We start from the raw sequence: 72,089 nt of genomic DNA, 5'->3' as shown, positions 1-72,089 counted from the left end.
GAATTCATGTTTGGATGGTGAGAAAATGAAGGAAAGTGGAGGAAAATGGAGAAAACCCACTTGAGAGAAAATATTTTTTTATTAATATTGGGCTAATTGTTTACAAATGATAGGCCTAAGTCCTCTTTTACATACAGCATACACACCTGATTCCTTTTTATAGGCATTCCTACCTTGTCGGGGGAATAACACTTTTACCCATACAACTCTTTGACTTCGGACTCTGTTTTTGGTTAATCTCTTTCCCTTTTACCAAGTTTTGGGCCCAAATATAACCAAATTTGGTTCCTACACAAGGGTCATGGCTTGATAATGGTGACAACTATCAAGACATATGACCCTTGATAATGGTGACAACTATCAAGACATTTGGAGCAATTGTTGGTGGGAGTTGTTGGAGCAATTGTTGGTGCGAGTTGTATTATAGAACAAATAGCGTGAAGAATGTAGTTAGAAAAACACTTCTAAGTGTTAATATGTTATCTTATGTGATCTTGGTGTCTGAATATAGAGTTGATACAATACATAAAAAAAACGTATCATTAAGATTAAAATATTGAGATTTTGTTTAAGAAATGTAATAGAAGAATTAAATTATAGCTACAAATTCCCTTTTCGGGATTTGTGTGGCTTCTAAAAACAACTTTTTTTTTTTTTTTTTAATGGAGGATAATCAACCTGAATTATCAATTGAACCTTAGTGGACCTAAACCCTTGGGGTAAATGCAAGTAACTTGTAGAAGTGTTTAGAAATGTACGAATCTTCTAGGTAGGCCGACCTGCAATAATACTCCTTGGGAACGCTTGATTCATAATAATTGTTCTTTGATTTCAATGCTCCTTTAGACTTTTAATGATATTATCTTTTTTTTTTTTAAAAAAAAAATTAAAGGAGAAATTATTGGATCATTAAAAGTTTTATTCTTATTGTAACTAGGACAAGGTATATATTATTAAATGAACTATTTGTAAGTGCATTGTTCCTTCGTATTCTTCCTCTTTATTAGACTTTTGATTTTATCTTTTAAAAGAAGTTAAAAACAGGAATGATAATTTTTTTTTTTTTTATTTCAACTTTGCCATGATATTATTACTTGAAGCATTAAACTCGTTATGGACTATAATTAGTGCTTGAAAAAGCAATTTCCTTAGTCTTAACAATTAAATGGTTAGGCTATTGTAATACAATTTTTTAACTTAAATAAGACACAAATTACCTATCCTCCATCTGAATCTAATCCATTGGTTTAGAGAAACTTGAATGAAAAAAGACATTATATATTACCAACACTATTATTTATCTAGTTTAAAAGAAATTCAATCTACGGTCTTTTACTTTCACCACTACCCAGACCAGTGGCGGACCCAGGATTTTTGCCCAGGGGGGGACCCCTCGCTCTGCCACTGCTTTTCAATCAACTAGTGAAAACATAAGAAAATAATATCCAATTCACAAGGAAACACAAGAAAATTGTTACATAGAAAAACTTTTTCAATGTGAAGAGATAAAAACACCACGGGAATCTAACGATCCACTTAAATCCAACATAAGCAAAAGAGTTTACTAATGCGTATTTTTTACAAACATGCAAATATAGCAAGTGCACTAGTCGCAAAAAGTAATAAAGTGATAAGTAGAGTATCATTCCCACGAAGATAGTATTACTAAGTACCGATTTCTCTAGTTTAAGTCCTAATTGAAACAACAATAAATTGGATTGATGGAAAATTAACGAACTAAATACAATTTAAGAAAATATAAATGAATTATAATGAAATTAAAGCAAAACCCAACAACTTAACTAATTAAACAAAATGCTAAAAAAAATGCTAGGGTGTTGATTTCACCTAGATACGCTAACCCAAATCATAGAATCTATTACCCAAGTTCTAATTCTTTGATTGAAAATCGAATTCCCTAAGTTGTAAAACATGCCTTCTCAGGCTATATTTTCCTACTTATCCCTATTAAGCTTCTGCACCCAACAAAATGAAGATTAATAGTTCAAAGTTTTTTAAGCTTTATGGAATTCTATCTAGATTTCATAAATCGGTAAACCTATCTCTAGCATTTGCTTAATCTACGGTATTTATCCCAAGAGCATAATCACAAATCACTTCTTAGCCTCATTGTGAACAACACACATTTGAATGGTGATCAAGCATCCAAAAGTCATTAAGCAAAGAGATAAACACTCAATCATAAAATTAAAACTCAAAGTAAATCAATTCATATAAATTTGAATCATTGTATCAATGTTACATCAAACCCTAGCTAAACAACTCAATTCATACTCAAAAACAAAATAAAACAAAATAAAACAAACTGAATCAAGATTTATCATTGAAAAACAAGCAAAAGATGGAGAAATCTTCTCTAATTTGAAGCCCAAATCTTCAATAATCTTCTCATTCTAAGAGCCACCTTCCAAATGACGAACCAAGACCCTTTTTCTTTCATTTTCGTGCTAATTTATATCTGTTTCACTTAAGGACCAAGCCCTAGCAAACCAAAACGCGTTGTTTTATTTTTCACATCTGACGCAATTTTGCCACGGCGAAGCTTTTTCCTTACCTCGATGAGAATCTTTTAGGCCAAATTTGAGCATGAAAGAGTCTGAATCAGGAAAAGTGTTAAACATATGAATTGTATCCCTTTAAATTATCTTTCTACTTGTTCAAGAATCAGCACAATCCGAGGACTAAAGCTCAAGTTATGGCAGAAATACTGAAGTACATCCAAAGACATTTTTCTTTAGTTTCCAATATTCTGTTCACGACTTCAAGCCAAGTTTTCATCCTTGTCCAGTCAGAATTAGGAAAAACCCAAAACATGAAAGTTGTAGCTCTGGTTCTTAGCTTTCCAAAGCTTCTAAAATCAGGTCATTCTGAGTTTCCAAGCTCAAGTTACGTAATTTACGCTCAAAATTATCATTTATGCTCAAAATCATCGTTTAGGCCTGTAAAAACAAATTAATAGAATTAAGTAACAATTATGACCCAAATTGTATGAGAAATATCCTAAATCCTATCGAAATTTAATGCAAAATCATACGAAAAAATATGATTATCATTTACAACAACCATAAATCTACCAAAAATATTCTACACAAATTTAGAACTCAATCATAACTCTAATAAAAATAAAATACACAAAGATTTACAAAAAGATGAATTACAATCACTCTAAATCCAGATCCACATGTAAAAGGGAAGTTGGGAATTGGGGAAAAAAAACTTGAATATGACAAAACCTAACTTTTTAATTTTTTAACTTTTAACTTTTATTTTTTACCTTTTAATAAAACTTTTCAATTTATTTTTTAAAGTTGAGGGCAGGCCTAGGCCTACCCTCAAGGGGCCTGGGTCCGCCCCTGACCCAGACAATAGACTCCACAAAAATTTTAATCTTTTGAAAATAATTGAATTCATGGGTCTTTGAAAATAAAGAGACGAAATTATATCAAGTAGAACTATAATTTTTTAGAAGAAACAATTAAATCTTTGAAAATGCAAAATCAAATATAAATAAAATAAAATAAAATAAAATAAAAAACTCATTTCATCTCTATTATTATATGAATCAAGTATGTGTTTAAGAATCAAATTCTTTGTACATACCTAATTTCTATCACTAAAGAATTATAATACTAAGCTTGAAAAAGATTAAAAAAAATATTTTTCCAAAAGATTACTTAAGTTCCACCAATTAAGTTCTTATTCCAAGTTTTGATTTTAATAGCTCAAAAGATTGAGGTTTCCATTATTGAATTTGAGTTTATGTTGGCCGAGTATGTAGTGAAAATAAAATATAATTTAGGACATCATAATTTACATTAATTAAGATGTAATATTTTATTACCAAATTCCAAAAAACATTTCTAATGATGATTGAAGAATAGGTCGCTAATGAGTAAAGACATTTAAACATTCAAGGTAAATTAATGATGAAAAATGCAATTTTATTTTGATCAGATTTTAATGTAATTTATCCAAATTATTAATACTTGCATACTGTAATGAAGACTGAATTATGAATTTGAAGAGATGGAAATCACAATTAATACAAATATAAATTAACCCCTGTGTTCCTATGTTTGTTTTTACATGTTAGGACATGATTTGTGTATTCTGGTGCGCAAGCTGCAGCAGCAAATTCTTACTGCTTGGTTTGAGAGAGGATGTTATCAAACTCCTCTGGTTTCATAATCTTTTATTAAGTTTGTTTCTATGGAAAGTGTTATAGCTTTCTAGTTTCCTTCTCATCTGATCCTAGAACTCTCACATTTCAACATAAATAACAATATTAAGATCCTCAACCCAAAACCAATCAAGGATGACGAATTTTTTTCTAAGTCAGAGAATTGTTTACAGTTTGTAAGATGACCAAAGTAAGCTTCTATAAACTAAAAATATATTTAAGATTCTTGAAAAAATAGGATTAAAATTTACTATAATAGACTATAAGATCATGTTCATGTCCAATAAATGAATTTTGAGAAAATAAGCTCAAATAGACACCACTTGCAATAATCAATTCGATGTAGTTTTCATTTTAGGATCATATTCAGGATCATAGATTCGGATATCGAAGAGAACAACCAATTACATATTGATTAATTCTCTTCTACAATAAAGAATACTGAGTTGGATTGTTTTAACTACCAAAGTAGATGAGTCTTCACCCTTGATTGTTTTGAAAGAAGGAGGACAAGATCTCTTACCATTAATGAATTCCTCAAGCTTCAAAAATTATAATTTTCACCACAGCCTGACTAAAATTGAAGGTAATGAATCCCGAAAAACAGAATTGGAAGAACAATCAGATAATTAACATAGTTATAATTTTCGTCATGTGATATTCATCCTCAATGAAATTAAGGTTTAATTTGCTTTAAATTAATACTCTATGAGTTGGGAGTTTGATATATTGAATGAAAATAATATTAAATGTAGAACTAATTTATCTAAATATGAGATTTGTTATATGTCAAATAATAGTGTGATGATGAAAAATATAAGATATTAGTGTCATACTTAATAAAAGATTATGAAAACCGATAATATAACATGAAATGTGAGACTAGTAACATAATATTAAATGCTTATTGTCAATCTAACATTTAATGTAAAGAATCCATGTTTTAATGTGTTATTAACTTCCATATTAATTAATATTTGTATATGCTCTTTCAAAAGAACTCAAAAAAATTAAGAAATAAAATAAAATAAAACAACTTGGGCTCAGAGCTATGGGCCAGTTCAATATAAACCAGGCCTCCTCGGCCCAAATGTTTGTATAAAATCAATCCAGCAACAAAAGAGACTAGACACACGAAGCAAAGTTGGGCTTTCTTTTGCCAATCAGGTAACTCCAACTCTTGACCCGGCTTTAGATCAATCTTCAGGAGTTTGTGGCCGGCCTCTTCGAAATCTTCACTAGACATGATTGTCAGAGAGATCGTCCTCCGAAGATTCAGATATTTGTTTCGGTTTCATTGTTTATTTGCATCTCCATCCGTTTCTTCTTCTGCTCTTCTTCTTCTTCTTCTTCTTCTTGACGGTCACCATCGTCAGAATCTTCATGACCAAGAATCTCGTGAGGCACTCAGTGGTGATCTAAATGCATTAAAAACTTCACACCGTCGCGATTAATTGCAATCAACTCGCTGATGCTCAACGCTGCCGATTACTGACAATCACGTTCTAATGGAAGTTCATCTAATGATCATTAGAACAAGACTTGTCAATCGGTAATAAGAGTTGTAAAGGATCAGTTTAACATTCCAAATTAAGTACATTGTTAATCACTAACTGCACCTAATGATTACAGCAAAAACTTGATCATTGCCAATGTCATTCAAGATTTCAATAAGAGCTGAGGTTAAATAGGCAGCAGATTCAGGAGCTAATTAAAAGCAGAAATGTCAACTCACTAATACCACACTCTTAAACACATCACTTCACTGTCTTACTGAACTTTAACAGTCCGCTAATTTTCGCATTCACTTGTCTTCTTCTTCTTGATATTCTTCATATTCTCCATCTTCTTCATATTCTGCTACTTCTGCTTTTTCTTCTCCTTCTTCATATTCTTCTTCTTCTCGTTCTTTCTACGTCTTCTTCCTCTTCTCCTCTTTCCAAGCTTCGAAGGATTTTGAAAAATCTGTAATCATAGACAACAACACACTGAAAGTAAAAGCAGAAACTGTAGAGAATGTTACTTTAAAACTACAAATGCCTGATTATTTAAACAAAAAAAAAAAAAAAAAAAAAAATGGAATTAAATAAATTTAATATTATTTGAACAATATTACAATTCTTATGTGAAGGAGAATGACAAAATCTACAGAAAAGTAGTTGTTAAGTAAAAGAATCTGTATCACACTCACTTTCTGAACACTTTTCCCTGTTTACTTCCTTTAACCTTGGCATGCATAAGACTCCTTCAGAATGAGCTTTCAATGTTTATCAATCCATTGCAATATCCTACCTTCAATGTTTTTAGATTTTCAAAAGATGCTAAAGATGGCACTAGAGTAATCCAATAGTGACAACATTGTACCTCTAGAAGTTTAAGATTTTGAAGAATTGATTCAAATTGGGAGTCTTGTTTCCACATGTGCTTGAGATTATAAAGTCCACACAAATTTAACGCTTCTAATTGTGTGAGTGTGCCAATGCATTTCTCATCATCTCCACATTAGAATATCTCTTTGTATGGACTCACTTTTAGTATGAGTTCTTTAAGATTCTTAAACCTTTAAAGGATTAGAACCAAAATATTTGTTCTTTCATCATCAATGAGTTGAAGCCTTTGTAGTTTGCACACAAAGTTCACTGGTAACTCTACTTGTCATAGCGGCATGATGTTCCTTCCTTCAAATCAGTCTTTTGTAGTCTCATTCCATCTCTCATAATTTACTTTTTATAACATTGGTGTTCTTAAGATTCATTTGAAGAAAGTCTTCATATTGGTGCAATTACTGACTTTTAATTTGTCCAAAAGATGGGAAACTAAAAGTGTAATTCCCAGTACAGAAGCATGCGAGAATCCTTAAGTTGTCAAGTGACAGTTCCTTTATTTGTTACTATTTCTATCATCGTTTCACAACTTCTTATGGTTATTTTTTTCACTGCACCAAGCTTCTGTCTATTGAAGATGCTATTAAGTTTAGAAATCTACAGCAATATGATAGCTCTAGAGATTTCAGATTTTGGAAAGATGCTGAGGATGACAGTAGGGAGATCATCAAATATCGACAATTTAATACTTCAAGATTTCGGAGATGATAAAAAATCTTAGTGTTTGTCTCATTTTCATATTTAAAACAAGAAATAGAAGGAGAAAAAAGTTTAATTGCAGGCTCGATAATAGGCCCAACCCATAGCTCTTCATATTTTTAACAAGAAATAGAAGGAGAAAAAACGTTTAATTGAGTTATAGGCTCAACCTAAACTGCCGTGGCAAATTTGTTGGTGAAATATTTTTAGGCCCATTATTTTTATTTTTAGTCCCCATATTTAAGTTTCAGTGGAGATATAATCTTGATTAACAAAAAAAAAAAAAAAATTATTCATCTTCTTCTGTCCTATTTTTATTTCAATGTTTATTTGTGCACTTAAAAAAATTAAAAGTTAATTTAAATTAATTAGAATTAATAATAAAGTATGAGACCAAATCAATTTATATCGTTATCGTACATTTATCGGTTAATTTGTTTAAGAATCAAAATCTCAAAACTTCTATAATCAAATAATCACTTTTAAATACATCTTGAAAAAGAAAAATCTTGTGTCATTCTCATTAAAAACAAAACACCCCATATCACAAATTTTCATTGGAGAAATTTGTGATACCTAAACCTTAAAACTCTTAAAATTAAATAATCAATTATAAATCTCATCTTGACAAAAGAAAATTTTCTTGTTTTTTCTCATGTGTAATTGGCGTGGTCTGATGTTTTTATAAGGATTTTATTCTTCCTAATTTGCTTTTGATTCGGTATAGATTCAGGTATATTTTAAGTGATCATTGAGTCTCCTTGGAAACCTTTGATTAAAGGGTTGTCCACAGTCTAATGTCTATGCCATTCAACCTACATATTTTTCCTAGAAGTGGCTGCGCCTTCAAATAGTGAGTAACCACCAAAGTACGTAAATGGGATTGTGTTTATTTAGCACATAGGGTTCTCACGGATGCAGACCCGTGTAAAGGACATTATACTACTGAGTCGCTCTTATCCTTTCCAAGTGTGCCTGCTTTATTAACAGACCAGCCGCAGGTCTGTTCATTGTCTTAGCACTGGATCATTTTCATTTGTATTAGATTTGATTCATATAAAAATCTATTTTGTTTCTATGACTTTAATTCTTCACTTGTTTCTTTACATTTCCAAGCACAGTATATGCTCACAATTGTGGGTCATTGTCGATAGAAACCAATTTTAGGGGGTAGGATTTTGCTATTTCCTTGACCCAATATTCATGAAGTTTAGACACCGTGACAACTTCTTGGCCACTTCATTAACATAAATCCTCAAGAGAAGATCTTCGAGAATGACTTTTCCAAGCTTGGTCTCTTCGAGCCTGACCATCCAAGTCTTGGTGGTCAAATAAACATATGGAGATTTTATTTAGTGGCTCCAAAGTATACATGGTGGACGCCGCAAGAACTCTCCCCAATGGTCAAGGGCGAGACTCAAGGGAAGTAAATTGAAGATTCTTCAACAAGATCCTGTAAGCATCGGAATTGCTGATACGAAAACAAGATATAACGAAATATAAAAACCTCAGTGTAAAGTTTTGACTCAATGTGCTACATAATAATTCATCATGCTCAAAATATCCTTGGGAAACCCAAAGATATTGGATACCAAAGTTTAAAGTGTTACATTATTATCTGGGTAAGAAATTAAGTAAAGGTTTATACTTGAATTAGTTAAATACCTGCAAAGGTATGTTAGGATATCAAGAGCAATTTCTTTATTGATAATGGCAAATTGGTTTATTGATGATTACAAAGACCAATTTGCCATCATGATGTTTATTGAGGACCAAATGTTAGGGAGAAGTGGATTTTCAGACCAAATTTTATTACAAATTACCTTAAACTACCTTATGGTTAGAGAAATTATCAAAGAATTTTTACAATTTTTATCAAACAATAACATCAATGTTTCATAAATGTATCGATGATTAACCTCAACTCTACCGCTGATTCTTGGACTTATAATCCGGCTAAGTTATTTTTAAACATTATATTTTTGGATATCAATATGAAGGAATTCATTAGCACAAATTATTATATGATACAATATTGTTTAAACGTTAAGCTAAAGACAATAATTATTCATGTTCATTCATTAACAAAATAAATTTCTTTAAAGAACATACATCAATAACAAAATCAATTAAATCTGTAGTAAATCAACATTTTCCAATTAATCAAAATGTTTTAAGTTTGTGTTTGATTAATTTAAAAAAATTATCATATAATCCAAAAAATTTAGTTTTATTTCAATATTTAAAAATATTAATTTTATAATTTTAAAAATACTTTTTTTATTTACGCTGTGGTTCTCGAATTTTATGTTTTTAACTTTCGAGGTTGGTAGCAAACAAATATCTGAAACTAGGATTTAATTATAATTTTCATAAACCCAAAGGTGTCAAATATACTTCAACATAACTCCACTCTATCTTATATTAGCTGCTTTCTCCTTTCTCCCGTATGTTGTTAGTTTTAGGGTTTCAATTCTCTGTCAATTGCCAGCCATGGATAAGAGCCGATACTGCTGCTTCAGCTTACACACGCAAATGGACACCTTTCATAGGTGCATTGTGTTCATGATTTGCAACAGTACTAGTTTACAGCCTGAATTGCCATAACAGGGAATTTAAAAAAAAAAAAAAATCAAATTCCATTCCGTGGTCGTGATTTGCACTACTATTAGGTTGATGGTTGTGTTGTGCGAAGAGATGAAAAACAATGAAGTTGAGATAATGATTATAGGTTCAGTATCAAAATTGAATTAAATGGGTAGAAATCTAGTTGAGTGAATTCATAATAATAGATATTGTTGAGTTAGTTTGAGCATTTTTAAGCTTGATAAGGATATGAATGATGGGATCAGGTGAAGTATGGGTTGAAGGATAAATTTTTATTTATTGGTGTGGGAAAATAATTTTTTTCTTTCAAATTCAAAATTTCTCTGGATGTTAATGGAAATTTGTCTGTTTAGCTGAAAAGAATTGACCTTGAAGTTGATTATTATTATGAGATGTTGCAATTAATAAATTGGTAATGATCTGCTGTGATGGCTAATTTAAACTAGGGGTGGTGTGGAGGATTGGAAACAATTGGCTTCTGGCTATGAAAAATCTTTATGGTTTGTTTTCCTTATTGTGAAAGGCACTGAAAGCAATAAAATCTTTATTGGATTCAGATTTGTTTCCTAAATTGAGGATTTTTTATGGCATTTTGGAAGCATACTAACCTCTTTGTTCATCCTGGTTTGTTTGAAGAGTGAAAATGGAAGAGAATGAGAATGAGACAGTGCTGGTGCTAGTGCCAGTGCCAGTGCCCCTGGGAGGAACTTCGTTGCCGTAGACAGGACGAGAAAGGATGGCATTTCAGAGGATGGAGAATTCACAAGAAGTCCCTTTGGCAGTATCACTTTCCCTACCAACACAATATTAAACTACAAAAGCAAGAAAATCCATGCAAAGAAGACGAAAATATGGCCATGTTGAATCAACAGGGACTCCTTCATAGGTGGGATTGTGTTTGTTTAGCTCATAGAATTCTTATGGATGCTGGTCCTGATTTCCCAGAAGCCATGATACTATTGAGTTGCTCTTAGCTTTTCCAAGTTTGGCTTCTATGGGCCACTTGTTCTTTTCGCAAGGCATGTTTCTTCGTTTCCTCTTACATTTGTTTTATGTCTGCAATTTATTTGTTCTTACATCTTGTATATGAATTTGAGTGTCTTTCTAAGGGGCAAGTGCTTGTACTGAAATTTTACTTTACTGTCTCCACTCCTCTTATGATGCAGATTCACAGTTTCTTTGCCATCAAACCTCCCACCCAACACAGGTGAATCAACAAAATCAAGTAGATGGTAGAAGTTAGAGAAAATCAAATTCCATCAAAAGTCCTATACTTGTTGTTTGCAGCGCGCATAGTCAATCCTTGTGGGAATTTAAAAAAATCAAATTCCATACTGTGTTCATGATTCGCACTACTATTAAGCTGATGGTTGTATGAAACACAATGGTTTGCGATAATGATCATAGCTTCAATACCAAAATTGACTGAATTCATAATAATAGATATTGTTGAGTTAGTTTGAGCATTCTTAAGATTGATAAGGATATGAATGATGGGATCGGGTGAATTGTCTGGATGTTAATGGAAACTTGTTTATTTAGCTGAAAGAATTGACCTTGAAGTTGATTATTATTATGAGATGTTGCAATCATTAAATTGGTCATGATTTGCAGTGATAGCTAATTTAAACTGCCAGTGGTAGTGTAGAGGATTGGAAACAATTGGCTTGTGGTTATGAAAAATAGCCGAAGTGATATCAATATAGACTGGTATATCAATTATAGATATTATTATATCAATTGTGAATAGATCACTTATGGTGTAAAGTGCCAATTGGAAGCAGAGAGATATTTCCTCCACCAGCTTGTTGGCTACTTGGCTCATCTCTGAATGTAAGTGTTCCTTCTGCCCTCTTCAGTTTTAAGTTCTAATTCAATTAATTGCATTTTAGCACTTGTTTTTTATCCATAATATATATGGTCCCTATCTGTATAAAAGAAAAGAATACTAAGCAATTTTTTGTTGCATTCTTTTATAGTTTGTTTTCCTTATTCTGAAAGCAATAGCATCTTTATTGGATTCAGATTTCTTTCCTAAATTGAGGATTTTTAAAGGCAGTTTGGAAGCATAAGATTCTTAAATGGAAAAACGTTGGATAAAATAGTTACAGTACTCTTGTATATAAATTTTAATGCTTTTATTGATTTCCACATTCATATACAGAATGTTTTTAAAAAAATTGCTTTATCTCTGCAGGTTAGCTACTCGAAGAGCCTTTGTCCCCAATGTGATAGTAGTTTTCTAAAAATGCTGTATTATGTTTAAAGGGATGATGGTAGCATATCAGCACAAGGCCGAGTATTGACAAGCTGTGATCTGCAAGTGCTGCCACAAGCAATTCTGGTCCAAACCGGGATCAACCTAGTCATGCAGCCAAAGTCCGGTGGCAATTGCTTTAATTTAATTTTTGGATTAACTCTTTGATGTGGGATTGTTTTTATTTTACTCATAGAGTTCTTCTAGATGCTGGCCATGATAATATTGAGCCGCTCTCAGCTTTTCCAAATTTTGCTATTGACCGTCCATCATTGGTTTCACGAGGCAAGCTTCTTTTTCTCTTTCCACTTGTTTTGTCTTGTCTGTAATTGGTCTAGTCTGATGTTCTCATAAGGATTTTATTCTTTCTAATTTGTTTTTGATTCAGCATAGATTTGGTTTACTCTGATTTTATGTATCCACTCTTTTGGTTCAGGTATATTTTAAGTGATCATTTTGTCTCCTTGGAAACCTTGACAAAAGGGTTGTCCTCATTCTATGCCATTAAACCTACATATTTTTCCTAGGAGTGGCTGCGTTGTCAAACAGTGAGTCACTGCTAAAGTGAAGGAATTGAAAAATTAAATTTCATCAAATCTGAAATTTCCTCGCGTTATGTAGAGGGGTGGAAAAAATTAGGATTGCAATTATGGCGATCTTAGAAAAGATGGAAACATTAAATGATTTCGTGATGAACTTGGTTAATGTGAATTTAAATTGCATTGTCGAGTAGCGTTGGGATGAGATGGAGTAGATATATGTTATTAGAACTATCATGGCAAAAGAAACTATAATTTTTAAGCTTATGATGGATATTTGGTATATGTGCATTAGTAAAATCGGTTTTTAGTGAATTCTAATAATTGATGTTGTTGAGTTTGTTTGAGCAATTTTAAGCTTGACGAGGAGAAGACTGATTGGATCAGCTGAAGTATGGATTGAAAGACTTACCTTGAAGTTGATCATGATTATCACATAAGGGATGTTGCAATGTTTAATGCAAGCTGACTCTACTGAGTGGCTCTCATCTTGTCTTGGTATTCTTAGATCCTGTAGTCTCGACAAGCTTGTTGGCTCCTCCCTGAAATGTAAGCTTTTCTTTTAAACTATTTAGTTTAAATTGTAATCAAAATTAATTGCATATTAACACTGGTTTTTTTTTTTTTTTTTTATCGATAATATTATGGTGCCTATATATGTATATAAAAGAAAAGAACACCAAGCAATTTGTAGTTGCTTTGTTTAATCGTTCGTTTTTTTGCCTTAATCTGAAAGCAATAACATATTTATTAGTTTAGTTATCCATTTGTAGTCTTTAAGACTTGTTTCCTAAATTGAGGATTTTTAATGGCATTTTGGAAGCATAAGAATTGCGGAAATGGAAACCATTGGATAGAAAATTTACAGATCTATTGTATATAAGATTTAATTTTGTTTTTAATATCCAAGTTCTTACAGAGATGTTATCTTGCGATGCCTTTATGATGCCCTTTTTTAAATCAATTCAATCTTTAGCTATCTGGGCGTGAGAATCTTATTGGATATGCTATTGAAAGTTTAATCCCAGAACCAAAACCTGTAACAACGGTTCCGGTTTCGGGTATTTTGGAAAATTACATTTACCCTGCAAAAGTTTATAAAACCACAAAAAACCTTTAAAAACTTATAAATATCTCAACATCTAGTACCTGTTAACAAAAAAGAAAATTACAAATACATTATAAAGTCTTCAGTGTTCCAACTCCAATTCAACCTTATGGAGACTAAGAATTTCACATTATAAATTACAAATTCAACTTCAAAAGAATTTAAAGTACGTATAATTTTTATATATGCAATGTTTATGTGATATTATGCTATCAATAAATAAAAGTATTATTTATATGCTTCTTTTTTCTAGTTCAATGATCAAAACAAAGATATTGTTGTTGCTAATAACACGTACAGAAGAATTAAGTATTCAATAGTGTAATCTATACAAATTAACAAAGATGGTTTCGATTCCCGGTTCCAGCTCCAAATTTTTGGAACCAAAACCTACCTGATGCGACCGGTTTCAAATAGGAACCAGAACCAAACCCCGAGTATCTGTCGATTCTGGTTCCGATCAGTTTTTTTGAACACCCATAGTATATTTGTACAAATGTAACAACTCGTAGCTGATTATAAAACTTAAATTCAAATAATGAATATGTTATAGGGTTATTACGTGCTATGGCTCAGGGAATTTGTCCTAATCATGAAAAAAGTAATTTTCTAAACTTAAAAGAAATAATTCTTATAGAATATGAACTTTGTTTTAATTTTTTTAGTTTATTTGTTTTACATTAATTTTGGAATTGAATAAATTAATAAATATTAAGAAGATATTTTTAATAATCCTTTATTTTCAAGAAAATATTAATAAATGCTATAATTACAAAGTCAGGTGTTAGGCTGACTCATGCTTTAGGCCCACATTTGCAATAAGCAAACAAAAGGCAATTGCAAAGAGCCCATAAAAAAAGATTAAATTAAAGGAATTAAAAACGTAAAAAAGAATTAGAACTTGCATTACTGAAAATGAAGAAGATGAAAGATGGCCCTTTAATCATCTCACTTAACATAAGGAACATGAGCTGCAAAGAAACTTAATGTGAAAGAGTCGCTGCAAAGTAATGCCTTAACCAATACACGAAAATGAAATTGAATTTAGTTTCTTAAGATTGAGACGTTTTTTGATTTCTGAAAGTGCATTCCAGGATGCTCAGCTCATGAAGATGAACTTCGTAAACTACAGACTTCCAACTCAGGTTTCTCAGGACACTTATCCACAGTAAATTACTACTTTCTGAGCAATAATATCAATACTTCCCCTGTCACCTGTTGAAAAAAACAGAAGCTAAACTTAGCACACGATGTCGATTGATAAATTAACTGAAAATAAATAAAGGATATATGGTTAGGAATCTATTCTGGAAAAGTAAAAGTTGATCACTCAGTAGTCAATTCACAAACTTGCAGTTTCTTAATAACCTTTAGAGATATGTCAAGATTTCCTGAGAGAGCCCTCAAAAGGGAAGTCTTCCCACAACCTGGGGAATCAAGCAGAAGAGTTATCCTGAAATAATAAAAGAGGAGACAATGAGGTAAATAGAAATACAGGATTTAGCAAGAAAGTATTATTTGACTTCTAGAATCACACAACAAAGGAAAATGAGTTAAAAACATAATTGTATATTATACGATTGACAAAAGTATCCTAAGGAATGAAATCAATTAACCTTTTGGAGTGATATGGCTCCATGGTTGTGACCGAGTCCAGCAGGTTTACAGATTACATCTACAATGTAGTCTCCGATATCTTTTAGCGTTTGCCAGCAACCTATAGAAAGACATATCCCAATCAAAAGAAGATTTGTACAAAAAGCTTATTTCCCAAGTCATAGTGGAGGAGGAGCAGAGATAAAGAATAGATACAATAGCAGGAATAGAGAAACTATCAAAACCAAAACTTCATGGAAAGTGATACCTGTGTATTTGTTCCTTGCTTCAAGCAGTAGCCAAGAAACAAGCTTTCAATTTGATTTTCTTAGTGATTGAGGATAATGAAGTCAACATTTATGCATAGCAAGATTTCCTAATGATATTTAAAAAATGAAATGAGATGTTTTTGTAGACAAAGATAAAACTAAATCTGTTGTATAAAGAAGCAAATATAACATCATATCAGCAACTCAATTGTTTAATAGGAGATGGAAGAAAATTTAAATTGATGTTATTGGAGAATGAAAGTCTAAGAGCATGCACAATAACTAATTGAAAAAAATACGATAAAATTTCAGTTGTTGGGTTTTGGCCAAAGAGGCAGGAAAATTATCCATGCTATCCCTCAAAGACTTATGAATCTTTCGAAGTTCAGCATAGCCTCGGTTTGATTTCAAGAAGCTTCCTGTGGCTAAATGAGCTAAGAATCTCTGTGGCAATTTTTTGGCCATATTGGGCAATGCATAAACCAGTTATGTTTTCTCTCCCAAGGTAAGCCGGCTGCATTTGTCAGGATCAAGTACCATTCCCAAAAACAGCAAGTCAATATATTAGTTGCCAAAGTTTGAACTTCAGACACCTATGAGCACATATAGTAAAGTTGAGCATTGGCTAAGTAATGTTTGTTCAAAAAAAATCCATATAGGACAAAGGTGATAAAGTTCAAAAATCTCAACTACAAACTTTAATTAGTGACTGGTGGCATGCAAGAAACATAAAAAGTATATAAGATTTAATTTTGTTTTTAATATTCAAGTTCTTACAGAGATATTAAATGTGATGCTTTTATGGTGCCCTTTTTTAAATCAATTCAATCCTTAGCTGTCTGGGCGTGAGAATCTTATTGGATATGCTTGATAGTTTTAGGTACTCTTTCATAGGATCCTGAAGCATGAGATTCAAGAATTATGGAAGTTTAATGCTATTGAAAGTTCTCTAATTTAGGGGATAATTTGAAACTCTATGATCTCTCCTCTTAGCCGTGAATTGATTAGGAGAGTTGTTATTTTTAATAATATTTTATTTTCAAGAAAATAATAATAATATATATGAAAGAGAAATGCTATAATTGCATAGTCAAGTGTTAGGCTGACTCATGCTTTAGCGCCACATTTGCAATAAACAAACAAAAGGCAATCGTAAAGAGCCGATAAAAAAAGATTAAATTAAAGAAATAGAAAAAGTGAAAAAGAATCTGAACTTGCGTTACCAAAAATGAAGAAGATGAAAAAGACATTGATGCAACCTGTGGAATCAAGCAGAAGAGTTATCCTGAAATAATAAAAGAGGAGACAATGAGGTAAATAGAAATACAGGAATTAGCAAGAAAGTATTATTTGACTTCTAGAACACACTCTAAAGGAAAATGAGTCAAATACAGAATTGTGTATTATACAATTGACAAAAGTATCCTAAGGAATGAAATCAATTAACCTTTTGGAGTGATATGGCTCCATGGTTGTGACTGAGTCCAGCAGGTTTACAGATTACATCTACAATGTAGTCTTCGATATCTTTTAGTATTTGCCAGCAAAACGCTTATTTCCCAAGTCATAGTGGAGGAGGAGCAGAGATAAAGAATAGATAGAATAGTAGGAATAGAGAAAATATCAAAACAATTCATGGAAAATGATACCTGTGTATGTGTCCCTTGCTTCAAGCAGTAGCCAAGAAACAAGCTTTCAACTGATTTTCCTAGCGATTGAGGATAATGAAGTCAACATTTATACATAGCTAGCAAGATTTCCTAATGACATTTAAAAAATGAAATGAGACATTTTTGTAGACAAAGATAAAAGTAAATCTGTTGTATAAAAAAGCAAATATATCATCATATCAGCAACTCAATTGTTTAATAGGAGATGGAAGAAAATTTAAATTGATGTTATTGGAGAAAGAAAGTCTAAGAGCGTGCACAATAACTAATTGAAAAAATACAACAAAATTTCAGTTGTTGGGTTTTGGCCAAAGAGGCATGAAAATTGTCCATGCTATTCCTCAAAGACTTATGAAAAACTAACTTTAGTAAAGCCTATCATTTGAAGTTCAGCATAGCCTCTATTCAATTTCAAAAAGCTTCCTGTGGCTGGATGAGCTAAGAATCTCTGTGGCAATTGCCATATTGAGCAATGTCATAAACCAGTTATGTTTTCTCTCCCAAGGTAAGTAGGCTGCATTTGTCAGGATCAAGTACAATTCCTAAAAACAACAAATCAATATATTAGTGGACAAAGTTTGAACTTCTGACACCTATGAGCGTAAAGTTGAGCATTGACTAAATAATGTTTGTTCAAAAGAATCCATATAGGACAAAGGTGACAAAGTTCAAAAATCTCTTGAACTACAAACTTCAATTAGGGACTGATGGCATGCAAGAAACATAAAAAAGTAGCAATCAGAGCCCCAGAGACTTATACTAAGATGACTAAGAGATAAGCATATTAATGGATTTACATATTTCTTCTGAATCACGTACTTGCAGCATATTCGAGCACGTCATTGGTCCGTTTTAACATTCTCACAATCATGTGTACCCTGAAGTTATGATTTTCTCACTTCTATCCTCCATATTTTTATCTCTTGTACTCTATTAATTTTTAAACAATTTTTACCATAGCTCCTTATTGCCACTGTTGAGACGTATGACCGAAATGAAGAAACGAGTAGCAGAAAATTACTTGTTGGCAATAACCCAAAATTTATAATCATGCCACTGCTCCCCTTCAACATCTTCACCCCCACTACACTTAGTAGTAAATTCACAAACTTGCAGTTTCCTAATAACCAAAAACTCTGCTTTGCTAGTCATGGTCAGCCTCACCAGTCATAACAGTAGTCAATTCCATCAGTTAATGAAGATCCTTAAACTTTAATGTTACATACCCTAAAGGGTTAAAGGGTTTCACTTTTACTACCACTACACATCAAAGCCCCAAACCATGCAGAACCCAAACCAACAAAAAAAAACTTTAAACAGTTGTGCGTTGTATATGAATATAAGATCAGCATCTAACATGCACTTCCATTTCTAGCTTTTTGAACCACAAAAGCTTTGAGCAAAATGAAAAACAAGCCAAAAAGAAGAAAAAAAAGGCTTTAAAAAGAAACAAGACTACAAGAGGAGGACAAGCTTTAAACATACATTGAGTCCCTACTCGAGCACCTCTCCTCTACTGAGCTCATAACTGACTAAGCCTAAAAACCCAACAAAAACAAGACTTTTATAAGCTAAGGTATCCATCATTACATCAACAAGTCTAATATATAAGAAGAGTCTTAAAACAAAGTCCATCCAAATCATCCTATCATTAAGAGAATAGTCTCACGAGTTTCAATCATGTAACCTTAACATGCAACGCACAGACGCTTAAAATTCTACAGTTATCAATTTCAATAAAACCACCAGCTACATTGTCTAATTATTGGTATAATTATTTTCATAGCAAACTATTAGAACTTATAATATATTCAAAAGCAAATTTCTAAAAATATAAACAGTTTATTTCCATATCAATACATATCAAATTATTACTTGCACAAGTTGAAATACAATTTAAACCGTACCAGATTTCTTTCCGGATAAATATAATCAGAAGCCATTCAATGTATTTGCACTTCATGGTCCCTGTTGAACCTCTACTAAATCGGATCAAGTAATCTAGCAACAAAACACAAAAATCATATTTTCAAACAACGTTTCAAGCAAATCACGCTTTAAGACTACAACTTCATAGATGATCACATTGTGTTCACCTGTCGCCTAGAACCCAGACAAATACGACGTCAGTTTTCAACTTCTAATCTGCTTGAAGCGTAATCAACATCATTTGGCACTAATTTCGCCGATTGTTCCGAACAAATTTGGGAACAACTTGGCAATCTCATCTGTGAAATTAAAAAATTAACAAATATTCATACATATGTTCTATTAGGTTTAATTATCAGTATTTGAAACGATGAAAATGACCTAAATTGCTGGCGGATGAACTGGCGAGACCATCGACGATTTTGAAAGGGTTACAGAAAACGGAAGGGAGAGGACGCGCGTGGTCCATAGGACTCGTTTGAAATTGCCTGTAAACTGAAGCCACGCAGTCGGATACTAGAGAGGATTTGACTGTTGCCGGATGTCGCCGTTAGCCACCAACGAAAGAGACACCTAACTCTGTCACGGAGCAGCTAATAATTGCCTGTAAACTAATTTTCTTTCCTCATCATCATCATAATCATCATCATCATCTTCTTCTTCTTCTTCATCATCATCATCATCATCATCATCATCATCTTCTTCCTCATCATCATAATCAATATTTTCTAGTTCAATTGGAACTGGGAATCTTGTCCATAACTTTAAACCATCTATAATAATAAAGAACAAAAATTCAATAGTAAAATAAAAAACTCTGGAGAAAATGGATCATAACTTGTCAATTAAACAAGAAAATGAGGAATATCCTCACCACCTACTTTTATATATGTTTCAAAAACATGTATAAATTAAGGAAACATAAATTATAATATTGTAGCTTCTCTATATATACTTATAGTCTATAATTGATTCACTTGGAAATTTTAATTAAAGACAAAATTAATAATAAAGATTATTGAGAATTGACTAGTATTAATTAAAACGAAGGAGAACATACAGTAAAAAAATATATTGTTAAGTAAATGAATACTTACAATTTTGTAATAGGTGTATGATCGTATCAATGTCCATCCCCATATGCTCGTAATCATAATCGTTCAACCATTGCAACTTTGGCATGCTTAAGCCTCCTCCAAAGAAAGTCTTCATTTTGAAGCATTCCCTCACATATAAGCTTTCTAAATTTGGAAATTTTAAGGTGTAATTCCCATAACATAAACATGTAAGACTTTCTAAATGATTCAAACTCTAACGTTTTAAATTTCTTAAAAACAACTTTACATTTCTCTATATCTCCCTCATTTGCTAATACTTCTATCATCATTTCACAGCTTTTTATTGACAACTCTTTTAATTGCACCAGACTTTTGGCTGTTGAGGATGACATTAAGTTTTGCATTCCATTGCAATAGCTTACCCTCAAAGTCCTCAATTTTTCAAAAGATACTAAGTTCAATCGAGAGTCTTGATTTGAAATGCACCTTAAATTAAAAAGTCTTCACAATTCTAAATCTTTTAATTTTGGGAGTGCTCCAGCATGTTCCTTGTCATCTCCAAATGAGAATATCTCTTCGTATGAACTCACTTTTAATATGAGTTTTTTAAGATTATTAAATTTGTGAAGGATTTGAATTTGATCATTGTTATATTCATCATTAATCAGTTGAAGAGTTTTTACTTTGCCAAAGCTCTCTTGAAACTCTCCTTCCCAAATCGGCATGATGTCCCTTCCACTTAATGTCAATTTCTCCAAATTGAAGTCAACCTAAAGAAAAATCATGTCAATCAAATTAAAATTAATATTTCCCTTAAAAAAATATATAATAATTATATATATAAAATTAAGCAAGAAAAAGATATTCATTTAACCTTTGTTTTTTTCCTTACAATTACCATGTAATTAGTCCAATTACACCTGAGGGCTGAAATTGATACCTCTAATTAATGTTGATTTGTAAAATATGATAGTTAAAAACAAGAACATGACACGTGGAATTAGCCCAACCATTGGAACAAATTGACTTTTTGACGAGCCTTATGCTAGGATAAGCCTAGTATTGCATAACACTAGATTAAAGCTTCCAATGCTGGAAGGAAATATGTGAATCTTATTCTAAGGCAAAATTTGCATTACAATACTTATACACAAACTAACTTTAAAAAAACAGTTTATTATAATTAACCCTAAAAACATAATATTATTATAAAATAAATATTTAAACTAATTAATTGAATACAAATACCTTTTCTTTGTGTACTTGTTGAATGGTTTTGTTAAGCTCATTCCCCTCAATCTCTACTTCCATTATTTTCTCCCACTCTTTTTTGGTCTTATCCCGGCTCTCATAATTGACTTTGTATAACTTTGGTGTGCTTAAGATTATTTGAGAGAAAGTCTTCATATTAGGGCAATCTCCTATATTTAACTCTTCCAAAGATGGAAAATTGAAAGAGTAATTTCCAGAGCAAAAGCATATGAGACTTTTTAACCCTCTAAGTGACAACTTCTTCAAATTATTAAAAACAATTTTAGTACTCGTTGTTGCATCTCCTTCTCCCTCATTTTCTACTATTTCAATCAACATGTTACAATTCTCTACGATTATTTCTCTCAATCGCACCAAGTTTCTAGCTGTTGAAGGTGTTATTAACTTCATCATCAATTTCTTACAATAGCCAACTCTAATAACTTCAAGATTCTGGAAGCAAGCGGAGAATGACACTAGACTCATCAATTTCTTACACCCGTATACATCTAGAACTTCAAGATTCTGAAAAGTTGGGAAGAATGGTTCCTTGTATTGCTCACACCATAATAGTTTGAGTTCTTTCAGATTTTCAAATCTTTGAAGGAATCCAAGTGGAATAGTTGTTGAGTTATCATGTACGATCGCAAAAGTTTTAGATCCACTCTGCCATACAATCTCTTTTATGCCCTCCGATAATTCAAATACCTCCAAATCTCAATTGATCTACAAGATCCATCGAAAACAAAATCCAATTAGTTTTTTAATTATATACTTAAAACAAAAGTTTAGTTATTGGCTCAAATGTCATAGGCCAAACCCAATCAAATTTTGACAAATCAACTACAATCTATTTTAAAACTAGTAAATTATATTTCATTAACATTTTAAATTTAAAATCAATATTAAAAATTGCATTCAAAAACTATTTTTGAAAACTACATATTAAAGATACTTTTTTTTTTTTTTTTACATTATTTTCAAATGAATTTTTTTTTTTTTTTTATTTAAATGAATTTAGATTGTTCTTCAAAGGGCTACCATGAATCAAATTTGTGAGCAAATGTTTCATTTATGTGATTTTGCCAACTACACCCCCTGAAACCAAAAAATTACTCAGCCCCCACTAACTTGGAAAACTACAATATATACCTCCTCCTATTGTCTATTAAATTATTTGAATTTAAGCTACAATCTAATGGAAACGGCTACAGATGCAGATCATAGCCACAAATCGCATGGCTGTGACGCAACCTTAGATTGTAGACATGATCGATGGCTATGACTTTAACCCCATATTGCAAAGTGCGATCTAATGGTTGTAGGCACCACTACAACCATTTTCAATTTTCAATTTTTTTTCTTTTACATTTTCTTAATTATTTTAAGAATAATTTATAATGTTACTTTATTTTATTTTTTAAAATAGTTATAGAAATTAAATTACTATGAATTTCTCAAAAAGTTTTTCTTTTTCTAAATTTCTATTATTTGAATTTTCAAAAGGTTGTTTTCAATTGATAATATCCGAAAATTAAATCATATTGATAATTTCTAGTAAACATTTGATAATTTATAGAATTATTAAATGTTGATTTAAACATAGTACTTTAATGAGTTTTATTGACAAGACTCTATAACAAAATTGTCCAAATCCAACCGACCGTTAATTTTTATTTCTTTTTTCTAAATTTTTGTTTAAAAAAAAGAAAGAGATGTTAAAAAACAAATTATTAAGTTATAATTTATGTTTTATATATATAAGGTTTTTTTTTTCTTTTTCAATAAAGAAGTAAACAAGAGACTCATACCTTATGCTCCAAGCGGAGGGACGTTGGCTCTGAAATATGAGATGAATTTTCTTGGAAACTTAGATATTTTGAAGTGGATTGTTCACATTCGTTGATCACCAACCTTTTTAACTTCGGCAATTCACAAATATGTATTCTAGGATAAAAAGTTGTAAGTTTTGGTAAATTCCAAAGCTTCAAATAGGTAACCTGCGAAAAGGAAAAATTAACAGCAGCTTTTGCTCATTCTTTTTCGGCAACAATCTCCTCTAAAACCTTACAATCCTTTATCTCAAGGTGTTGTAGAATCTTGAGGTTATTGGCAATGGAAGATGGAAACACAGATTTTATTTTTCCACATCCCTCCAAGATAAAATGTGTCAAGTTCTCATACTAGCTTGCGCCAAAAGGAGGCGGCATCCCGGAAGGCTGAGCAGGAGAGTCAGCAGCGCCTCAGGGATAGTGAGCATGAGGTCGAGAGATTGAGGCGTGAGTTGGCCGAGAGAACCGCAGAGGTCGAGTCTCTCAAGGAGCAGTGCATCTCCATTGCTAATGATGCTATCATTAAAGCCCGAGGTGAGCTCATGCTGGAGTTCAAGGAAGGACGGACCTCTCATTGGGATCCGGATGAAGACATCCTGCTCATGCAGGATGTAAACCCCACGTTATTATTCTGATGCCCTAAGGTATGAAATTTACCTTTTCAAATAATTTTCTTTTTTGAATGGAAGGGTAAAATGGTCAATTTACATGTATTTCGAGATGTGGCCATTATAAAGTATAAAGGGTGAGGTCATTGAAGAGAAATGAGGGTAGAATGGTCATAAAGTTGATTGATAAGGTTAAATGGCATAAACGGTAACCAAGGGTATAATGGTCTTTTCATACAAAACCATATGATTTAAGTGTCCATAAAAGTGCACCAAGGGTAAATTAGTCATTTACCTAATAGAATTGCTTAATGGTTAAATGTTTTAAAGAAGTCAAATGGCATTAAATGAGTACTTATCTTTATGTTGTGGTGGAAATGACCAAAACGCCCTTATATGAAAAATTTATGCCAAATGACCTTTATATCTAACTTTTATTGACCAATCACATTAGAGTATCAATGGAATGAATATTTACAAGGTTTAAAGAGAGAGTAGTCGGCCTTGGAGACCCCAAATATATCATCTTCTTCTTCATCTCTCAAATCCACCATAAAAGCCACTAATCCAAGCTTTTATTCTCAAATTTTCTTAGGATTTCAAGTTGATTTTCAAAGGAGATCACCATCCACCCTTAAAGAACTTCAATTTCAGGGTTAAAGGTGAGTTTCAAAACCCTAGTTTTTCTGAATTTTTTAGTTAAAAGAGAAATTCATAAGTGGTTATGTGTGTAAGGTAGAAAGGTGAAACTTTGGAGCCAAGGAGGAGTACCTTTGTGCTTTGAATACTAAGGTAAGGAAAAAATCTCCCTTATGACTACAATTGATAACACCTAGGGTTTATGAAACTTACATTTATTTATGTTAATATGAGTGTGATGCTATGTTTTGGTTATGGATTGTTTAAATGGGTGTGTTGATTGGTGTATGTGTGCATGTGGAGGATGATTATGCCAATTAAGAGATTTGTAGTTGGACGATGTTTTGGCACTTTTTGGTTCTGTAAAAAGGGAGGTTTTTATGGCCTTTTATACTTAGAATGATATGGCAAATAATATGAATGTGCAAATGAAGGTGACATGGTTAAAATGAATAGAATTCGGATTTGGCTGTTTTAAGACTTATACTGTACATGCTTCACTGAATCAGTCATAACTGAAGTTATAGAAGTCCGATTGAGTTGATTCTTGAAGTGTTAAAAATTTGAGAAACAGACCTAAAACTTTTGTGTTTTAGGCAAGAACCAGTTCGAATTGGAAGATAAGGTAAAAATTGCTTGAAAAGTGATGAACTATATGGCATCCAACTTCTTAATGGAAATTCCCATTTGTTTCTAATTCTAATAAACCCCTGAATAAACTTAATACCAAAATTCCTTGAATTGTATGAGAAATTAAATGAATTAAGTTAAGAAGTTTAGTAGGAGAATATAGTATGATTGAGCATGGGAGATGTTAGTCCATATGTTTGCATTCATAATGGTAATGCATATAGCTTATTTAGTTGTCTTATGAAAAAAATTATGAAATGTTAATGAATGAATTCCATGAGTCTCTTGAGGTATAAACCAAGATCAGAGGAATGGAATTCTTATGGAAACCATGAGTCCTTTGAGGTGACGACCAAGAACAAGGTAATGGTTCAAATGAATCCGATCGGATAACAAAGACTAATGAAACCGTCAAGTATATAGACAAAACAAATAAGCATGCCATGTACATGAATATTTCATAAGTCATTTATGTTCTATGTTATATTATGTATGGTTATGTTATGACTTATGTTCATGAGAAAAGTCCAAAATGTATGATATGTTTTATGAACTTGTTATGTCAAAGAATGAAGGTCATGTTTTGTAGGTAGGTAAAGTCCTAAGTAATTTACTTGTATAATGAACCTTAATAGTTTATAAATGGCCATATTCCTTACTGAGCGATTAGCGCTCACCCCACGAAATGTTTTAAAATGTTTTGCAGGTACGGATTAAGGCATGAAGCTGGGAGAGGATTCCAAGGGACGCTATGAGCATGAGGGGATGCTTTAATGATAACTATTGAATGGTTTTGCTAATATTTAGTGTAGTAATTATGTTCATATTTCATAATGTAGTAATTATGTCCATGTTCTATAATGGAGTAAATATGTTGTATTAATAAAGGAAATCAAATTGCTAGTAAATTTTATAAAAGTGTTTATGTTCTAGTAAGTCTTACTATGGATTTTATAATTTACTCCAAGAAAGGAAACTATATTTTTTTTTTTTTGATTATACAATGAACTTATTATAGTTAAGAAAAAAAATTAAACACATATATCTATAAGTATGTTTTAAACTACAATTTTATTCTTTAAATAGGATTTTAAAATAAACTTCTTTCCTAGGCGTGCGTTTTCTAGGTTCTCAATGGCCAAGGGAGACTTAGGAAATACCCGGCTAGGGAGGGGTTTTACACAGGAGCTGTTGGAAGAAGGAGGTAGTCATCCGGGGGGGGGAAGGACGAGGAGCAGGCGTCTGACCTCAGCCAGCCGATGCCATTAGGTGTTGACGATGCGAGCGGCCAGGCTGCTCGGCCGAGCGTTGGCAGTGCGGACATGGCGACCGATTCGACGATGGAGGATGAGGCTCGTGCTGAGGATACTTATCATTTTTCTTTATGTATTTTGGGGCCTGCGATGCCCTTTTGTCTGGCGTGTGTGCCATTTTTTGTATTCTGAACTGGGCCATTTGATGCTATGTATATTACATTTGACCATTTGGACTTCTGGTGTTCTCTCCTTGGATGAATGAACTGTTCGTTGTTTCTTTTTTTGTAGGTGCACTACGTTGTGTATGTTACTTTAGAGTGGCCCAATGGTTAAGGCATGTAGGCCTTATGTTGGGCTGGGTTGGTGCTTCGCTTGTCAATGGTGTAAGGACTATTTATTCGGTCTAGTCGATCGAGTGTACATCCCCTTGGATGAACGAAGTTAAACTTTAGTTCAGTTCTTGGGTCGGATCGGGCCGACTGGGTGGTGTGGATCATAAGTTGTGCTGATTTTCGTAGACTGTGTGGGGCCAATACTAAGGTGCAACTCGCGAATCGAGTAGGGCCGATCAGAGGATGTCATTGTGAATCAAACAGGGTAGATTCGACGGTGTAAGTACGTTTATCAGGCAGGGTCGATATGAAGGTGTCCTCGTGAATCGAGCAGAGTCAATTCGAAGGTGTACGTATGTTTATCGGGCAAGGCCGATTTGAAGGCGTTAGTACGTTTATCGGCAGGGCCGATCTGAAGGTGTCATCATGAATCGAGCAGGGTCGATTCGAAGGTGTACGTACGTTTATCGGGCAGGACCGATTTGAAGGCGTTAGTACGTTTATCGGCATGGTCGATCTGAAGGTTTCATCGTGAATCGAGCAGGGTCGATTCGAAGGTGTACGTACGTTTATCAGGCAGGGCCAATTTGAAGGCGTTAGTACATTTATCGGCATGGCCGATCTGAAGGTGTCATCGTGAATCGAGTAGGGTCAATTCGAAGGTGTACGTACGTTTATCAAGCAGGGTCGATTTGAAGGCGTTAGTACGTTTATCGGCATGGTCGATCTGAAGGTTTCATCGTGAATCGAGCAGGGTCGATTCGAAGGTGTACGTACGTTTATCAGGCAGGGCCAATTTGAAGGCGTTAGTACATTTATCGGCATGGCCGATCTGAAGGTGTCATCGTGAATCGAGTAGGGTCAATTCGAAGGTGTACGTACGTTTATCAAGCAGGGTCGATTTGAAGGCGTTAGTACGTTTATCAGCATGGCTGAATCGAGCAGGGTCGATTCAAAGGTGTACGTACATTTATCAGGCCGGGCCGATTTGAAGGCGTTAGAACGTTTATCGGTATGGCCGATCTGATGGTGACAGTAATTCATCGACCGGGGTCGGTTTGGAGACAAAAAATTTCTAAATAGTACTTCATTAAATTTCTGGCCATGAGGACGACTGTCTAAGAGGAGGTGGATAGGCCCACTCATCCTTTTTAAAATGAAAATAAAGATAAACAAAGTTCACCTAGTAGTAATAGCGTTTGAGGTGAATGGCATTCCAACTGTTGTTGATGTCTTTGCCCTCGGGGGTCTGGAGTTTGTAGGCGCCCTTCCCTGCTGCTTTGATTATCTTGTAGGGACCTTTCTAGGTAGGACCGAGTTTGCCAGAGTTGATCTCTTTGGTGTTTTGGAATACCCTGTGGAGGACTCAGTCGCCTATCTTGAAAGTACGGATCCTCACATTGCGGTTATAATGTCGGGTGGCCTATTGCTGGTAAACTACGTTGCGGATGCTCGTCGGTTCCCGTAGCTCATCCATGGTGTCTAGATTCTGGCAGAGGTTGTGACTGTTTGATTCCTCGTCTGCCCATTGGAGCCTGGTGGACGGAACAGATACTTCAACTGGGATGACTGCTTTGGAACCGTATGTGAGGGAGAACCGGGTTTCGTCCGTTGATGATCGAGCCGTGGTTCGGTACGACTAGAGGACTCCAGGTAGCTCGTCTGCCCATGCGCCTTTGGCTTTCTGCAATTGCTTCTTCAATGTCTGAATGATGGTCTTGTTTGATGACTCGGCTTGGCCGTTAGATTGGGGGTTGCGGGGAGTTGAGAAGCTCAGTTTGATTCCCCACTTGTCACAATAATCCCTGAAGCCTGAGCTAATGAACTGGGATCCATTATCGGTGACGATCTCCTTCGGTATCCCGAACCTGCAGATCACACTCTTCCAGATGAAGGCCTTTACCTCTCGATTTCTGACTTGTGCGAAGGCCTTGGCTTCGATCCACTTGATAAAGTAGTCTATTACAGCCAACATGAAGACTCGTTGCCCGGGTATAGTAGGTAGCTTTCCCACGATGTCCATTCCCCACTTCATGAATGGCCAAGATGTGAGGATGGAATGGAGTCGCTCTGGTGGGAGGTGTGAGACATGGGCAAACCTCTGACAGCTATCGTACTTCTTTACGTAAGCGGTTGAATCGGTGCGTATGGTCGACCAGTAATATCCAACGGTGATCACCCGATGTGCAAGACTGTGGCCTCCTGCGTGGTTCCCGCATTTGCCTTCATGGAGTTCGGCTAGGACACTTTGGGCTTCTTCTGGGCTTACGCATTTGAGATAAGGACCTGAGAATGACTTTCTAAGGAGTTGGCCCTCATGTATGGTGAATCTGGCGGCTCTTGCTTTCAATTGGCATGCTTCATTCTTGTCAGCCGAGAGTTCATCATTTTCCAAGTACCTTACTACCAGAGTCATCCAGCAGTCGGTACCTTACTACCAGAGTCATCCAGCAGTCGGCTTGTTCAATGCCCATGGCTTCTGCGGGAGACTTGTTTGATGGTTGTTCCTTCCAGTTGGCTGGCCACTGCATGAATAAGAGAGGAATGGATGACTGGGAGGAACATGGGAGTGCCGAGCCAAGGTTGCCAAGGGCGTCGGCATGGTAGTTCTCAGCTCTAGGGATCTGTACGATGGAGAACTCTTTGAATTGGGCCTGTAGCTCTTTGACCATGCTCAAATAGGATGTCATCTTTGAGTCGCGTGCTTGATACGTGCCTTGTAGTTGATTGACTACGAGTTGGGAATCGGACTTCACTTCCAGTCTCTTGGCTCCAATTTCTCTAGCCAAGGAAAGTCCGGCTAGGAGGGCTTCATATTTGACCTCGTTATTCATGCAATTGAACCCATACCAGATTGCTCGTTGGACGATGTCTCCCTCTGGTGCGATCAGTACTATTTTGAGTCCGCTTCCATTGACATTACTCGATCCATCTACTAGGAGAGTCCACTTTGAGGGTGGTGCGCCGTTCATGCATAGTAACTCTCTTTTAGCCTGGGTGGTGGCGCTTGGTGTGAAGTCGACAATAAAGTCTGCTAGTGCCTGGGACTTGACGGCGGTGCGGGATTGGTAGGATATGTCAAACTCACTGAGCTCTACTGTCCATTGCATGATTCGGCCTGATAGTTTTGGTTTGTGCAGTATCTTCTTGAGTGGGAAGGAGGTGATTACAACAATGGAGTGGCATTGAAAGTACGGCCTAAGCTTCCTGGATGCATGGATGAGGGTAAAGGCCAGTTTCTCCAGTTGACTGTACCGAGTTTATGCATCGAGGAGCGACTTGCTCACATAGTAGACCGGTAACTGCTTTGATTCTTCTTCCTGAACTAGCACTACTGAGATGGCTGTCTTTGAGACCACTAGGTAAGAGTAGAGCGGCTCCACGTCCATAGGTTTGGAAAGAAGCGGGGGTGTCGTCAGATACCTCTTCAGCTGTTGTAGGGCTTCTTCGCATGAGGGGTTCTAGTCGAACTTCTTGGACTTCTTGAGGGCATGGAAGAATAGGTGGCACTTATCAGCTGATCTGGAGATGAAGCGGCCTAGGGCGGCCACTCGTCCTACAAGGCGCCGGACATCTCTGATGCAAGTCGGGGATGGTATGTTGAGGATCGCTCTGATCTGGCCAGGGTTTGCTTCTATCCCCTTCTGAGTAACCATATAGCCCAAGAATTTACCTGATGAGACGCCGAATGAGCACTTGGCTGAATTCAGCTTCATGTTGTACTTCCGGAGGATGGCGAATGCCTGGCTAAAGTGGTCAAGGTGTTGTTCGGCAATAAGCGACTTGACGAGCATGTCATCAATGTAAACCTCCATAGTTTCTCCTAAGTAGTTGGAGAACATCTTGTTGACTAGCCGTTGGTAGGTGGCCCCAGCGTTCTTCAGTCCGAATGGCATTACTTTGTAGTAATAGGTTCCCCTCTCTGTGATGAATGCTGTCTTCTCTTGGTCGTCCGGATGCATCAGGATCTGGTTATATCCCGAGAAGGCGTCCATGAAACTAAGGAGTTCATGCCTTGCAGTCGCATCTACCATCATGTCGATATGTGGGAGTGGGAAAGAATCCTTGGCGCAGGCTTTGTTCAAGTCAGTGAAGTCGACGCAGACTCTCCACTTCCTGTTCTTTTTCTTTACGACCACGACGTTTGCTAGCCATTCGGGGTAGCGGACCTCTCTAATCATGCCGTTGCTCAGGAGCTTTTCAATCTCTTCATTGACGATTTGGTTTCGCTCATGTGCGAATTTCCTCCTCCCCTGCTTCACTGGTGGATGATCACGATCTGCCTTGAGCTGGTGGACCATTGCGTCTGGACTGATTCCAGTCATATTGGCATGGGACCAGGCGAAGCAGTCTTCGTTCTGTTTGAGAAATTCTATTAGCTTCTCTCTTGTCTCGGGTTCAAGGCGGGAACCTATGTATGTCTTTCTCTCGGGGTTGTCCGGATGTATCTGCACTTCATCCAACTCCTCAATGGTCGGTTGGTCAGGCTCGGTCCGAGGGGTTGGATGAGACTGTAATTACTATGAGGAGTTTCCTTTGCTCTTGAAGGCGTTCTTGTAGCAGTCTCTGGAAGCTTTGGGGTCGCCCTTGATCTCTCGTACCCCCCACTTGGTTGGAAACCTGATCGTCTGGTGGAAGGTAGGTGGGACTGCTCGCATGTCGTGGATCCAAGGCCAGCCCAAAATGACGTTGTAGGGAGATGGGCAGTCGATCACCAGGAAGACGGTCTGTTTGTTCACTCCGCCGGCGTAGATGGGAAGGACTATCTCTCCAATAGTGTATTTCTACTCCAAGCTGAACCCAACCAGCAGTGTCGACCGCCTGTTGATGTTTGCTTCTTCTAGTCCCATTGCTTTTACTGCTTCGAGGAACAGGATGTTTGCTGACGAACCTCCATCTACGAACACCCTTTTCACTAGGATGTTGGCAATCTGCAGGGATACGACTAAAGCATCGTGATGAGGAGCGGCCAGGGTGGCTGGTTCGTCATCTTCAAACTAAATTACCTGATGAGAGTGTGACCGCGAGACCGGATGGATGGACTAGACTTCATGGTGGTGATTGGCTCTAGCATACCGCTTGGCCGATGAGTAACTTACCCCACTGATCTCTGATCCTCCAGAGATGAGCGAATATAAACCTTTTGGTGTGGGTTCCCACGGAGGGGGTGACGGTTCTTTGGAGCTTTTCTGGCTAATAGTGTTCTTTCCCTGTCAGTAAGCAGATCACGGAGATGTCCCCTTTTCAGAAGTGCGGCAACCTCGAGTCGTAAGGCAATATAGTCTGCGGTGTTGTGCCCATGGTCGTTGTGGAACTCGCACCACTTGGTTGTGTCTCTCCTTGCCTCAGGATAGAGCTTGCCAGGCCACTTGATGGTGGATCCCAATCCTTTCATTATTGCTACGATCTGGGTTGGTTCGACGTTGAAGTTGTACTTCGGTATTCTGGGTCGGTTCGATTCGAACTGTCTGTTATCATTTCTCGAGGGTTGGCGATCATAAGGCTTCTTGACTCTGCCCATATTGCGTGCTGGAGGGTGGTAGCGATGCTCTACCGGTCCAGGCTTTGGCTTCCTATCGCTCCGCCTTGGTTCATATCTGGAGTGAATCGTTCGGTTTATCTCATCCTCCTCCTACCTTATTTGGATCACTGCCCGGGCCAGGGCGTCTTCCATTGTTGTGCATCCCAGCTTTGTAAGTTCTTTGTATAGCTCTCTGTCCTGGAGGAGACCCTTCCTGAAGGCATCTACGGCTGTCTCAGGGTTGCATGCTAGGATGGAAATCTTCTCTCTATTAAACCTGCTGACATATTTTCTCAATGGCTTGCCCCTTCTCTGGTATACCCTGTACAAGTCGGCTGACAGCTTCTCGAGTTTCTTGCTGCTGGCGAATTGCTCCACAAACGTGTCGGTGAGTTGAGCGAACGAATCGATGGATCCATTCGGGAGGTTCGTGTACCATTGTAGTGCTGGGCCGGATAAGCTCGAACCAAAAATTTTGCACATGCAGGCTTCCCTAAGCGGTCGGGGTATCTAGACGGTGAACATCCGTTACTTTTATGAGGTTATGTGATCGTCCGGATCGGTTGTGCCGTCGTACATTTTCATGTTGGGGATAGTGAACTTCTGTGGCAAGTCGGCTAGGGCGATCTCGTCCACGAAGGGTGAATCCGCGTAACAATGGGGCCTGCTCTTCTTGGTTGGGACTGGCATTCCTGGAATGCGTCGCATCACTGCTTCCACATCGGCCAATCTCTTGGCTAATACTTGTTCCATAGGAGAAGGGGACGCCACTAGGTCATCCCGCGTGACCGGGTCGGCCTTTGCATTTATCTTTGGTACATTCCGTTGGGTCATCCCTCTTGGGGTAGGCTGACGAGTCCCTTTGTGCATTCCTTGGTAGCATAAGTCTTCGGTCATTCCTTCCGGTTGGATGACTCCCATGGTAACTGTTCTGGTGTTTCGTCCTACATGGATGGTCAGAGGAGTCCTCTGATAGTTATTCGGTTGGTCAGGATGGATGGGCTCGGGTGCTGTTGGTTTTGTTTGGCCGTTCATCCCGCAGGGATGAGCCGAGCCGAACCGAGTATGTGTTGGGACGGTTAGATTGAGCTGGTCTTGTGGATGAGGGTTCTCTACCACCGGATCGTCTTGGTCTTGATGCTGGAATGAATCTGTTGATTGGTGTTCTACAGGCATATCTTTATCTCCATGAATTAGGACAAAATTGTCGATCGCAGACAGGTTTAAGGGACACGACCTTTTGCCAAAGGCCGAGGGTCAGGGCTCCGGCGTAAGCAGAGGTTGCATGGGCAGAATAGGGGTGCGGAACCGATTGAGGGGTGTTTGGCCGGGAAGGAACTCTAGGTCATAGAATTGACTCACCTTCTCCTTGAAGGATTGGTTTTCTGACCTGACGGACGCGTTTTCCGTCCGGATTGCATTGTTCTTAGCTTCCAATGCAGCCACTTTGTCCAAGTTCTGTTGCATGAGAGCGGTTAGAGCTTCCAGTTTGGCCTCGAGGCCGGGGTTAGCGTTATTGGAGTTGTCAGCCATGGAATTTTCCTCCACGTAGCAAGGTTCGTTGAGCCGAATGATTGCTAGAGACCCCACGGTGGGCGCCAAACTGTAGACGTAAAAATCTACCTGTACGAAAGGGGGGTTTGATCCCGTGAGGTTGAGGCCACTAGCAATCTATTGTACCTGCACACGTAGAGAAACACACGCGTGAAGCGAACGAGAAACACTGGGGTGGTGTTTGCCGTAGGCACTCCGATGCTCAAGTCAGCAAGGCTGAAAGGCTAATATAGAGAGGGCTATGGAGTAAAAGGTTACCGGAAGTCTAGTCGGGGACTGTGACTACGGCGGTGAAGTGAAGCTCTCAAGTCGGAGCTTCGGGTGTGAAGGTGTAATGTCGTCTCCTTTGTGAGAGGGCTTGCCTCTGCTTATATAGTGACTGTTTGGTCTCCCAATCCTGGTAGAAGTAGGAGTCCTAGTATGACTCTGATGCAAACCCTAGAAGAATTAGGGCCGTGGTAAGTTGTCTTACCAATGTCCGAATAGGAAGGTGATTCTGATTAGGAGAGTAACTTCGAGCAGGAAAGTGATCAGGAATAGGAAGGTGATCTTGAACGGGAGATTGATCAAGAGTAGGAAAGTATTCTGAGAGGGGCCATGGGCTCTGGATTCGCTCATGGACTTAGGAAATGGACTGGGATTATGAGGCTCGTGCCCACGTGGACTGGGCAGGCTATATCTTGTACCGAATGGGCCTAATCCGGTTGGGTGATATCGGGATTGGGCCTGGCTTCTTCTTCAGTGTCGGGCCCGTTTTCCTATTTGGACCAAGGACGATTTTTGGCCCTAACAGTGTTGATTAAAGACCGTGTGGTGCTGTGAAGAAGGGGAGATAATAAATGGGTTGATGTAAATATTGATCATGATCGTTTCGAATTTATTTTAGATATTATTTACCATAACAAGAAATTTTATGTTTTGAGCTCTAGAAATACCATTAGTGTGAATCCTAAGTCCTTGAATGTTGTTGAACATGTGGCTTCATTAGGGATTCCAATGAGAGTCCATTGTTCATTCCACTTGGTAAAGTCAGCTGCTGATTTGTTTTTTATTAAAATGTTCGGTTTAGACTCGCCCTTCTCTGTGAATTCTAATGGAAGATGTGGTCGGGTTGGTTTTGATATTTTTAAACTTGATGAAAGAAAGAATCAGTTGATTGAGGTGAAAGATGGATTGAAAAATAGAGCCTTGTTTATGTGTGGGGAATGCAAATTCTTTCTTTCAGCTAGAGAGTTCTCTGTATGTAAACAGAATTGTGTTTATTTAAGTTATAGAATCCATTTAAAGGGTTCTTATGATTACCCCGGCAAGTATGCTGCATTTTTTAATAGTATGCTGCATTTTTTAATTTGGAGCATGGTACTACTGAGCGGCTTTATCTTGGCTTGTCTGAGATTTTCTGGCCTCCGCCGACTTGGCTCTTTCCTAAATGTAAGTATTTCTTTTTAGTTGTATCTTATCCTTGGGAGTTGCCATAATTTTATTCAGAATTCTGAGAGTAATGCCTTGTTATAGTCTAATTATTGGTATGTATGTGTGCTTATTGGATCCTTACTTGTTTGCTATATTGAGGGCTCCTTAACAAGATATGTGTGCATCAGAATTGCTGATTCAAAGACATGGTATTGTATGCATATGTTAATATTTCACTGTCCAAGTGCTATTTCTCATTGTCTGATTTAAGCATAGATTCGCTTTGCTTTATTCCGTAATTGACTTCCATGTGGTGCACAATGCTTTCATGATGATCATTTCTTCTTCATTTGAACTTTAACTTCTTGTGCGTCAAAATATTCGTGGATATGGTTCATAATTCATTTATATCATGATGGATAGTTAAAGTACCCGTAGTAGGATCCTCAAGCAGGAGATTCAAGAGTTATGAGTAGTTCAACAGTTTGTTTATGCTATGCAGTTTCGGACAGCAGTATTTTAATTATATTTTACTGCAGTGCCCTAAAAATCAGGAGTACTTGCTGATATTATTGTACAAAAATTGTGATCCATGAGTGAAATCTTTAGTTCTAGTTCATCGTGACATTCTTATTTTTGGATAGATTCAGTTTGTCTGATTTGCCTTAAAATTTCGCTCTACCTTGCCAAATTATTTGCAGAACTTTTTATTCTCTTACTTCGACAAATGACTCTGCTTTTGAACTGGATTATTAGAGGTTAGGTGGTTTGAAGAGCCTTTCGCATCAATGCCAAGGCTTCAACATCTTGTTAAAGAAGTTTGTACAGATCTAGCAACTCTTGCAGTCTTGGTTACAATAGTAGTACCCAGTCCCTGTAATTGCCGGCTTAAATGTTATTTCGAGCATGCACCAATGATGAATTCTATTTTTAACAAATTATGGTACCTTCTATTTGATTTTACCATCTAAGCATGTATAAGTGGTTAAGGTGTTAAGCTTCATCATTTCATTCTCTTTATTATACATTCATATCCCGCATCGTATGCATGTATGTAGACTTGATTGCCTATACTTTTCGAGCTGCTAACAATGTTTGCATCGCCCACTTCCTTTCAAATTATTATTAGAGAAACGTGAGCCGACAGTAATCTGAGTTTCATTCTCATTTTATAGCTTTGTAGTATGCTGTATAGCTACATATTTGACTCTTGCATATTAAGATCTGTGCAAACTTGCACCTTCTCACTTTCAAAGATGCTTCTTGTGTTCTTCCTATTCAAAATTGCCACAATTTCATTACAGGAATCTGCTCTATGACTCGTATGAAGAAGGAAATAGAAATAATTTAAATAACATGATTAATTTTTAGATTGTATAAATGTCGAGATGTAATTCATATTTTTGGATTACATTTTAGAGTTTGTTTTGTTGAAATTATGAATACAATAGGCTGAAAACGCATTCATGAATCTATCTAAAATACACAAAATTTGGAAATAAAGTTAAACATCAAGGATGCATGCTAATAACTGTGATTATGGATTAATTTTATGTATTGAAACTTTCAGAATAAAGTCATCGTTTCTCTTTCTCTTTCTCATCAGCTCAAAGACACAAATGTCTCCTTCCTCCAAATTCTTCTCTTGTTGAAATTTACGCCAACCTCCTCTTATCAGTCTCCCACGACGCGAGTGTGTGATACTCAGCGGCCACTCTTTTCTGTCAGAATCTTGTATTTTTATCTGTTTTACTTCTTTACTCAAACACTTGACCCAAAATGTCTTTGGCATATACTGCACAAAGCAAAACCATTTATTTGGAATTACCATATATCAAAGGCTATCAATGAAAATTCATGATCACATGCATTTTATTCAAAGCTCACCACATATTCATTTCTTAAGTCACGGGTCCTCAAAATAACCAAGAATGAATGATTGCTTGGCTTGAACAATCTGGCTGCAAGAAGTGCTCTCTGTCTTTCTTCCACGGTAAAATTTCTACATGCTTTACTGATAGAAATCCACAATTCTTTAAGGAAACCATAGAACTCTTGATGATCTGCAATCAATGGGAAAGGTTAATGTTTTAAACTCTAAATTAGAACAAGAAGATATTAGTGTAAAGAGCTTACCAAGTTGATTTCCTTTATCCACTGCCTGTTTCCCTACTTGTCGTGCAGTTCTTCTTGGTTCATTTTTATGCGTTGGAGAGTAAGCATTGCGAGATGGCCCAGCCCTTGCACTTTTATTTTTAAAATTGATTCCCAAAGTCCTGAAAGATGAATTTAAAGTTGTAGAACCCAATATCTCCACAGACTGTTCTTCATCACTTTCCAAGTCACTTTCTTGCTCTTCACCATCACTAATCGGATACTCGATCTCAAAAGCACTCTTATCAAATATAACGACATGAAAATTTGAATTTGATCTGAATCGGAAAACCAAGAGGTGTCCTGTATTAATGGAGTGGTTCTCCACAAACTCAGACCAACCATTACCGAACCAAATCTTTCCCCTTTCTTTTACCACTCCAACTTGCCAAACTCTACCGTTAGGAAGTGTTAGTGTTGCAACACTTGAAAGCTCATCCCCAAACTTTGTCACAAACTTTGGTGGGATTTTCTGCAATTATACAAACTAAGTTACAAGAACTATTTATAAAAAAAAAAAATAAAAAAAATTGGATACTCATCCGTCAAACAAATGCTTTTACACACATTAGTCCTAAATTTTTATCTCGAGTTGATCAATGTTAAGAAAACAAAGAACCATTATCTTCCAACCATGCTGTCATATGCACATTACAGAACCTCCATGTACAAGTGAATGACAGAAGTGTAAAATGTTTAGCCAAAAAATTACAGAGAATGAAATGGGTATGTAAGAAAGTAGAAAACAAAGAAAGGAAAAACACCAGAATCAGTTTTGTTTGCTTAAAAAAACAGATAAAACTTGAGTGAGGAATTACCAGCATCTTAGCTTCAAGTGTTGAGGGAAGGATGACCTTGAAGAAATGTGAAGGGCCTTGAATCTCAGGCAAAGAATTCCTGGCTTCCATGCTTAGTTGTTGGAGTTGTGGTGAGTATGGAAGCTAATACTTGACATAAGATTGTTGATGTTGCAGTAGATCACTAAATAGACCCACTGCAACATCAATTCTAGAGAGTCGACAAAAACTTTGTGAGTCCCAGCAGCACAAAATTAACCAAAACAAGGAAAAAATTTAGCCTAACAATCTGTATAATAATAAATAAGGTCATTGATAGGCGAGTGAGTGCTATCATGGTCTTCTGACATGGTGAATACAATGACATATTCACAGTTTGGGCAAAGCAAGTCCATAAATGGAGGAAGAAGCACTGAATGTTTTGCTGGTTTAGGAAAGGAAAAGAGAGAGAGGGTGGGTGAAGTGGAGGTGAAACGTGAAAGCAAATGCAGCAATAAAACAAAATAAAAACAAAAATAAATGAAAGAGGAATTGTTTTAGTTGCTTTTGCTTTGGCTGTTGTGAGTACTTTTAAAATTTGAATCATATCTTGAAGAGAGTGAAATGTCCAAATGCAATTAAGGAGGTGGTGGTTGTGTTGAGTTGTCACAATAAATATTAAATATTGGAATTACTTCTCTTTAAACTTGACGATGTCTATCGTGTTCAGAGTTGGACTTTTTCATTAACAGAGTTGAAACTTGGAGCTATAGCCATAGACTTACCATCATCATAAATGATCCCATTAAATGTTTTTATTTAGCATATAAAAATGTTGTGATTTTTAACTTGGAATGACCGTTTGGCTCTCCTCTGCTTGGCTCTGTCCTGAAGGTAAACTTCTCTTTTATCCTCTATATTTGTTCTAAGTTCTGATAAAAAAAATGTGTTTTAGCTCAAACGTTTTGTCTTTCCCATAATATTATATTTTCATTCTTCATATCTCATAAAATAAAATAAAAATACGGCAATATTTAGTTTAATGTACAAATAAGTTGTGTGGTTTAGGAATTGCCTTGTTGTTATGGTACTTTTTCCTTATCTGAAATGAATTTAATTTAATCATCCACATGTAGATCCTTATTGGATTCTGAAGAGAGTCGATTTCTATGGCACAATGTACTGTCATATCATCATTCTGGAACTGTTTCATGCTATTACTGTCGTATAATCCTTCTATAGAAATCTACCTATTCTTTTTCAAGAATAGGATAGAAGAAATCTACCTATTGCTAGATTTCTTGACTGCATAAAAGAATGTGCATGCCTCTTCTGTGTGTAAATTTGAATTTTCATTTCAATGAGCAAGTTCGTATACCATTTAAAGTTTTCTTATTCACACTACCATTTAATGTTTTCTGCTTTTGTGAGTTATGGACTCTTCGACAACAATTTGTGAGCATGAATTACCAAGATTGGAAACCAGATATTGTTATCCATTCAATATTTCAGGTTAGTTGCTTGAAGAGCCTTTTATCATCAATGTGAATGCTTCATTCAGCATATTATTAAAGAAGTTTGTACATATCCACATCTCTTGTATTACACAGTTTGTATTTACCAGAATTTTATTTTTATTTCCCCCTAATTCAAGAGTAGTAGTTTCATTTTACTTTATAAAAAAATATACAAAAAAAATAGCTTTTGATATGAAACCAATTTTTTCTTTTTTTTTGTTATCGAGAGTATCCAGATTAACTTACGCGTACTTCGATTAATCTCCTGACCTCGAACAAAACTTCTATAATAGGGCAAGCCCTGCGTCCGTGACCAACAATATTAGTAAGATTCGAACCTGATACCACAAGGGAAGCAAATCCCTTGACCCCAAACCTTTATCACTCGGCCAACCTATTGTTGGTTAAACCAATTTTATTTATACTACATTCCTTGATCATGAACGTAAATGGATGGTATGCTACGGAGCTTGGTATTAGGCGTTTAATGAATGGTGCTTGATCATTTTGTGTTAAAATTAGTTCTTACTTGCTGGTTGGAGGGAATATAATTGTTAAGAGTTTGCAAATCATGACCAGTAATTCAATCAATTCATCGGGCTTAAATCTAAACTATGATTTTCGCATCTACAATTTTTGTAGTTTTTTGTGGGTATTTAATTTAATTTATTATATGTTGAGAAATGTACCAAGTAAAATTAGAGGACCATAGATGGATATGAGTAGCAGGTGGCTGATTTTTAACCTTATTTAAAATTATGGAGAAATTAACCATATAACAAGATGAATTTGAATAAGATAAAACTAGTTTTAAATTTGAAATTGGGGAAACAAAAAACTTAATTAAACTTAAAAGGGTATTTTTTTGTATTAAATGGGTTCCAATATGATATTTTCTTTTTATGATAAAAGAGGTATATTTAATAATGGGAGATACTGATAGATTAAATGGGGGCTTAATATCACTTCCCTAACTTTATTTAAATCCAGTTCCTATACATCTTTAATTTTTTATTTTTCTTTGCTTAATTTAAGTAGTAGTTGTTTCTTTCTACCTAACAAATAAATACTTATAACAGTAGTTTGTGATTATTTGAAGTATATAATTGCATAAAAATATTTATTTTTTCTATTTTTGTATAGTAACTTTTTTGTCCCCAAGTGACAATAACCATAAAAATACTTATTATTACGAGAGTCTCATAGTCTTTTTAGGTAGGCAATATTAATCATTATGTTTCAACTATGTCAAATAATTCAGGCTTTTAGTATTGCTTGGGAAAAAGCTTGCAACTGGAATGGCAATAGCAAGTTAATGGTTCCGCCTGGAAATTACTTGGTCAGTTTAGTGGTGTTTGAAGGTCCATGCAAAGGTCTAATTTTATTTATAGTGAAAGGGTTTGTGAAGGCTCCTATTGATCTATCAACGTTTACCAATAAGAATAGTTGGATCACCTTTCAACATCTCAACAACTTCACCCTTGCTGGTGGTGGAATTTTCTATGGCCAAGGACAAACTGCATGGCCACAAAATGATTGCCATAAAAATTCAAAGTGCCAGCTTCCTACAGTAAGTTCTTTCATTAATAATATGCTAACATTTTAATCTATATCGCCTTTCAATAACTGAAACACAATTTCGAGTTAATTAGTTGCTTACTTGCTTCGCTTTTTAACAGTCTTTACGATTCAATTCCCTCAACAATCAAAGATATAAAATCAGTTGATAGGAAAAAGGTTCATATCAACATTTTTTCCTGCTATAACTTGAAGCTAAAATCTGTCAAGATCTCAGCACCTGGAGATAGGCTCCTTCAAGAGTGAAGATCAACAATGTAAGATACAACAACATTCGCGGCACTTCCTACTCCAAGGTTGCAGTTAATCTAATGTGTAGCAGAGTGAACCCATGCCAAAATGTAGAGATTGGTGATATCAACTTGGTTTACAACGGCGGTAATGAAGGTCGAGCAACATCTTCTTGTTCAAACGTTGAAGCAATCCTTAAGAGGAAACCATAACCCAACCACATGTGCCTAGTTTATCTCTGTACTTAATAATCATTCATACGATAATTGTCGAATGTAATCTATAAAATGAGCTAGATTTGTTAATTCATTGCTTTGTATGTACAACTTTCGAAAATTATATAATAAAAGCCACCATTTTGGTTTTGGTAGTAAAAAATTGGGAAGTCAAACTAGTTGACTTTTGGTTTGCATAACATAAAATTAATAATAAAGATTGGCTTACAAACTAATTTTATAAATTTCGTAATTAATTAGTTTGTAATTGAATAGACAAGACCCATTTGGGAGTTGATTAATTGCAAACTGTCGCGTCAAGATTATGAAAGAAAGTTTGTGAAATTGAATTATAAGAATAGAATTATTCATTAATTAATAAGGCTTGGAGAAGACTTTAAAGGTCATAGTACACTTCATTACTAAGTAATTAAGAATTAAGATAAAATACAAGTTTACTTTAATTATTACAACCAATATACTTTAAACTTGCCAATAGAAAGCGTGATATGGAGTTAAATTTTGTTTGTAATACATTCTAATGCTTTTTCAAATTAAAGATTCCAAGAATGAGTTGAGTAGAGCTCTAAAAATAAATGAAATCTTGGATATCTATTCCTTGATAATTAACAGAAAAGGAAGGTGTGCTATAAAGTTACGTAATGAGAACCTCCCACATGGCTGCATTAGATCAATAGTGCAAGCTACAACATAAGTCCTATCTTCATTAACTTCAACATAAGACTGGTCATATATCTTTGAGATCAAAAAAAAAATAAAAAAATTTCCTCCTAGAGAGTTAAGAATTATAAAATACAACAATATTTAATTTATTACATTCCAGTACCCTTTAAACTTGCTAATAGAAAGCATGGTATGATTTTTTTTTTTTTTTTTTTTGGGTTACATTTTATTCATAATTTAAATTGAAGTTTCCAAGAGTGATGAGTTGAGCACGACTCTAATAAATAATAAAGAAATGGCCGTCGTTTTGGCCTTTTTCGGCCGTCGACGACCACGACAAGCCGTAGATCTAGACTTTTCTGGTCAGATCCGTGGTGGATCTGATCGGAAAAGGCCATAATAATGCGTTACAACATAGATCTGACCAGTCTGTGTCATAACGTGATTTTCCGGTCAGATTCCGACGGTAGTGGCCGGAATCTGGCACTGCAGGTGGTGGGGGTATTTTTGTTATTTTACATATTGGGATATTTATTAAATTAGCAAACTTATAGGGTTTTTTTATAAATTTTTAAATTTTACCTCATAATACTCTCATATTCAATTATCCAATACTATTTCCAAAATTCTATCCAAAATAATAAACCAAACGCACCCATAGAAATCCTGAATAAATCTTCAACTTTTAAAATTATAATAATAATACAATAAATATTGAAAATGTAAAATTTGTAACATGTATAACCTTTATTTTTCGTATACCAAACGCATTTCATATAATGTTTCCAAGTAAATATTCTTATATTTGACCAAAAAATTTCAACCAAGTTTATGATATTATATTAATCTATGGACATCCATCTTTTAGTGGATTCTTCATCCAAAATTTTGGTTTAGATTTTAGGAAGACTTAGAGACGTCTTTACAAAGGAAATGGTTGTTCTTTCTGTATATTTAGCTAGTTGCATTAAACGTTAATGATTTTTTCTCAAAGAAATGGAGGGGGAGACTCTAGAGTTAATTAAATATACTTCATTATGCACCAAAAAATGTGAGAAGATGAAGAAAGCATTGGAGTGAGATGTGATGTGAGGGTGCACATCCTTGACCAGAAGAGACTATTATGACAAGACGTTGTTCAGACACTACAAAATGGGAAGGTGAAGAAGACTTAAGCCCTAAGGTCATCCAGTTCCGTTTACTTGTAATTTAAAATTATTATTTTGTTCTAACTTTCATATTATATTTTAATTTGTTTTTGTTATTTCCAATTTTTGAACCCGGCACTTGTAAATATTCAATTCAAAACTATAACCAAATATATATTAATAACATTTTATATAAATTATTATACAAACATAAAAAATTAAAAGAAAATAAAAATATCAATCACACGTATAACTTAATTTAGGTAAGATATTGCACTACTAATAAATTAGTTTCAATTTTATTGAGAGGCCAAAAAATTTATCATATTTAATTAGAGTGAGGCAAAATAGAATTTTTATAAAAATTTAACAGAATTGGATAACCTTTGGGCTTAAAGGTGGTTTTTTACTATTTCCCACAAAAAAAATTTAGTAACTTTGATAGCTAACAAAAAGTGAGGGATAGTTTAGTTAATGTAGAACTATTTATTTTCTTATACTAATAAAAGATTCTAACCATTATAGGATTGATGATCAGTCTGTTGTCTTTTGTCCACTTATTTTTATCTTTGAAAAGTTTATAAAATTATTATTATAGAATTCACAAATCCATTTTCATTATGCACAAATCATGATAAATTAAATAATATTTTGTGTTGGTGTCCAATATTGTACTAATTCTTTCACATACATAAATATTCCATCGTATCCTATTAAAAATTGCATACAACAAGAAAACTAATTTAGACTCTCCCAAATCCCAATGCCAACTTCTAGGTGTTTGTGTCTACCGTAGGACTAGAAATTATAGAGAATAAATTGATAAGCGTGGAAACTCTTTATTTATGCTAAAGACTAATTGTATTCGCATGGAAAATTAGCCCATTTACACCAACTTCTACTATATTAATTTCATCGTACTGTAGCTGATAGAAAGACTTCTGTAGTGTGAGTCAATGGTCAAAAGTTCTACAGCTTAAGGCTCCGTTTGATTCACAATTTTGTGTTTTTGGGAAAAGTCTTTTAAAAAAAGTTAAAAAAAAAGTTGAATTGGACGGGTATTACGATGTAGGATTTACAAATTTAAAATACCCCTTATGTTTGTTTTTTTACAAAATACCCCTTATAATAAAATATTAAAAGTTAACAAAAACACCTCCAATCCACCCCCAAATACGGACAGCCGGCCACCACCGCCGGAAGGTGGCCGGAGTCGCCGTAACAAAAACATTAAAAATATTTAGGGGTATTTAATTGAATTAACAAATTTAGGGGGTTTAAAAAATGTTGAATAAAGTTGAATAATATTGTTAGTTTTTTGGTATTTTACTGTTTAACTTTTTTGGGAATACTAAAAGTAGTATTCCCAAAATCCAACTAAACGAAGCCTAAATGTTTCTATTTTTTTTTCTTTTTTTCTTCGGTCTAATTTCACTTTAAGAAAAATTAGCAAATAAAGTTGAAAGGGAGAGAACCATTTTTGTTACTATAGATTAGTTGAAAAAGTGTCTATCAAATACTAAATGAAGATTCCAGCTCAACTTCGTTAGCTAAATAGTTAGAATACTTGTCTGTACCCCTTTACTTTGAAGGCCCCAGCTCATTTGTTTCGTTGCTGGAGAAGGAAAAGTGGGTGCCTGACAAGTTAACGCCTTCATAAATAATTGTCTTGTTAATATTATTCATAAAAATTCAGGAAACTTGACCCGAAAACTAGAGATATTCCATATTACGTAATGCTTTTAAATTTTGAATGTCAAAAAGTTTATAAAGATATCTATTTTTCAGCATTATTTTATTTTCTATGTTACCCACTACTCAATTCAGTCACTTCTGAAATAACAACAAAAAAATTTATAAAAAATGTTTGACCCTAACTAATTTATCATTATCATCACTTATGTATAATTTAATTATCATTCTATTAAAATTAAAGGTTTTGGCACCCTTGACTATTCCAAGAAATTACAAGGAGACAATAATATTGTCGATTGTCTTAAGTATAATAAAATGACATCTAGAATTACACCACATTAACCAGATAGCAAATGATGATAAGCAACCATTAGCAATCTTTTCTAGAGACGTCCCTCTCTTTAATTTCATTATTCATTAGTGTTGACAACTGGACGATGGAATGTCAGGATTTGGTATGATCAAGATCACAATATTATTAGTAACAAAATATTGTTTCCATTTATGTGTTGATTGTGTAAATATTTGTATTTATTTGTTTCCTTACATATTACATCCTTCATGTATAAATTGTACCATTGATACAATGAAAATACTATACAAAAACACTTTTACAGAAATTATTCTTCATTTACATTGCTTTATTTTTCTTGGGCAATCTCTACAACTTGTTGCTGCTCTTGCCTTTATTATTTCTTCCCGGCAGTCTTAAGTAGTCCAACTACTGCTTTTGCCGCTTCTTCTTCAGATGGTAACATGGTATCAGAGCAGGCTGTCTAGCAAATCTTTCCTCACTGCTCTATTCTCCTTGGTCCAATCTCGTCCACTGTTGTTGCCTCACCTGCAAACAAAAATCCAGTTTAGTTCATCTTCTTTGCCAAACCAAAAATGGAACCCATCACACCAACTAAAGGCCTAGATTCAACCAACCCACTCAACACTTAGCCCAACCCAAAGGCCCAGACGAGCCCAAACACTAAAACATGCCCAAATACAGAAATGGACCCAAACAACCAAATTGACCCAACGGGCCCACAAACCCAAACCCATCATTCCATCACATCGGGCCACAAACTGGCCTAAATTCATTCGGGTATACAGGTTCTGGCCCAAACCCATTTCCCTACCAATTCTGGATTATCCAGCCAAATCATCGCTTGCCGGAGCCTCGTGTTGCCCTCTTTTCTTCTTCACTTGACGGACCAAATCTAGTTCTCAACAAGCAACCACTCACTGGATCAGAAACTTACGTGACGTGGGCTCGCGATTTCCGATGAGCTCTAATCAACAAAGACAAAGATGGGTTTACGAAGGCTGTTTATAGTTCGACGAAGAGCGTCCCACCCCCACGTCAAACGCTGATGCTCAACGCTGCCGTTTTGGTCGTCTTCGATCTCCTTCGCCTTCTTCACCATAAATGGGGGAAGATAAACCCCTCCAGTACTAGTCTTTCTTTTGCTTCCCTATCATCATCTTCTTCATCTCTCTACGAAACTTGTACGACTGATGCAACAGAGACAAAATTAATGATTAATATCCTTAATTAATTAGAATTAAATAATTATGTTTAAGTAATGTGGTAATCTTCAAGAACAAAAAAGCATCAAGATTATTTGGTTACCTTTAACAAAAGTAGAAGAGAGTACAAGAAAAAGCATCAAGATAAAGTTAACTTCTATGTTGAATCTCCATGAATTTTCTTAGTAAAGTGAAGAAGAACTTAGTAAAGTGTGCAGAGTTCAGCTGTGTGTTCAGTCCAAGTTCTCAGGACGCTTTCTATGTACAGTGAGTACCTCCTTCTTAACTAAATCCAGCTCATTTGTAATATTAGATTCGAATGGTAATTCAACATATTAATGTCCGATCACATTCTAATGAAAGGTTCATCTGATGATCATTAGAACAAACCTTGTCGATTGGTAATAGAACTAGGCCTCTATATGCTGTTGAGGTAGCGGAAAATATAACATCTACTGACAATTCATCCTCTAAATGGAAGAAATATCCTAAATTCAAAGAACCTTCTTTTTCTCTTCTTTTTTCTTTTTTCTTGATTATAATAAGAGTTGTAAAGGATCAGTTTAACATTCCTAACTAAGTAGATTATTAATGATTACAGCAAAAACTTGATCATTGCCAATGTGATTCAAGATCTCAATAAGAGCTGAGGTTAAATAACCAGCAGATTCAGGAGCTAATTAAAAGCAGAAATGTCAACTCACTAATACCACACTCTTAAACACATCACTTCACTGTCTTACTGAACATTCAATCCTCTTCTTCATCTTTTTCCTCTTCTTTTTCTTGATATTCATCATCTTCTTCATATTCTTCTACTTCTGCTTTTTCTTCTCATGCTTCTTCTTCACATTCTTCTTAATTAGTGACAACTTCGTTAGTTTCTCAAAAAAAAATTCATCCTCCTCTGCATCTCCCTCGTTTACTTACTTCAATCATTCCTTGTTACGGATGCAAGCTGGTAATTCAAGCTGCAACAACTCTGTTCTCCAGCAAAGCTGCAGCAACTCTGTTTTCCAGCAAGCTACAGCCACTCTGTTCTCCAGCAATCTACAGCCACTGATTTCTTATCTTGGTAAATCACGTGGACTGTCAACTCAGATCATTTTGAAACTATATAAACCTTTTGTAAAAACCAGTTTCGGTAGTCAATGAAAAAACAAAAGTTCAGTTCTCTCTCTCAAAATTTTCTGTTGTTTCTCTGGAAAGTTTTACACTTTCTGGTTTTTTTTCATTCAGTCATAAGATTTTCCCACTCCTTGCCATAACGGCATGATGTACCTCCCACTTAATATCAATTCCTTCTAATTGGAATCAAGTTACATTAATGTTTCTTTTAAACTGTGAGATTCTTCTAGAATCAGGAAGAAAAACTGGGAAAAATTGAAGAGGAAAATATTTTCATTGATTGATTAACTGAATAAAAGAATAACGCGCGCGGCCTCTTTTATATAGCCGTAGATACAAAACGCTGCGTTTCTACAGAACTTCGATTTCTGACATTTTAATCCAGATTAAGTTTTACTACTTCGTTCAATCCAGGCTACTTTCCAATATTGCATTTTAACCCAGACTGTTCCTAAGCTTGTGTCTTGACAGTTAAGGGGATTGATGGCCAGCTGGTGCTAGTATGAACCTTGATTTTAGCTTTCTCCCATTTATCAATACTCCGCATGCATAGCTGCATCAAATTAATTGAATATAAATAAATTATTAAGTAACAGAAAACAAAAACCCAGAGATAACAAAGAAGAGAAAGCTTCAACTTGATTTTTGGGACCCTGATTGAAATTCAACAGCATTTAGAAGTGACTGGGGGAAGCCATGTTTGAGACTTGTAGTAAATTAGAGTCTTTCCTCATTTGTATGATTGACTATTCTTTTAAGTGTAGTAAATCATATATAACTTATACAAGTTTTTCCTACCCACAACTTATTTTGATTTAACATTAAAGCTAAGGGATTTGAACTCAAATTACTTGGCTCACTTGGCATGATATCATGTTAAATAACCACTTGATCTAAAAGCCACATCAAATACCTAAGCTTATCTATAAGAGCCTAATAATGGTATTTAAGCTATGACACTAACCAACATAACCAGATTGATGTTCAAAAATAATTCTAAAAGAGCATTTCTGTGGAAAGATCTTCACATTAGAGATCCCCTCAAAACAATTTGATTCTTCAACTTCACCTATTCAAACGACAACAGCTTATATTTGGGCAGTTCTCACTTCTCAACACCTATTGCTGAGAAGGTAACATCCAAGAAGATTATAATTACATAGTAATTCAACTATGTTTAGAAATTTTACCAAAGAAAAGGCTCATCATATGCAGACATTGATAAGTAATTTACTCCCTAAGTAAGCAAAAGTTCATAGAGCAAACCCTTAATGGTTCAAATGTGCTAGGTATCTTACTCTTGACAAAAAAATTATAGCATCTCAATTAAACATAAGTAAGAACAACTAATAACCGTAAACATTAAGATATTAAATTTTATATTAGTCAGGCACTAACCTGAGCATCAGCCCCTGAAACACCAGTGCATTTAAAGTTTGGGATATGAAAGCCCTGTGATTCGATTTTGGTGACCCTTAAATTTGGTTCTGACCTACCAACAACATCCAACATTAGTTAGGCTTCCACGTTATATGTCATGCAGTAAGCTTTAGATAATCAAGAAAGCTATTGAATAGATTATTAAGATAGCTATACTTGAGCTTTGACAATTTTTGGGCTGGTTTTTTCTATTGTGGTGGACTCGTGTTTGTCTTTTTGTACTTTCTTGCATCTGTGTTTGTTCAGAGATTATACGTTTCATTTCCAAAAAAAAAATTCAGTAGTTCTTATGGAATTATACTAACCATCAATTCCTTACAACAAGATAATAACAATAAGACTTTCCCTCTAATGAACAAAGCTAAGAGGCATAAATCAGATTGTATGGTAAGGTAATGATTCAGTCAAACTAGAATAAAATTTACGTTAACAATCTCAAAATATCATCGTAATCAACAATAAATTGACACTAGCAATAAATGGAGCAAAATTCAATTGAACATATCCTTTGAGCAGTTATACATAAAACTAGCTTCAGAAATTAAGTAAAGAAAACGACAAATCAAGTGAGAAACTTCACCTCATCAACTCTGATATTCTATATCTCAATGGTAGAATCCTCCATCCCAATGGCAATAATATTATTTTCTTGAGGATGGAATGCCAAAAGGTAGTTGCCAAAGGTGAGGGCATAAACATTGTCATGACCTGAGACACTGTAAGCAATCTTATTTAGTCATGTGGAATCTCAAAATATTGCAAAAGCATTATCTCAAGCAAATATTGTTGAACAGGTAGGAAATACAGAGTTCAAATTTGGATAGGTGCAATAATTTACCATGAATGTCATCATGTTGTACAAGGAAACCTTTCCACCAAGGCAAACATAACGGAAGAATCATTTTTGGATAAAGCGATGCATGCAACATCCTCTTCAGCTGGTTTACCATCACTTATGTCATTGGTCATAAGTGTTCCATTGGGAGGTTGCGACAACTAGGGCGCTACGTATGTAATAGCCTGACAAGTTTGCAATAGACATTAGAAATGTCAAAATATAAAAACAAAAGAAATTTGCAAATGGAAATCTGCGCGAGGGACTCCTTTCACTACGCTGCCATTTCCACAGCTTGTGAACATATGATATTTATAATTTTATCCAGTTTGGGGCTGATAATGCTAGCCTCTAAAGAGCTGATGTTTATAATTTTACCTTCCTATGTGTTATACTTTCTATATAAATTATTTTTTTAAACAAGCTCAAATAATGACATGAGAAGAGGATTACGATTTCTAGATAACTTCTTAATGGATCACAAATATTTTTTGAATATACAAGAAAAGCAACACATCAACAAACATGCACAAACTACCTTGGAGTTGATAGGTCCAGAAGGGGCCTGATTTTTGTCAATAGCCCAGCTATCTAAATTCTTATTGTGGAGAAATATTTTCTTGTATTTTCATAATGAAATGTACAATGAATTTATAGCAAAAATAAAAAACTAATCTAGGAAGTAAATTGTTACACTCCTATTATAATTCTATTTCCTATTCCTATTATAATTCTATTTCCTATATTACAAAGAGAATAATTCTATTTCCTATATTACAAAGAGAATAATTCTATTTCCTATATTACAGAGAGAATAATTCTATTTCCTATTTTACATTTCAACACTTATCAATCGCAAACCATCACTTTTGGCTAAAATTTTGATACCATTGTCACTCGTTGTAACTGCAAGTGGAGATCCTTATTAAATCTTAGTCTAGGACTAGCCTACAAAGAATAGAATTGAACGAACAACTGCTACGTATCTACTGTTAAATACCATTGGTGTACAAGTAAACAGTATGACTATAAACCGGCAATCCATTATCCGCATCAACAGCATTTAACATATTTGTATTGTCCATATCCCAGAATTTAATTTGAAATTCATCACCAGTAGCCAAAAACGGATTCCGTGTTGTACCGAACTGGACAACACCTAAAGAGCAGTTTCTGGAACCAAAATATGTCCTTTTGATAGCTCATTCACTCTCATTCTACTCAACTAAATGAGATTCTCCTTCTTTACTTGTTTCGCTTGAGAAGAGCCTACAACTAAAAATATATCAGTCATATTCCATGAAGATGATGTAAAAACGGTTACAAAATAATGGCACATCGAAGGCAGAGAAGTGCATAAAAAGTCTAGCAACAAAGGATCCTCAACAGATAAATGATACACATCCTTTGTAAAACAAGATATTATCAGAAACTTCAATGAATCATTAAATAAAGTATCATGTGCACAAACAATATGAGAAATCACCAAATTATATTGGCCTGTGTCCGTTTTAAAATTAACCAAGCTTTACCTGGTTCCATCTGGACTATATGCCATCATGGTGCACTAGTGTCTAGGAGCGCCATAGTTCACTCTAGATCCCAAGCAATCATATAGCCAAGCTTTTATCTTTCCATCAATGGCAGTAGAAAAAATAAACTGCACATTTCAAGATAGGAAGATGGATAATATGAGATTCAAAGTGATGGTAGCCATCTTATTCCTATAAGGTAGTTAGCATATAGAAAAAGATGCTAACTCAGGTCACCAATAACAAAATAGACGAGTTAAATAAATATTGACCTGAGTATTTGCTTTGTGCTGAGGGCAGACCAAATACACAGGAGCTTCATGGCCTTCAAACGTATACTACCTGTGTCCAACTACAGCATCCCATGCCTATCACAGAAGAAACTTACTCTAAGTATCCCAACAAGTCAAACTCATTAATAGGGAGAAAGTTGCAGCGAGGATATATCAATTATGTTTTCCCTAGAGAAGCAGGTTACACCCTTTTAAGATGATACCTTAATAGTTTATCATCTCCACATGTAACGATACACACTTTCTTGTTGGGATGAGAAAATGCAATGTCACTAACTCCACTAACATGGACATCGATCTAAAAAAAAAAAATGGAGACAAGTGATCAATAAATTGTACCTAGCCATTTTTAAGGAAGAACTGATATTCAGGATACAGAAGTTACCTCTAAGTGCTGTCTTAGTTCTTGAGTTGGATTGTAAGTATATATCTGAACTATATGTTTTGAAAATGCAACACCTAGACAAAGCGCAATTTGATTAAGAGAAAAGATAAATATAATGAACTAGGGATATGATTCATATTCACAAGCAAAGAATGCATATAAATACCAAGGATAAGTCCATCTGGCCCCCAAACACACCAATTCATCAATATTGCAGTATCATTCAACAATTCCTCTGGTAGTACAAGTTAATTAATGAAGAGACAAGAATCAGTCCATGTTATATTCCAAAAATTGTTGGCCATGGTCAATATGAAAGTGTTTGCCAATCAAGCCAACAAGTATACTAAATCCAATGTTCATAAGTATTAGGTGAATTATTAAATTCATTGTCAAGATCAAACTGATAGAGGATAAAGATTTCATGCATTGTACTCTTTGGAAGTTATGCTGGTGAATACCTGCAATGGCATTGAAGCAGTTGATATATCCCAAACCTTGAAAGATTTATGTGCCAGCCTTTCTCAGGATCCCACCTCCCAAAGGCTAATGTCACCAACATTTGTGCCCACTACAGACCAAAGAACAGAAACTCAATCAATAATGAATGATCTCTGGAAAATTTTCTATAAATTTTTTAGCAACCAGACATTAAACAGTGGTTTTTTTCTAATTTTTTACCAAGAAGAATAGCTTGCTGCTATGGATGAAAGTCCATGCTCATGACATTAGATCCTTGATTTATGGTTCATACAACAGCTTTAGTGAGGTCATCTTGAGAATATATATACGGTGGGAGTATGTGATACACTAGCAAAAGACACCTAGAAAGACAAAAAGATAATAAGAGATGAGAAAGGAATAAGAGAATTGTTACAAGAAGCTAAAATAAATGCCATTTAGAAATTTATAGCTGCTATCAAGCTTGAAAAACCAACACATTATCTCACTCATCCACACCTCGTCAGATTGGCCAGCGCGGATACGCTTCATTATCAAATGCTCTGAATTAGCTGATTGATAATCCATCCCAGTCATACCAGTTGGCATCCTTGGATATTTCAAGAATGCACCTATAGACATCCCAATAAAAATAAATAAATAAAAGATTAGAGTAATTCAACCAAACATATTAAGCCTAAAGAGGGGAAAAACAATGCAAGCTACACAATTACAAGTGTCGTAGCAACCAGCAACAGCACCAGGAGATGAGGAACCAACAATCTGAAATAGTTGCACAGTAAGAATCATACAATTATTATTTGAATATGCAACAATGTTTTATATAGCAGGTAGAGGCAAAATACTTACACCATGAGCACCAATAGGCAGAAATGCACCAACCTCAGGAGTTGATCCCACAAGGGGGCTACTTGTAGGAGGAGGACGAGCTCCGTTAGCCGTAGGGTTGCAAGAATGATCAGTGAAGAGCATTTTAATATCAGGGTTTGGACGAGAATTCTTGCAAAGTTGATGCTGCCAATTTAAACTGAATTTTCTTTTTAAAAAGAAGTGAGTTCTACAAAATAAGTCTCATCAAGAGTAGGTAAAATCATCTGCAAGTGTAAATGATATCACTCACTTTACAAATATAAGAGCATAAGCGCAAACCCAAAGTAGAAATCAACTAATATATATTATAACAATACACATAAATATTTGCAAAATGGATTCTCTAGGTTTTGTTTTTACCAAAAAAACTAGATGCAGCACATTGGCACAAAATAATTAATTGATATGAAAAGATTCAAGAATAACCTTTGGTTTATTAATGTCCTCAATCGTGAACTTTAGAAGGCTGGATCCTGCTTGATAAAATGAAGGCAAAAAATTGAACATTGTTATGCACATATGGGTTAAAACTCTACATATGAAAACAAAACTACTTCCCTCTTAATGAATGGCTGAGGCGAAGATCCGACAAAACTGTGAAGCTCAAGCAAAGATTGGGTCGGACTTTGAGTAGTCGCTGACCGCTTTGCCGCCCCCAGATAAAGCCCTCGTCGCCAGACATTGGATTGTTTTGTTTTGTTTTTTTTTTTTTAATTTTAAGACTTAAATTCAAATATTGAATATATTACAGGGTTAGGCTTCTAGTTGAATTGTTGAAATAAGCAAACAAAAGGCAATTGAAAAGAGCCCATAAAAACAATAAATTAAAGGAATTAAAAAAGTGAAAAAGAATTAGATCTTTCGTTACTGAAAGATGGCCCTTTAATCATCTCACTTAACATAACACAAGGAACATGAGCTGGAATGCAAAGAAAATTATGTGAGGCATTTCTGAAAGTGTTGCCTTAACCAATACTTTACGAAAATGAAATTGAATTTAGTTTCTTAAAATTTGAGACGTTTTTTGATTTCTGAAACCGCATTTCCAAGATGCTTAGCTCATGAAGATGAACTTCGTAAAGTACGGAGTTCCAACTCAGCTTTCTGATCAGAACACTTATCTATAGTACGTCCCCTGTCACCTGTTGAACAAAACATAAGCTAAACTTAGCACACCATGTCAATTGATAAATTAATGGAAAATAAATAAGCATATATGTTTAGGGAACTCATCTACTACCACACATTTACCACATGCTTTCATGTGCGTTGATGAACTCTGAACAATCTGTAATCATAAAGAACAACACATTAATAGTAAAAGAAAATGAGGAATTTTCTCAACAACTACTTGAATATATGGTTCAAAAACATGTATAAATTGACTTTAAGGAAACATAAATTATAATGTATGCGTTTGGTTTAATATTTTTATCCCTATTCTGGATCCTATTTTTCAAATAGCGTTTGGTACAATATTCTCAAAATATTACCTTATTTTTTTAATTACATTTTAACCCCATAAGGTTATTAATTTCACTAAATACCCCCTGAAAAAAAGTTTAAAAATTAACAAAAACACCCCCATCAACCCAACTTGTCAGATTCCGGCAACCACCGTCGGTGATAGCCGGAATCTGTACAACGGCCAAACTTCCGACCAGAAATGGCCGAAAGTTCACCGCTGTGGCCTTTTCCGGCCAGATCCACCACGGATCTGGCCGGAAAAGGCCAGATCTGGCCGTCAGCGACGGCCAAAGAAATGGCCGTCGTTGACCGAAAACGACGGCCACATCTTTGGCCGTCGCTGACGGCCAAAGATGGCCGTCGTTTGGCCTTTTCCGGCCGTCGACGGCCAAAACAAACCGTAGATCTGGCCTTTTCCGGCCAGATCTACCATGGATCTAGCCGGAAAAGGCCATAACGAAGTGTTACGGCACAGATCCGACAAGTCTGTGCCGTAACAAAATTTTACGGCCAGATTCCGGCGGTGGTGGCCGGAATCTGACACTGCAGATGGTGGGGGTGTTTTTGTCATTTTACATGTTAGGGTCTTTAGTTAAATTAGTAAACCTAAGGGCTTTTTTATAAATTTTTAAAATTTACCTCGTAATACTCCCATATCCAATAACCCAATACTACCCCTAAAATCCTATCCAAAATACTAAACCAAACGCACCCAATATTGTTGCTTCTGTATGTATACTTGGTAGTTTATTATTGATTCACTTAGAGGATTTTATTTAAAGACAAAATCAATAATAAAGACCATTGAAGATTGACTAGTATTAATTCAATTAAGAAGAACGAAGAAATCTACAGAAAAAAGTATATTGTTAAGTAGATGAATACTTACCATTTTGTAATTGTTTTATGATTGTATCAATGTCACTCTTTGAACAACCTTTGAAGTTCAAATATTTTAACCTTGGCATGCTTAAGCCTCCTCCAGAGAAAGTCTTCATCTTCAAGCATGCACTCACAAATAAATTTTCCAAGAATGGGAATTCTAAGGTGTAATTCCCAGAGCAGAAGCATGTGAGACTTTCTAAATTATGAAAATGCAAATTCCTCAATTTCTTAAAAACAATTTCAGCTTTCTCTATATCTCCCTCATTTGCTAATACTTTTGTCATCATTTCACATCCAACTATAGTCAACTCTTCTAGTCGCACCAGACTTTTGGCTGTTGAAGATGACATTAAGTTTTGCATTCCATTGCAATACCTTACCCTCAAACTCGTTATATTTTCAAAAGATGCTAAAGATGGCAATAGGACAGTCAAACTTGGACAATATTGCACCACTAGACGATCAAGATTTTGAAGAATTGAGTTCAATCGAAAGTCTTGTTTCCAAATGCACTTTAAATTAAAAAGTCCATGCAATTCTAAATCTTTTAATTTTGTGAATGCTCCAGTGTGTTCCTTATCCTCTCCAAATAAGAATATCTCTTCGTATGAACTCACTTTCAATATGAGTTTTTCAAGATTGTTAAATTCCTGAAGGATTTGAATTGGGATGTTTGCATATTCATCCTTAATCAATTGAAGAATTTCTACTTTATCAAAGTTCTCTTGAATCTCTCCTTCCCTAATCGACATGATGTCCCTTCCAATTAATGTCAATTCCTTCACATTGAAGTCAACCTAAGCAAAAATAATGTCAATCAAATTAAAATTAATATTTCCCATATATATATATATATACACACACACACCAAGGAGAAAAATAATAAATAATGAATTATTGGTTGTTAGAAATAAATTTAGAAAACAGTGTGGTTTTAGAAATTTCTTAAAAAAAATATAGACGGAGTTTGTTGTATCCTAGTAGTGAAGTGAGGTGTCTAAGTGCTCAACCTATACACAAAAGGAAAATGCTACGCTTACAATATTTTCTCATAACTCAGATATGACAGTTTGCAAATTAGTCAACTTGCAATAGGTATCACCTAATAATTTGTGGTTGAGCAATTGTGAACTGCTATGTCAGGGTTGTGAAAGAAATTTTATGAGAAGAGGTTGTGGTTGTGGTATTACTCATACACAAACTAAGTTTAAAAATAATTTATTATGATTAATGCTAAAAACATGATATTATTAAAAATAAATGCAGAAAAATATTTAAACTAATTAATTGAATGCTCACAAGTCATAAGGTATAATAATCTCTGAAAGGCATAGGGCCAAACTAATAGAACTAATAATAATATTTAAAGTAATTAATTGAATAAATACCTGTTTTTGTATGGTTTTATTAAGATCATTCCCCTCATTCTCTACATGCATTGTCTCCCAATCCTCTTTAGTCTCATTAAAGATCTCATAATTGACTTTCTGCAACATTGGTGTGCTTAAGATTCCTTGAGAGAAAGTCTTCATATTGGGGCATTCTCTTATAATTAACTCTTCCAAAGATGGGAAATTGAAAGAGTAATTCCCATAGCAAAAGCATGTGAGACTTTCTAAGCCTTCCAGTGACAACGTCTTCAAATTGTTAAAAAAAAATTCAGTACCCGTTGTTGCATCTCCTTCATTTTCTACTATTTCAATCAGCATTTCACAATCATAAATGCTCATTACTCTCAACTGCAGCAAACTTCTAGTTATTGAAGGTGTTATTAACTTAATCAACCCATTGCAATTGTTAACGCTCAAAACTTCAAGATTCTGGAAAGAAGCTGAGGATGACACTAGACTCGTCAATTTGCTACAATCCTCTACATCTACAACTTCAAGGTTTGGAAGATTTGGAAAGAATAGCTCTTTGTATTTATTGTCATATAGCTTGAGCTCTTTCAGATTTTGAAAGTTTTGAAGGAGTCCAAGAGAAATATTCGCTGAGTTATCATATCTGATCTCAAGAGCTTTAGATTGACTCTGCCAACTAATTTCTGCGTGGTCATTCTTTGATTCAAGTACCTCCAAATCGTGGTTGATCTACAAATCCGTCACAAACAAAATCCAACTAGCTTTTTAATTATATACTTAAAACAAAAGTTTAGTTATTGGCTAAAAAGTCATAGGACAAACCCAATCAAATTTTGACAAATCAATTACAATCTATTTTAAAACTAGTAAATTATATTTTAAATTTTAATTTGTGAACAAATGTTTCATTTATGTGATTTTACCAACTACACCCTCTGAAACCAAAAACTACATATAAACCTCCGCCTGTTGTCTATTAAATTAGGAATTTTATTTTGTTTGACCTATGTAAATACAAAGTTACCTTTAGATTTTTTGCAAACTGACTAATTTATCCTTTAAAAATAAAAATAAAAATAATATTATTATTATTGTTATTATTTACAATATAAAACTATAATTTTAAGTTTAAATTATTATTTAAAAAAATATACAATTAAAAAACTACTATTTAAAAAAGCTTAAAATTAAAGTATTTGGAAAAGAAAATTTAGATCACAGCTACAATCTATTGCAAACGACTACTGATGCAGATCATAGACACAAATCGCATGGCTATGACGCAACCTTGTATTGCAGACATAATTGATGGCTATTAATTATTTTAAGAATAATTATAATTTTGTTTTATTTTTTTAAATAGTTATAGAAATTAAATTAATATACATTTCTTAGAGATTTTTTTGTCTAAATTTCTATTATTTGAACTTTCAAATTCAGTATTTAATGGTTACAACTTTAAAAATATAATTTCAGATTTTATAAATATTTTTTTCTTTATATTTTCTAATTTTTCTTTTTTAATTTTTTTTAGTTTTCCTAATTTTATCTTTAATTTTAAAATATTCTTGTTTCATATTTCCTTTTGGCATGAAATGTCAATTTTGTCCTCTTTAATGTCCAAACAGGCCCATCCTAACGAATCTATAACTGGACTTTGGACATTTTATTTATTTATTAAAACTTCTAATGTAATCTATAACATTATCAAGTACACGTAATAATTGAAAAGAAATTTGTACATAATTTATTGATAGTTACCCTAATATAATTTGATTCAAAGTTTAATTGATTTATTACTCTTGGCCGCTACCAAATCATGTTAAAAATAATTTTGAATTTATGATCCCGTTTGGTAGGCTTTCAAGTTGCAAATTTTTGTAAATAATTTTTTCAATAATAAAAGGAATCAACTGATAGACAAATATCTAGTAAATATAAAATTTTATTGTTGATTTCTAGAATTACATTAGATGATCTATTTCCTGTTTTTTTTTTTTTTTTTAAAAAAAAAAAATCTAATATGTAAATGAGTTTAAATGATAAGATCCTAAAGTAAAATTGTTCAAACTAAATAACCATTAACTTTTCCAAATTTTCTTTCCAAGGAAAAATAGAGATGTTAATAATTTCATAATAAAAGTTTTGAATAGATATTTTAATTAATATATATGAAGAAAGTTAATTTTATTTTTCTATAAACAATGAAATAAAATATTCATACCTTATCATTTAAGAAGACGGATTTTGGCTCTGAAAAATGAAGTTCACCCTCCTCGTTATTTTCTTGAAAGCTCATGTATTTTGAAGTCATGAATTTGCCACAATAATTCACCACCAACTCTTGTAACATTGGCCATTCAAAAGTATGATAGAAAGCTGTAAATTCTGGTAGATTTTCAAGCTTCAATGAGGTTACATGCAGAAAGATAAATTTGTCATCTTCATTTGCTCCTTCTTCTTTTCCAACAATCTCCTTTAAAACCTTACAATTATGTATCTTTAGATGTTGGAGTCGGTGGAGGCTTTTGGCAATGGAAGATGGAAATGCATATTTTATGTTTCCACAACTCGACAAAATCAAGTCTGTCAAATTTTGATAAAAAGGATTTGGATGTTGCTTGTAGCAAAGCTTTATAGAATTATCATCTTGGAATGTCAATAACTTCAATTCAAGGGAAATGTCCTGCAGTAAAAGTTAATAGTTGTTTCAACATAAAGTAATTAAAAGTTAACAATTATTGTTTCTAATGGATTAGAAAAATGCGTCTTTTTGTAACTCTTAATAATTTCTGAAAGGCCTAAACCCAAACTAAACAAATAAAATATAAAGTTGCATTAGTTCTCTCTCTTGCTTATAGAGCGATGCCATCCCCTAACCTACAGCCGTTTATTCAACTAGAGTCATTACTTAAAATTGTCTTCTTGTCTTCTTAGTGTTATACACTTGTATTGATAAACTAACAAAACTTACTTCAACCTACTATTACTTGCAATCTTCTAGCTAAAACATAATATTATCAAAATATATTTAAAAAATGCAAAATAAGCAAATGTTCAAACTAATTACTTGAATACATACCTGTTTTTTGTATGCTCCTTGTATGGTTTTGTTAAGATCATTCCCTTCATTCCAGCTCTCATTACTAACTTTGTGTAACTTTGGTGTGCTTAAGATTCCTTGAGAGAAAGTCTTCATATTAGGGCAATTCCATATATGTAAGTCTTCCAAAGATGGGAAATTGAAAGAGTAATTCCCAGATGAAAAGCATGTGAGACTTTCTAACTGCCAAAGTGTCAACGTCTTCAAGTTATCAAAAACAATTTTAGTACTCGTTGTTGCATCTATCTCATTTTCAACTATTTCTATCAGCATTTCACATTTCTCTATCCTCATTTCTTTCAACCGCACCAAGCTTCTAGCTGTTGAATGTGTTATTAACTTCATCAACCCCTTGCAACCCTCAACTCTTAGAATTTTAAGATTTTGAAAAGAAGTTGAGGATGACACTAAACTCATCAATTTGCTGCACCACTTTACACTTAGAACTTCAAGATTTGGAAGATTTGGAAAGAATAGCTTTTTGTATTCATTGCTATATAGTTGGAGCTCTTTTGAATTTTCCCATCTTTGAAGGAGTCCATGTGGAAAATTTGTTGACAGATCATGGTTGATCTTAAGAACGTGACCCTTCCATATAATCTCTTTTCTACCATTCTTTAATTCAAATTCCTCCAAATCAGAGTTGATCTACATATCCATTGAAACAAAATCTAATTAGCTTTTTATTTTCTTAAAACAAAAATTTAATTGTTGGCTCATAATTTATAGGCCAAACACAAATTATGGAGGGATTTAAAAAAAAAAAAAAAACGTAATTAACTATTTTTGATAATTCAACTACAATATATTTTAAAACTAGTAAATTACATTTTATTATTGTTTCAAATTACTATTTTTGAAAACTACTAATTAAACATAATTTTTAAAAAAATAATTACTTAATTCCAATACCTTCAAATCCAACTTGATCTACAAATCCATTAAAACTAAATCCAGTTAGTTTTTCATTTTCTTAAAAGAAAACTTTCATTATTAGTTTAGAAGTCTAGGTCAAGGACAAATTAGCTATTTTGTTAAACGTTGTTTTAGATTTTGACTCCTATCTGGCTCATCCTAACGATAAGTTGGACTTTGGACACACACACACACACATATATATAATATTAAAATGTATCACTTATAACCTATAACATTATAGGCATATAATATGACATTAGAAAATGTCTTACCATAACATAAATCTACAAATAATAGTAAATTAAGCACAAACCTAGGCAATTAATAATTAATTTTGATGATAAAATATTAACGTTGGGTTCCTAGTTAATAAATTATTGTATAAGGAATTAATAATCAAAGTAATTTTAATACGCTATTGAGATGTTTTCAAATTGAATTCCAAACAACACTGGTAATACTAATTATGCTAGGTTTACAATCCAATCTCACAATCTTCTCTCACAACCCTCAACGTGGCAACTCATAATTGGTCAGCTTGCAAATAGGCAGGCAAGACCATATCAAGCAGGTGAGATTCATTTGCGAACTGACCAATTACGAGTTATCACGTCGGAGTTTTTGAGAGAAGGTTGCAAGATTGGGTTGTAAATCTAACATTACTCTTGTAATAATAATGTAATTTTCAATGAAAACAAATATTTATGAGAATAAAATTTGGCATTCAAACACAACATTTTAATATATCTCCTAAACAAAAATTTAAAATAGTTTTGAAACATCATATTAAAGTTGTATTTTAATACTATAAATATGATAATACAATGAATTGCATTACAATATTTTAGAAATTAAATCTTTAATCATTGAAATTGGTTTAAATTAACTATGAGAAGGACCAAGGTAACTGCATATGATTCTTTAATTGACTAGGCAAATATATATATATATATTTGGCATGCATAGAAAAAAATGTTAATTTTTGTCATTTTCCTTATTATTATATGGGTATTTATGTCTTATATATTTTCTCTTAAATTTAATGATAACAAACGATTTTTTTGGCTATTTTAAAACTTGTGTCTTTTTTCCTATAGTTTCACAAAAGGTTGTCCTCCAATTGATGATAACCCAAGATAAAATCATATTGTCAATTTCAAGTAAACATTTGATGATTTCTAGAATTTTTTTTCTTAATTTTTTTTTTGGAAAAAGAAGAGATGTTAAGAATCACATCATAAAGTTCTGATTTATATAATATATTAAAGAACTTTTTTTCTTTTCAATAAAGAAGTAAAAAAGAGACTGTGTACCTTATTGTCCAACCCAAAGGATTTTGGCTCTGAAATATGGAGTGAATTTTCATGGAAGGTTAGATATTTTGAAGTGAATTTTTCACATCCCTTCACCACTAACCTTTTTAACATCGGCAATTCCCAAGTATCTACTCCATGATAGACAGTTGTAAGTTTTGGTAAATTTTCAAGCGCCAAAAAGATTACTTGTGGAAAAGCAAAATTAACAATATCTTCTGCTCCTTCTTCTTTCGCAACAATCACCTCTAAAACCTCACAATATTTTATCTCAAGGTGTTGTAGAGTTTGGAGGCTTTTGGCTATGCAAAATGGAAACGCATATTTTATTTTTCTACATCCTATCAAGGTCAAGCGTGTCAAATTCTGATAAGACGAAGACATAAGTGTTGGAAATTGGTTGTCCCAAATCTGTCCAGAACCAATATATTCCAATTCCAAGGCCATCAAATTGGTGAAAATAACCTGCAGTCAAAGTTGATTGGTGTTTCAATAGTTACTCATATGAAAAAAAAAAAATAATAACTAATAATTGATTCTTATGGATTTATAGATGAATATGCCATTGATATAAACAATGTGTCTTTTGTCTCTCTAAAAAATAATGAAATTTAACAGAAAATTAAAATCACTAGAAAGAAAAGGCAAAATGGGAAGAACAAATAATTCAATTTCACAACTACGTGTTACAAATAAGAAAAAGCAAGAATATATAATAGAGAAGTGCAAGAGGTTAACGTTAATCAAACCTTTTCGTTAAAAAGTGGCGTGAGATCGTTATCATCATTTGAAAATTTGACCAACCGTAAGAGTTCAACATTCTTGAAAATTCGTAGTTCTTCTAAAGAAATGGTAGAATAATATTTAAATTCCAACATTCTTGAAAATTCATAATTGTGCCAACCGTGAGGGTTCCACCATTGATTTCCTATTGATATTTCATACCTTCTAAGCTCTTTGGAAAAGAAACCTTGAGGCAAAACTATGTCATTTGTAACATTTAATGTTAAAGTGGTCAATTGAGTCAAGTGCTCTAACTCCTTGAGTACTTCAACCTTCCACTGAAAACAACATCCCTTCATATATAATTCTTCTAGTTGGAATAGTTTTGATATCACATTTGACGCAATAACTCCTAATTGCCTACAGTTGCTTAAATCCAACAACCTTAGCTGAGTCAATTGACCAAATTCTATAGGCAACTCCTTAATATTAGAATATCGCAAGCTAAGGACCTTTAGTTTCTTTAGATTTCCGATAGTAGAAAAATCTACGATATTGCTATCATCTAAACACAATGTTTGAAGGTCTGTCAGAAGATCAAGTGATGACGGCAATGATGATTGCCGCATTCCAAATAAATTTAGAACCTTGAGCTTTGGCATCACCGTGAAAAATTCCTCAGGGATTTGGTAAGAAGAATCCCACATATTGGTCATATAGAAATATTCAAGATCTGGACAATCTAGATCTTTAGGCCAAACTTCACTAATAACGATACTACTACCAGATAAGGAGATTTTCGTGCATTTCTTGAGTTTATCTTTATTCTTCCATTCCCTTTCAATGTCATTTCTCCCTGTAAATACATGGTGGTCTGTGTATGCAATTGTGACAGCAACAGCACGGATAGCATCATGCATAGAGAATTGTTTGCTGCTTGAACCTTCAAGTAACAAACAAGAGTCTTTGAGTTCACGGACTACTTTATCTAGTCTATTTCGAGCTCTTTCCATAGTGAGGTTATTTCGTTCAAGTACATCCAAATTCACGACATGTTTGAACAAGTCTGAAATGGATGTATCATTTTCCATTAGACTAGAAATCAAAAATGTTTTCCTCAATTCGTCATCTCTTAAATATTTGTAACTCAAGGCAATCTTCTGGTATTCTTTTTCCAATAATCCCTTGAACTTTGTTGGTGAAGGTGCCCTCAATTCTTCCAAAGCATCTTCCCAATCAAATGGACAACTCTTGTTCCTTAATGCTTTTGCTATAGTACAAATGACAATAGGCAAACCACCACATTCCTTGCATACATCTTGTGGCAAAGAATTCAGTCCACGTGTTTGAATTAAACCACCTGCACGGGAAGCTAGGATTATTCTAATTGCATTTCTAGCTATTATCTTATAAATAATACTATTTGTAAAAACTCTTGCATACAATCTTATGTGTCATAAAATGAATGAATGGATACACATAAAAAGTCAACTCATTAAATGCTCAACAAATTAGATGAATGATGCATCAGTTAAAGAGTGGTGACACATAAGATTGTATGAAAGAATTTGTATAAATAGTATTATTTTTTATCTTATTGGACTATTTTATAAATAAAACCATCAATTTTTATGTTTTTTAAATATCTTAAGTAATATTCCTCATTGTTATTTTTCTTTCCACTCTTCATCTCTAAAATCACAGAAATACGTTTGTCTTATCAAGAGCTTTAAGACAGTTTTTTATAGAAAGGAAAAATAAGCTGATGAGAAATGAGGAAATGTAAAATGAAGCTGCCAAGTCAATTCTCATTATTATGAATTTAGGCTGAAACTAACGCCATCTAAGCATTATAGTTTAACTTATGACATCTAACAAAACAAATTCAAATATTAAGAATTAGTTAAAAGCATGCATCTTAATTATTTTTATTTCATCTGTCGACATCTTAAAAAGAGGTGTAACAAATTTCAAAACAGGAGATTGAAGATGTAGAAATAAAAATAGAAATTAAGAGGATGATCTAAGGTGTAAAAAATTTTGTTGAAGGATTGATAAAATCCTATTTATGTAAATATTTATAATTGGAGGCCAGCGAGACAAAGGTAAGTGGTCAACTAGCGCACTCAAAGTTGAATTAATGATGGTGGTGGGTTTGCGAAGTTGCAGCAGTGATGTCGTGTGTATGGAAGGTTACTCTGATTTTTCAAGAGATGGTAGTGAAGACACAGTTGTGATGTTTTGGGTATGGGGTGGTTGACAGTGGCGGCGAAAGACTTGCTATGCTGTGCTGGACACCTGTGGGTTGTGAAGGTAGTTGCGGCAGCCTGTTGGTTGAAGATGGGGTTATCATTATTATTATTATAAAAATTTGTGCAAATACTGAAATACCTTTATCCTGTTTATATTAACATAACGACTGTTAATTGATAAGGACGTAACCATTACTCTCTGATTTCACTGAACCAAATGTTACTTAGGCTAAACCTCAGGAAGAGAGTTTGGTTAGAAAGATGAGTTCAAATAAAATTTGAATAGCTTATTATTAGAAAATAGCCCTAAGTTAGAATTATTTCTGCATATGGAAATTAAACATAGAAATTTGATTGTCAGAATATTTAATTAGAGAATAAATAAAACTTATGTCAAAGGAATTTAAAAAAAATAATAAATTAAATTAAATTTCTTGTTTTTAATATGATGTTATAGAGATGCCCCTAAGCCACCACCACTATTCTATCAGTAGAGTGATTCTACATATTTTGAAAATATTTAATGTTATTACTACTTACTCGCGTCAAACCATAACAAAAATTTTATGTGTTATCAAATTAAAATGAGTTATAACAATTACCTGCCATATTCTTGAATAGCCTCCAAGCTTCTTCTTCATTTAAAATACCCATCCCGAGATTATTTGTGGAACCCATCTTCTCCAATACATCTACGTTTCTTGTTGTCATCAATATTTTATTTCTTCCGCGATCAGCTTCGAAAGGAATTCCAACCATCTTCAAATCTAACTCTTCCCAAATATTATCTACAATTAAAAGGATATTATTTTTCTCCATTCTTGAATACAACTTATTTGCTCTGTCACTCTCACCTTCCCTCTCATCTTCGAATTTGAGACCTAACTTGTTTGCAATTGTTGTTTGAATCTTTCTGATATCCAGAGTTTCTGTTATCTACAAGACAAAGAACCACAAAATAAACAAAATACAATAACAAAAAGAAAATTTTAAACTGATAACTATGCTTTTTATTTTTAAAAAATAATCATCTATTAAATTAAAACTTAATAACAAAGTAGATAAACTGAACTAAGATATATAAAATTAAAAATAAAATAATGAAAACAATGATTTCTTCATAAAAATGAAGAAACAATATTCTATTAATTACTTTTTTCTCGTTAATTATAAATGTCCTTGTTTAGAAGCCTAAAGTCTAATTAATTTCACTCAAATAAAATTAATGATATAAATTAAATACTAATAATTATCACTCTAAATAAATATGCTAATATAATAAAGTGAAACCCCTTAGTTTAAACATTACCTCAACAAAAACAATCTGATCAAAGAGCTTATCCTTCTCGGCTTTCCTACCTATTTCCTGCGCAAGAGTGGTCTTGCCAAGACCACCCATCCCATAAACACCCATCATGTAGATTTTCTCATCTTGTAAAGCATCCCATACATTATTCAAAGTGGAGTTTCTTGATTCGAATGCCAAATAATCTTCATTAGACCTAAGCCATATCTCCTTGTGAATAGTAGGATGGGAAACTTTATCGAATCTTTCTTCTTGCTGCAGGAGTGGACCAATATTATCCACCATTAATTCGGATGCTGCCTTGCTATTTTGGCAGCGAGTCTTGCAGTCAGTGCCAATTGAACTTTGGTTTTCAATCAACTCTTCTGCTTTAACAATGATAGAGTCAACATCCTCTAGCCACTTCTTCACATCCTCTTCAATCTCTTCCACATTGTTTTTAGCCTCCTCAACCTCACGCTGCACTCTGCGTCTTGCATTCTTCAGCTTCAAAACATCATCTCCGAGCTTGACAAAGTTCTTCTTGTAGTCGGATTGTTGAATAGTTGAATAGGAAACTTTAAAGAATCTTTCTTCTTGCTGCAGGAGTGGACCAATATCTTCCACCACCAATTCGGATGCTGCCTTGCTATTTTGGTAGCGCGTCCTCCAGTCAGTGCCAATTAAACTTTGGTTTTCAATCAACTCCTGTGCTTTAACAATGATAGAGTCAACATCCTCTAGCCACTTCTTCACATCCTCTTCAATCTCTTCCCCATTGATTTCAGCCTCCTCAACCTTACGCTGCACTTTGCGTCTAGCATTCTTCAGCTTCAAAACATCATCTCGGAGCTTGACAAAGTTCTTCTCGTAGTTGGATTGTTGAATACTTGAATAGGAAACTTCATCGAATCTTTCTTCTTGCTGCAGGAGTGGACCAATATCATCCCGCTTTAATTTGAATGCCTTCTTGCTATGCTTGTAGCGGTTGATGCAGTTGGGGTGCAATCCCTTGAAACATCGACGGTTTTCTTCTTTCTCTTGAATCAACCTCTCTGCTGCAGTAATGGTATTGTTCACCTTAGTCTGCCAGTCCTTAACGGTCTGTTTGATCTCTTCCCTGTTTATTTCAGCAGCATCGACCTTCACCTGCACTTCGTCTCTTGTATTCTTCAGCTTATCAACTTCTGTTTCAAGATTTTTGAAATTGGTATTGTAGTTGTACAAGTGCATAAATTGACGCCCAATCGGAGCAGCCAACCACTTGCCAACTTGGAGAACAACACTCAAGACACTCGAAATATTCCCAGCAGGTTCCACCATTTTCAACCCTTTTTCAAATTTGAAAAACAGAAGAGAACGAAAGAAAATGAAAATAAAATAGAAATAATAACAGGACAACTAGGGTGCAAACTCAAATAACAGAACAAGAGTAAGGAAAAATGCTGATCCAAAGAAGATCTTTTTTTTTTTTTTTTTTTCTATAAAAGAGAAATAAAGGAACGAGAGAGAAGTGAAAAATCAAGCGATCTGACTTCAGAGTAAAAATATTTGTAGTGGTATCTGAAGGGGTGAGAGAGGCTTCTGAATGAAAGTATGTTTTAGTGATTTCTGAAAGATTGAGAGAGAAGAAAATTGAAGAAGAAGAAGAGAAATAAGAATTGATTCTATCTTTACTGAGAATAAAATAAACTGAAAGGCACGTGCACGCACATGCACATGCACATGCACATGCTCGAGATTATCACCTGCTTCATAAAAAATTAAAAAAAAAAAAGAATTAAATATTGCACGCGCAGTGAAAGACTCAAATTTCAACGAGTACAAAACCATTTAACCAAAGTAGCTAAAGTGCTAATAATAATATGTCGGAGAATGAAGATTAAAGTAGCTAAAGTGCTAATTACCTTCAAAAAGCCAAAGTTTATGGCACAAATTGATAAATGATTCCATTAATTATACAACCACGCCAGGTTATAATCCAATAGTGCATCCACATGTTCAAGAGTAAGCAAATAAGCCCGCTATAAACTATTATGCTATAAAGAAAGACTTGTCATATACTAATATGCTATAAATCCTGTAATTAAGCTGCTTAATTTGAGTTATAAAAGTCATCAACTTAAAGCTTTCATCTGTAAATAATACCTTATTCCCCATAGAGAACCCATTAAAACATATTATATAATACATTTCATTTTCCAAAAAGAGTAATTATAGAACACATCGATTAGTGCCATTTTGAGCTGGCCATGTTTTCTCTAAATATTGTCTGCAATTTTTTATTTTTCATTTTAACTGAAGAATTTGTCAGCTACCTACTCTTTTGTCACGCTTAAAATTGTTTATATTTTGTTATCAAAAAATCTGCATCTGCCAACTTGCTTTTTTTGTTTTTTTAATCACACTATTGCTAGATTGATTTGTACAAACTTGATTTATATATTAACCTTAATTGTAAAGGGTTAAATCTAATTGAGACAATGTTTAGCATTTCTATGAACTATTATTATATAATTTCACGGCCTTTTGAATTCTAGGCTAAGAGCCATTGCCAGGAAGTTACAAAACATCAATGTATAGTTTCAAGGATTTTTTTATTTTATTTTTTTATGGGCGAATCTCAAAAGCACAAATAAACTCTATCATAAACAATAGGAATAATACTTCAAGAAAGGGGAGCTATTGTTTCAAGGATTAATTATTTTTATTTTACTTATGTCAAGTTGGTTACTTATGTCAAGTTGGTAGTGTTTGTGAGGGATGACAATTGATACCCAAATGGAAATGGGAATGGGGACGGAGATGAGGATCCGGCGAGACCCAATTATTGAATATTAGAAAAATTTTAATTTTAATTTCTCTTATTTTATAATTTAATAATGATAATTTTGTAATTGTATTTTTCAATATTAAATATTAAATATTAATAATTAATTTTTTTTATTGTTTTATTCAATTTAAGAATGTAATTGAAAGTGTTTTTATAAAAAAAAAAAAACTTTTATGAGAATTAATAATATTAAAATAATAAATTGAATGATTGTTTTTAATATAATGTTAGAATGAAGATTGTTATCATACCAAAACTCTTAATTCCTTTATTTTTCACTTAAATTGTTATGTGAGAGTAGGAATCTTTAAATAATATTTTTAATATGAAATTAAAAGAATTTATTTCATAATTGATTTTTTCAGAGGATCGGGAACGGGACAATGATGGGATAACAATCCCCATCGCAGCCCAAAAGTAATTTGGGGATGATTTTCCTTCCCAATCCAATCTAATTGTAAATATAAAGAAATCAAAACTGATGGATAAGAAATATGAAGAATTTTTTTATTCTTTTAATTGAGAATTAATAAATGAGATTAATCATTTAATAAATGTTATTTGTAGCATCCTCTTACAGGTGCCTCATCATGAGCTTCACTACTGATTTCTTTAAAGGAGATCAAAGTGAGAATTATAAGTGAGATCAAAGTTTTCTTTAAATTTGTTGGATATCATTGATTCGACCTCTTAATTTAGTAATAGAATGAGCTTCACAACTGATTGATTTATTTATTAGCCTTAATGTTAGCATTTCTTGAAGGGTTTACAACAATTTTCTCCTCCAGTTTTGAGGAAAGTAATAAACACATCCAAAGGTTTTGGATAATAACAAATGCATAAAAAAAAAAAAATTGATTACTTTATCAATAAAAACTATATTACCCTTTGTTTAATTATACATTCTTTTCAATTTTTTACAAAGAAATAAAAGCCAGAAAGAATCTAAAATATTGTTTTGAAAAGATTTTAGTATCCGTTATCTAGTTATACTTCCCTCTCAGGTTTTCTATTTATTTATTGTTTTTATGAATGTAATTTACTTGGATTTTTTATTTTTTAGTTTATTGTATAAAATTAAATAATAATTCAACAATTCATATATTTGTTTTATTTGTAATTTATTACAAAATTGGTTAACAGATATTACTATTTTTAATATTTATTTAGTTAATGAAAATTAAAAAAATAAAACTGAAAAGAATATCTAATTATACAAAATATATTATGGTAAAGTAATCAATTTTTTGGATGCATGTGTTAGTATCCAAGACCCCTCTTGAACCATGAGTAAATTACTGTAAACCCTTTCTTGAACTATTAAATATTTGGATGGAAAGCTTCACGGGTTCTTGAATTCTAGGCTAAAAGCAAGTTCTTTGGCGAATCTCGATGGCACAAGGGAGCTCTATTATAAAGAAAAACAAAAGCACGTTAATAAAGGGGGGACTATTCTTTCAAGGACTGATTATATATATATAGAGTGATGCTATGAGTACTAATGGATGGGTACTAATTTGTGTACTAACTAAAGCATAGTACTATGCTTTAGTTAGTACACAAATTAGTACCCATCCATTAGTACCCAAAGTATTATTCATATATATATACATTGAAGATGGATTAGAAAATTAATAATTGCTGAGTGGCATTTTGAGCTGGCCCTGTTAATTAAAAATATAGTCTGCATTTTTTTAATTAAAGAATCTATTCTTTCAATGTGTGCATATTTTTATCTAAAATTCTGTCAGATGCCAATTTGCTTTTAATTTTGCTAGACACCTGATTGATTAATTTGGACAAGCTTGTTCTATTCATTAGCCTTAATTGTAAAGGGTTGGATCTACTTGAGAAAACATTTAGCATTTCTATCAGCTTTTATTAAATTATACATTTGGACGAAAAGCTTCATGGATTCCTGAACATTAATTTATAATTTCAAGGATTTTTTTTTTAAATTGGCCATCTCGACAGCCAAGGAAGCTTTATCATAAAGAAAAAAAGAAGCACATTAAGAGTATATATATATATACTTTTGTCAAGTTGGTTGTAGTTGCAAAACAACTCAATCCTTGAATTGACGGGATGGGGATCCTGGTGAAGACCTTATCTCCGAGTAATAAAAAATAAAAAAA

At 34.1% G+C, this 72,089-nt stretch overlaps 5 protein-coding genes and 1 long non-coding RNA gene across 7 annotated transcripts; all 6 read right to left on the bottom strand.

Annotated features, from left to right (window-relative positions):
• Nucleotides 1-14,901: 14,901 nt before the first annotated feature.
• On the bottom strand, nucleotides 14,902-15,751 carry LOC116139450. 2 transcript variants are annotated; one of them, XR_004129465.1, is made up of 4 exons: nucleotides 15,660-15,751; nucleotides 15,412-15,512; nucleotides 15,164-15,248; nucleotides 14,902-15,010 (listed from the first exon to the last, which is right to left on the bottom strand). It is a non-coding gene; the product is annotated as an uncharacterized LOC116139450 (long non-coding RNA). The 2 variants fall into 2 exon arrangements; XR_004129466.1 differs by lacking the exon at nucleotides 14,902-15,010 and adding an exon at nucleotides 15,027-15,064.
• Nucleotides 15,752-32,497: 16,746 nt separating this feature from the next.
• LOC116139466 lies at nucleotides 32,498-32,869 on the bottom strand. Its single transcript, XM_031425133.1, has one exon. It carries the CDS (start codon nucleotides 32,867-32,869, stop codon nucleotides 32,498-32,500), a length of 372 nt encoding a protein of 123 aa, XP_031280993.1.
• Nucleotides 32,870-36,890: 4,021 nt separating this feature from the next.
• On the bottom strand, nucleotides 36,891-38,466 carry LOC116139463 (B3 domain-containing transcription factor VRN1-like). The gene is made up of 4 exons (XM_031425132.1): nucleotides 38,326-38,466; nucleotides 37,490-37,979; nucleotides 37,241-37,416; nucleotides 36,891-37,148 (listed from the first exon to the last, which is right to left on the bottom strand). The coding sequence occupies exons 1-4, from the start codon at nucleotides 38,413-38,415 to the stop codon at nucleotides 36,891-36,893; spliced, it is 1,014 nt and encodes a 337-aa protein (XP_031280992.1). The 5' UTR covers nucleotides 38,416-38,466.
• Nucleotides 38,467-48,161: 9,695 nt separating this feature from the next.
• On the bottom strand, nucleotides 48,162-50,875 carry LOC116139448. Its single transcript, XM_031425115.1, has 5 exons — nucleotides 50,811-50,875; nucleotides 50,276-50,457; nucleotides 50,018-50,153; nucleotides 49,396-49,489; nucleotides 48,162-48,550 (listed from the first exon to the last, which is right to left on the bottom strand). The coding sequence occupies exons 2-5, from the start codon at nucleotides 50,385-50,387 to the stop codon at nucleotides 48,449-48,451; spliced, it is 444 nt and encodes a 147-aa protein (XP_031280975.1). The 5' UTR covers nucleotides 50,388-50,457; nucleotides 50,811-50,875; the 3' UTR covers nucleotides 48,162-48,448.
• Nucleotides 50,876-55,047: 4,172 nt separating this feature from the next.
• Nucleotides 55,048-57,662, bottom strand: LOC116139462. The gene is made up of 3 exons (XM_031425130.1): nucleotides 57,555-57,662; nucleotides 56,171-56,963; nucleotides 55,048-55,102 (listed from the first exon to the last, which is right to left on the bottom strand). Exons 1-3 carry the CDS (start codon nucleotides 57,660-57,662, stop codon nucleotides 55,062-55,064), a joined length of 942 nt encoding a protein of 313 aa, XP_031280990.1. The 3' UTR covers nucleotides 55,048-55,061.
• A 4,092-nt stretch (nucleotides 57,663-61,754) lies between these two features.
• Nucleotides 61,755-68,444, bottom strand: LOC116139461 (probable disease resistance protein At4g27220). The gene is made up of 5 exons (XM_031425129.1): nucleotides 67,146-68,444; nucleotides 66,439-66,772; nucleotides 63,611-64,944; nucleotides 62,862-63,326; nucleotides 61,755-61,775 (listed from the first exon to the last, which is right to left on the bottom strand). Exons 1-5 carry the CDS (start codon nucleotides 68,442-68,444, stop codon nucleotides 61,755-61,757), a joined length of 3,453 nt encoding a protein of 1,150 aa, XP_031280989.1.
• Between the last annotated feature and the right edge of the window lie 3,645 nt (nucleotides 68,445-72,089).

This window comes from Pistacia vera, unplaced genomic scaffold (assembly GCF_008641045.1).
Source record: "Pistacia vera cultivar Batoury unplaced genomic scaffold, PisVer_v2 Contig351, whole genome shotgun sequence".
Taxonomy (NCBI): Eukaryota; Viridiplantae; Streptophyta; class Magnoliopsida; order Sapindales; family Anacardiaceae; genus Pistacia; species Pistacia vera.
The sequence above is the reverse complement of the archived record's forward strand: the minus strand, read 5'-3'. Positions and strand labels throughout refer to the sequence as shown.

Bases quoted from the DNA above. Each gene is read 5' to 3' on its own strand.
- LOC116139466 (XM_031425133.1), bottom strand. From the start codon at position 32,869: ATGTGCAAAATTTTTGGTTCGAGCTTATCCGGCCCAGCACTACAATGG.
- LOC116139463 (XM_031425132.1), bottom strand. From the start codon at position 38,415: ATGGAAGCCAGGAATTCTTTGCCTGAGATTCAAGGCCCTTCACATTTC. The intron at 37,417-37,489 runs GTAAGCTCTTTA...CATTGATTGCAG, and splicing joins GGATAAAGGAAATCAACTTG to ATCATCAAGAGTTCTATGGT. The intron at 37,149-37,240 runs GTGAGCTTTGAA...TGCTTTGTGCAG, and splicing joins ACTTAAGAAATGAATATGTG to TATATGCCAAAGACATTTTG.
- LOC116139448 (XM_031425115.1), bottom strand. From the start codon at position 50,387: ATGGTAAACCAGCTGAAGAGGATGTTGCATGCATCGCTTTATCCAAAA. The intron at 50,154-50,275 runs GTAAATTATTGC...GATTGCTTACAG, and splicing joins ACAACATGATGACATTCATG to TGTCTCAGGTCATGACAATG. The intron at 49,490-50,017 runs GTGAAGTTTCTC...TGTTGTTGGTAG, and splicing joins AGAATATCAGAGTTGATGAG to GTCAGAACCAAATTTAAGGG.
- LOC116139462 (XM_031425130.1), bottom strand. From the start codon at position 57,662: ATGTTGCAGAAAGTCAATTATGAGATCTTTAATGAGACTAAAGAGGAT. The intron at 56,964-57,554 runs GTATTTATTCAA...ATTTTTGCTTAG, and splicing joins ATAAAACCATACAAAAACAG to GTTGACTTCAATGTGAAGGA. The intron at 55,103-56,170 runs GTAAGTATTCAT...TTATGATTACAG, and splicing joins CATAAAACAATTACAAAATG to ATTGTTCAGAGTTCATCAAC.
- LOC116139461 (XM_031425129.1), bottom strand. From the start codon at position 68,444: ATGGTGGAACCTGCTGGGAATATTTCGAGTGTCTTGAGTGTTGTTCTC. The intron at 64,945-66,438 runs GTAATTGTTATA...CTTCCCGTGCAG, and splicing joins GCTATTCAAGAATATGGCAG to GTGGTTTAATTCAAACACGT. The intron at 61,776-62,861 runs GTACACAGTCTC...ATAATGTTATAG, and splicing joins CCTTTGGGTTGGACAATAAG to GTTATAAGTGATACATTTTA.